The 69,235-nt window shown below is 42.7% G+C and overlaps 1 protein-coding gene, 1 long non-coding RNA gene and 1 pseudogene across 2 annotated transcripts; 2 read left to right on the forward strand and 1 right to left on the reverse strand.

Annotated features, from left to right (window-relative positions):
• Positions 1 to 18,723: 18,723 nt before the first annotated feature.
• On the reverse strand, positions 18,724 to 20,066 carry LOC104656411 (annotated as a pseudogene).
• A 1,507-nt stretch (positions 20,067 to 21,573) lies between these two features.
• Positions 21,574 to 33,299, forward strand: LOC115893602. Its single transcript, XR_004053661.1, has 3 exons — positions 21,574 to 21,766; positions 28,314 to 28,359; positions 33,136 to 33,299. It is a non-coding gene; the product is annotated as an uncharacterized LOC115893602 (long non-coding RNA).
• A 25,366-nt stretch (positions 33,300 to 58,665) lies between these two features.
• On the forward strand, positions 58,666 to 61,097 carry LOC115893600 (ataxin-1-like). Its single transcript, XM_030918366.1, is given in 2 exon segments — positions 58,666 to 59,452; positions 59,455 to 61,097. Coding segments are annotated over 2 exon segments (2,067 nt in total). The 5' UTR covers positions 58,666 to 59,028.
• The last annotated feature ends 8,138 nt before the right edge of the window (positions 61,098 to 69,235 follow it).

Here is a 69,235-nt window from a genome sequence, read left to right on the forward strand (position 1 = left end):
CTGAGAATGTGTCTGAGATGGCACAAGTAGAAGCAGAAGCCACAGCTGAGGTCCAACTCAAGCACCAGAGGCACAAATGGATCAGAGGGACCTGGTGGAGGCTGTAGACACAAGCTTCAGCAGAAAGACCTCTGACCTCATCATCAGCCATAAGCAAGGTGAAGGGCATTCAAAAGAAAGGGACTTTGGTGGCACAGGGAATTTTCAGTTTTCATGGTTCATCTACTGATTTAATGCATTACTGATTACATGCTACCAATTAACCTCTTTTTTTTTTCTTCTTACCCACTCCACTATGCTAAGGAAGACCAATTAATCTCTTTAATAACCTTTTGTTTTTTTTGTTTTTTTGTTTGTTTGTTTGTTTGTTTGCTTGTTTCTGAGACAGAGTCTCACTCTGTCACCCAGGCTGGAGTGCAGTGGTGCAATCTCAGCTCATTGCAACCTCCACCTCCCAGGTTCGAGCGATTCTCCTGCCTCAGCCTCCCAAGTAGCTGGGATTACAGGCACCTGCCACCATGCCTGGCTAATTTTTGTATTTTTTAGTAGAGATGGGGTTTCATCATATTGGCTAGGCTGGTCTCGAACTCCTGACCTCAGGTGATATGCCCACCTCAGCCTCCCAAAGTGCTGGGATTATAGTCATAAGCCACTGCACCCGGTCAAATAACCTTGTTTTAAATAGCCTAGTATGGGGTTGAGCCACAACCACCTCTCTCAGTGATTCTCAGGAGTGTGGAGGGGAAACCAGTAGGGGTGATCATCTTTAATACTGACTAGAGGACCTTACAGAAAAAGTATGCCAATCATAACTGCTCCATGTGTGAGTGTGTCATTCCGCCTAATTTGGGAGATTGTAGGGGTGGTCCTTGAAGAGAACAGAACATTTTGGAGGGTTTGAGTAGATGAGCATGAAACATTGGTTGTGGGTGGGGACAGTCACTTCAGCCTGCTCTACCCACCCAAAGCAACCAGAGTGGAAGATCAACCTCTTAGTTCAGAGATGACTGGGCTGGATTTCCCCAGCCACACCACAAGGGGAGTCCCAAGGAAGAGGAAAGAGGTAACATTGCGGGTGACACTGAGGCTTTCTCCCGGTCCTCCCACTGCTCTGGCATTTCCTCCAGAGAGGCCCTGCTCTGACAGTGAGCACTGTGGGCTGTGCACCTGCTGCCCTTGATGGGGTTTAGCTATCTTCTGATTGAGATGGAGAAAAGTTGGATGACGAAGTGAAGGGGAGGGGGTTGTGCTGGAGCAGTGATGAGCCTCATTTCGGGGCATTCCAGCCACAGAGTTAAAAGGAGGGGAGAGGAAAGCCAGTGGGAGGGAAAAGGAGAGCTCATGAGATCCAGAGTTTGGGGATGACTTATAAATTTGATCTTACATTAGATGCCAGAGCAAGGAGGAAGAAAGGACCTCTCATTCACCAGTCTCTTCCCTTATCCATCTACTTTCACACCCCTAACTTGCAATGTATGTCAACACTAAATAATTCCAATGAGAAAATACATATAACAGTGCTTTGTGAACCTTAAAACCCTAATAATAATAACAAAAAATAGCATTCATTGAGAGTTACTATGTGTAGTCACAGATCTAAGCACTTCACATATATCCATCTTATTTAATCCTCATAATAATTTTGTGACATTTATTATTCTAATTTTAGTGATGGGAAAATTAAGTCTCAGGGAAATTAAGGTTAAGAAATTTGCCCATGGATATATAGATAGAAAATGGCAGAGTCAGAATATGAAGTCTTCTAGCTCCAGAGCCCAAACTATTAACCATTTTTGCTCTAATGCCTTGTTAAATGTCTGTTATTTATTTTCAATCTCACTAAATAAGATAAGTGTGGGTAGAACACAAACACCAACAGAACTTCAGACTTGATAAAACAACAACTGCAATAACAACCCAGTACATAATGAATGAGAATGAACCAATGGCAAGCCACTTTAAAGAAGCAAAATGGTACCCAGGCCATTTTGAGCAGGAACACTAGTCCCTCAAGTGCCTCCTTTCTAGGCAGGTTCTAGGGTGGCTGCACATATCCCAGGTGTACATGAAGTGCCCAGAATCTGGGAGTACCCATCTCTCAATTTCATTGCCTCACAGGCTCTGCTCTGTTTTCCTACTGCTACCAGTGGTAGTCTCTGACTTTGGGGTTCAACACTGCCCCACTGAGTTCTGGCTTCTTTTCTTCGACCACATTGCCCTGCTTGCTGAGACTGTGTGCACTAAAGGACTGGGGGGTACTTTGCAGGCAGAGTTCTAACTAATATTCTCCCCAATGCACAAATCATGCTCTTGGGCTTTCACAGCCTACCAACAGTTACATTTTTATTAGGCCCATTTCCTCAGTTTCCTGTAGAACTTTGTCAAGGACTTGGAGTACCTTCCCTACAGCCTGAGTCAGAGAAGAGGTGGGTTGTGCTACTTACTCAGTGACTGACTAAAAAAAATTTCTGTCCACTAAAGGTGAACCACTGTCCCAGAACTCAGCTAGAACATCTGACGTCTTTCCTATCTTGAGGAGACTCCTTCTATCTGGGTGGCTACCTGGAGGTTAGAGGCAGAGTCACTGCCCTGGACCTTCTGCTGCTTCCGGCATATCTTGCCATGGACTCCCCAAGAGGGACAGTCAAGATTTCATGCACATAGAACCCTGGTACTAGATAGGAAATAGATCCAAGAGAAAGGATTAAAGAGTAATGTCTGAGGAACAAGAGTCCGTAAACCTTCCACATAGAGTCCAGAGTTTTGAGTCTGTCTGTGAACCACCTTTCTGGTACTATGGCCCAGCCAGTGCCACAGCATGGAAGTGCTCTTGGGAGAATATCTGCATACCCTGTAGAGAATAGTGTATATCATACAATCCTTTCATTCCTGACAAGGGAACACTAACTAGTTCTCCATCCTATCTTCCTCTTCCGCCCCCATATCTACCTACGATTGTGAACTGCTTGGATAAATTTCTCAAGACTTTTGGCCTAGTGGTGGTATGACCTAACAATTTTGAAATCTAATTTTGAATTTCACCCTAGTTTACTTTCTGGTTGTCAACTGAATGTTATTTTTATCTAAGCTGGATGTTCACGCTGGTCAAATTAACCAGATAATTGCTAACACTCCAGGTTATGTTGTTTAGAAGTAACAGGAGTTGGAGGAAATGGCCTAAAAACAAGCAAAACCAGAAATAAAAGCCAATAAGAGTCATCTAGTTTTATTTAAAAACTGACAAACCTACATTTCATTTCACACTCATAGATTCAATCATAAGCTGTATTTCCAAGACTGCTGAATTAGTGGTAAGAAGCTGATCAAGTTACAGCAATTATCTTTGGGATAATTTACTAGTTTAAAGTGAGCATTTTGATGCTGCGTACCGTGTGGGCTCAGTTTGTTGAATAGTGACTTCTTAATCATTCACATCTGGCCTTGCTCACAGATTCAACCCAGGAGATGGTATAGTATGAGGAAAAAGGACTTGGAAGGAAGACAAAGCTAGGTCCAAATCTTGGAGCTTCTGTCCATGCGCCATACAATCTTGGACTTTGCACCTTTGGAGTGTCAGTTCCCTTATCTGTAAAAATGGTGATGGGAGGGGGAAGATTATTTTCAAGACTCATGTGAAGACTAAAAATTAAATGATATTTTACAGATCAGACCTGGAGCTATATAAAGTACCAAACACATGGTTGGTAGTCAGAACAAGTACAGAGGCTAAGGCACAAGTCATGTGAACCTGGGAGGCAGAAACTGCAGTGAGCTGAGAACGCACCGCACGCTCCAGCCTGGGCAAGAGAGTGAGACTCCGTCTCAAAAAAAAAAAAAAAAGAAAGAAAAAAAATTATTTTACATCACTCTGAGAACAAATATATAAATAGAGAGGCTGGTATATAAGAGAAACTCAACGAATTCTTGTCAAATAAATGGATACCTTTTGAGTATTTCTTTTCTTTTTTCTTTTTAAGAGATAAGGTCTTGCTCTGTCACTTAGGCTTCAGTGCTGTAGCATGATTATAGCTCACTATAGCCTCAAACTTCTGGGTTCAACCAATCCACTCGCGTCGGCCTCCCAAAGTGCTGAGATTACAGACATGAGTCAACATGCCCAGCCTTTTTGAATATTTCAAAACAGGGTCACAACACAGACAAAGAAGAGGTGATCACTTACATGCTTTGCAAGTGGAGTTGAAAGATCATGTCCAAATATTTCCTCTTTCACTTGACTTGAAATTCCCATTACTAAGATCATGACATAATGACCATCATTCATTCAACACACATGGATTGAAAAACCTACTGTGTATCAATTGTGGAGTTGCAAATACTACGTCGTATATCCTTCCTTTGAGAAGGTCTTAATATATAGAATAAACTAGACATGAAAACAAATGGTTACTATAGTATATGTCAACTGCATTGATGGATAAAAATAAGGACATTTTGCTCAGAAGTTTATAGTTAGTGTGCATAAATGTTATTCAACAGTGGGTCTTCTAACACTCTTCAACTCATATATTTGTAAAAATTATACTGATAAATTCAAAGGCCTTAGGTTTTGGCTTTATGCTTTTCCTTTTCCTAGAATGCTCTTCCCTCTCTGGAAAACCACATCTCCTTCAGCATGCAATTTAATGCTCCAAAAGAAGCTCATCCAACACTCCGTGATCCCTATCTCCTTTCTACTTGCAACACGTCCCGTAGTTCTTAACCCTGGCTGTTCAGTAAAATCTTCAAAAAAAGGTTCAGAGATTTTATATATCTGAGTCCAACCTAGATTTACTAAATTAGCTGAAACATAAGCATTTGTAGTTTTAAACGCTTCACAGGTGGTTCTAGTTCAGGGGATGAAATTCACTAATTCCAGCACTAATTGTATTATAGTATAAGCAAAACATGTGTTACTGGAGTGTAACAATTGTAGCTCTTCCAGTTTATTTCCCCAGTTTGTAGAATGCTGTAAGCACTCAGCAAAAGTTTGTTGAACATATTCAATGAATTAGCGAGCAGATAGGGCTGGAAAGGCAGTCTTTTTTTTTTTCAGATGGAGTCTCACTGTTGTCACCCAGGCTAGAATGCAATGGTGTGATCAAGGCTCACTGCAACCTCCGCCTCCCAGGTTCAAGCGATTCTCATGCCTCAGCCTCCCAAGTAGCTGGGACTTCTGGCCTGTGCTGCTATGCTTGGCTAATTTTTGTATTTTTAGTAGAGACAGGGTTTCACCATGTTGGCCAGGCTGGTCTCGAACTCCTGATCTTAAGTGATCCGCACTCCTTGGCCACCCAAAGTGCTGGGATTACATGCGTGGAGCCACTGTGCCCCAGAGTCGGTTTTTTTTTTTTTTTTTTTACTAGAGACGGGGTTTCAGCATGTTAGCCAGGATGGTCTTGATCTCCTGACCTCGTGATCCGCCCGTCTCGGCCTCCCAAAGTGCTGGGATTACAGGCTTGAGCCACCGCGCCCGGCCCCAGAGTCAGTTTTAATGAGGGACTCATTCTAGGTGGACAGGAGAAGAGTGGTGTGGGAGTGTGGCATTGAGTGAGGTATGAATTCAGAAGGGGAAGCCTAAAGTGATCCTAGTTTAAGGTTTCAGGGTCATGAAAAAGAAAGAAGTGAATGTCAAAGACCACCTTGGCCTAGTCTATCTTCCTTTGACATAAAGTTGCCCCAGAGTTGGAATGGGATGACATTTGAGTAATCTTCTAGTCAGGACTGTATCAGGTCAGCCCTGGATTAAAAGGATTGAATCTAGGATGGAAGCTACTCAGCCACTGTATCAGGTACCCTTAGTGGGAAGTAAAAGAGACAGATGCTGACCAGAAGGAGTTTAAAATCCAGTTAAGACTCATGAAACAACAAAGAAAACATTCACAGAACAACATAGCAATTAACTTACTAGTTACTATTTGCTGAGTGCTTTCTACCTGCCAGTGTTTACCTTAAGCACTTCACAAACATGACTTCACTGAAAATGATTTCTATTGCACTTGATGACATGTAGGCTTGGAGAGAATAAGTACCTTGTTCAAGGTTATACAGCCAATAAGTGTTGAAAACCAGATGTGGACCCAGGTTTGGCTGACTCCAGAACTTGTGCTTTTTGTGCACTACACTAGAAAGCCTTTATCCTTGCGTCTCTGGTATGCAGCCTCTGGTTCAAGTGATTACCTAAAATCACATGGTAAATTTTACCATGTGCTCTAGATTTAAAACCTTTCCACAGCTCTCCACTGCCTTACAGAATGTGTTAAACACGGGAGTATTTGACAGAACCAAGTAGAGGTAACTGAGTTGAATGAGGTTGATGTTGGTTTCCAAAAACAGTGAGTTTACTTTAAGTTTACTTGAAGAAAGTAAGGAATATGGAATATGGAGGAGAAAGAACAAAGCAAGGACTAAACCTAGACCTGGAATATTTCGGGGAAAAAACCCTTGGCTTACTTCCACACCCACTAAAGTGAAACTTCTGCACATACCAAACCAAACTTCTCATGAACACACACGCAGAACCTGTGAGATTCTACTAATATTTTTTTTTACCAGATAAATAGAATAGTAAAATTAGTAAGATACATTTTACCAGAATTAAGCTGTTTTTACTCACAACACTTCTGACACCAACTTTTAGGGTTGTTTTCTCACACCCACCAATTCTCCACCTCTCTGGAAATTGACTGGGTGTCCAGCAATCCAATTCAATTAGCACTAACTACTCAGAGTTGGCCTCTGACTCTTCAGGTTTAAGGGCTCAGAGCCACAAGGCTGCCCTCATTTCAGATGCTAGGTGCAATATCAGATCACCCATACTTCTCCACCCTCCCCTAGCTTTATTAAGCTATAGTTGACAAATAAAAATGGTATATATTTACAGTGTACAATGTGAAGTTTTGATATATGTATATGTGGTGAAATAATTCAATGACAGTAATTAATATATCTATCACTGCACATACAACTTTTTTTTGTGGTGAGAACATTTAAAATCTGTTGTCTTAGCAATTTTCAAGAATACAATACAGTATTCTTAACTAGCATCACTATGCTGTACAATAGATCTCCAGAATTCATTCATCCTAACAGTTAGAAACCCTGTACCCTTTGACAGTATCTCCCCACTCATTTCTCCTTACCCCCAGGCCCTGTTAACCACCATTTTACTGTCTGCATCTATGAGCTCCGCATATAAGTGAGATCTGTAGTATCTGTAGTCTTTCAGTGACTGGCTTATCTCACTTAGCATAGTATCCTTTAGGTTTACCCAGATTATCGTAAATGACAGAACTTCTGTATTTTGAAAGGCTGAACAATATTACATTGTGTGTTTGTGTGTGTGTGTGTGTATGTGTGTGTGTGTGTGTGTGTAAAACATTTTCTTTATCCGTTCATTCATTGATGGACACTTAGGTTGATTTTCTATCTTGGCCTTTGTGAATAATGCTGCAGTGATTGTGGGAGTGCAGATATCTCTTCAATATATTGATTTCCTTCCTTTTGGATATATATCCAGAAGTGGGATTGCTGGGTCATAAGGTAGTCCTATTTTTAATTTCTGAGGAACCTCTACATGATTTTCCACCATGGCTGCACCAATTTACATTCTGACCCACATTGTACAAGGTTCCCCTTTCTCCACATCCTCACCAACACGTATTATCATTTGTCTTTTTGATAGATATTCTAACATGTGTGAGGTGATATCTCACTGTGCTTTTAATTTAACTTACATTTTCCTGATAATTAGTGATGTTGACCATTTTTTCATATACCTGTTGGCCATTCATACGTCTTCTTTTGAGAAATGTCTATTCAGGTCTTTTGCCTTTTTTTTTTTCTTTTTCTTTTTGAGACGGAGTTTCCCTCTTGTTGCCCAGGCTGGAGTGTAATGGCACAATCTCAGCTCACCGCAACCTCCGCTTCCCCGATTCAAGCAATTCTCCTGCCTCAGCTTCCCGAGTAGCTGGGATTACAGGCGTGCACTACCACACCTGGCTAATTTTGTATTTTTAGTAGAGACAGGGTTTCTCCATGTTGGTCAGGGTGGTCTTGAACTCCCTCAGGTGGTCTCAGGTGATTTGCCCACCTTGGCCTCCCAAAGTGCTGGTATTACAGATGTGAACCACTGCGCCCGACCCTTTTGCCCATTTTTAAATCTGGTTATGTGTTTTCTTGTTATTGAGTTGTTTGAATTCCTTGTGTAGTTTGAATACTAACCTCTTATCAGATATATGGCTTGCAAATACTTTCTTTCATTCCATAGAATGGAATGTCTCTTTTCTTCTGTACATAGGTTGTATTCCATAGATTGTTTCTTTTTTTATAGAGAAGCTTTTTAGTTTGATGCACTCTTATTTGACTATTTTTGCTTTTGCTGCCTGTGCTTTTGGGGTCATAACCAAAAAAGTGATTGCTGAGGACAATGTCAAGAAGCTTTCTTCCTGTTTTCTTCTAGTAGTTCCACAGTTTCAGGTCTTATGTTTAAATCTTCAATCCATTTTGAGGTTTTTTTTTTTTTTTTTTTTTTTTTTGTATAAGGTGTGAGATAAGGATCCAGTTTTAATCTTTTGCATGTGGAAATCCAATTGTCCCAATACCATTTATTGAATAGTCTGCCCTTTTCTCGTTGTGTGCTCTTGATGCCTTTGTTAAAGATCAATTGACCATAAATGTGTGGAATTATTTCTGGACTCTCTATTCCGTTCTATTGGTCTATATGTCTGTTTTTATGCCAGTGCCATGCTATTTGAGATCACCTGTACTTCTATGTGACCAGCCATAAATCAGCTATCCCCATAACCCCCTCCTAAGTTTCAGTGATTTCCTAGACTGGCCAACAGAACTCAGGAAGGCACTTTACTTACATTTGTATTTTAAAGGATACAAATGAACAGCCGACGAGAGGTATAGGGGCGAGGCCCAGAAAAGTCCCGAGCATAACAGCTTCTGTACCATGGAGCTGGAGTGTGCTACCCTCCCAGAATGCAGATGTGTTAACCAACTGGGAAGCTCTCTGACCTCCATTGTTTATGGGTTTTGATGGAAGTTTCATTAAGTAGACATGATTCATTAAATCATTGACCATTGGTGATTGAACTCAATCTCTACCCTCTCTCCCCTCTCCAGCAGAATGGGGATGAAAGTTCCAAGTTTCTAATCAAGGCTTGGCCTTTTTGGCTTCCAGCCCCTATCCTGAAGCTACCTAGGGGCCCTCAGCCACCAGACATCTAATTAACATGCAAAATATACTCTTACCCTTACCATTCCCAGGATTCCAAAATGTTTCAGGAGCTGCATGCCAGGAATCTGGGACAAAGATAAAATATTTACTTTTTATAATAACATAAAGGACATCTTTGCATGCTGCTTCTTGTTATCTGGTGATGTTGCTAAGCATGAAGAAATCATTCTAAAATCTGGGACGGAAAGTTCATATCAATAACTAAAACTGTACAGGTTTAAATGTGTGGTGACTTTAACTTAGAATGCATATCCATTCAGATGTTACATATGCACATTCACAAGGCACATTTGAAGCTTGTGCTATGAATGAAGAGCAGTCTGGGAGGCCCTGCAGCCCTTAGCAATTTGGCAATTTGGTCTTTACTTGGAGTTTGTATTTCCTTCCTCACTTTTTATATTACGTGGCCTTGTCTCATGATGGCACCATTGTGACATATGTACAGGCTGGCCACACTCTGTTCAACTGTTGTTTGCTTAATGCATTCTCTCATGATAAACTGGACCCAAAGCTTACCTATTCTGCCCCCCACCCCAACTTTAGAATGGTAGACAAATGATGAAGCTTCCCCACAGGAGATTCCTTTTATTTCTTTTTAATATTTTATGTATGTATTTATTATTTAGAAAACACTCTCTCATTCTCTGTCGCCCAGGCTGGAATGCAGTGGCGCAATCATAGCTCACCGTAGCCTAGAATTCCTGGGATCAAACGATCCTCCTGCTTCAGGCTCCCAAAGCACTGGGATTACAGGTGTGAACCACCACGCCTGACATCTGCAGGGAATTCTAACTTTATTTTCACCACCATTAGTTCAATTATGGTCAACAATTTACACATACAAATCTTGTAAGCAGCTTTGTATTGCTTAACTCCATCTTCTATAATCTTCTTAGCCACTGTTTCTATATTGTTGTTACGCAAACGTATACCACTTTATTGGTAAACTGTTATTTTGTTTTTACATTTTTGTTGGTTCTGCTTCTTTGCGTATCTTTTCTATTGTCTTATTCCTTAATGTGTATGCTTTAAATGTGTATGTCTGCGACACTGTTGGAAAAAAAATTAATTTTACATTTGAATGGCTGGTAAATAACATAATTTTTGTGGACATTTATTAAAATAAATAAAAGAGAAGAGTACATTCTTGTGGGTTTCTATGAAATCAGTTTTCTTGTAGCATTATACTCACATAATATATGAATAGACTAAACAAAACATTCCCGAGCTTAACAATTAGCAGCAAGTCCATGCCATTCACTAATTATTTATTGAGGACTTACTCTGGGCCAGACACAAATGGGTTCGAGCTCACAGGACATGACAAGATGCTGTGTGTCTAGAATTAAGAGAGCAACAACAGGTCCTATCACTCTTCTGCTTAAAATACTTGGATAGCCTTAGGTCCAAATCGGTTCAAAATATTCCTCTCCCATACAGATACTGGCTCAAGGAGCCCAAAAGGGAAAAGGTGGCTTTAAGATACTGAGCTGTGGCTGGGCGCGGTGGTTCATGCCTGTAATCCCAGCATTTTGGGACACTGAAACAGGTGGATCACCTGAGGCTAAGAGTTTGAGACCAGCCTGGCCAACATGGTGAAACCCCATCTCTACTAAAAATACAAAAAATTAGCTGGGTGTGGTGGTACACACCTGTAGTTCCAGCTACTTGGGAGGCTGAGGTATGAGAATTTCTTGAACCTAAGAGGTGAAGGTTGCAGTGAACTGAGATTGCGCCACTGCACTTCAGCCTGGGCAACAGACCAAAGATTCTGTCTGAACAACAGCAACAACAGAAAGACACTATGCTGTGCCTCTCATCCTGCATTTTTTCCTCTTTGCTCTTAGTACTTTCTGATCATGTTTCATATTAATCATTTCTGGTTTCCTATCAGCTTTGAATTAATCCTAGCTTTGTACCCTGGGCCCTCACTTTCAGATCCTCTCAGTTCTATTCCATGCATATTATGGAGAAAGTCTTACCCTACCCATAACCAGGCCCGGCTTCTGGAAGTATAACCCCAGAATGGCATCTGAGACCCCACTTGGCCTGGCAGAGGAGTTTCGACGTGTTCCATAGCTTTGATGTTACTATTCCTTACTTTAAGACACTTTTAGATCTGACACATGTTCATTTCACCAGCTTGTCTCCTGCCATTCCTCAACTAGGATGTTATGGATCTGTCCTATTGAATTTCTTGAGCAGTTTCTGGAGCAAGTAATTTTATTTCTCATCTCATTTTTGCACACAGCACATTTCCTCCTCATAAAAACCCCTGTTCCACCATCCCCAATTCTCCAGCTATCTCCTCCTCTTAATCTCAAAGCTAGTTTCAGGGGTCTTATCTCCCAAAAAGTTCCAGTCTGACTTAGATGCTTCTCCTCTAAGCCACAGTGTTTATGGCACTATAGCAATTGCTTTACTTATGTGTCTCCCACTTGCTCCCAGATTTTGAAAGAGGTTACCACATTTTATTTGACTTTTTTTTTTTTTTGAAACGGAGTCTCACTCTGTCACCCAGGCTGGACTGCAGTGGTGCCAGCTTGGCTCACTGCAACCTCTGCCTCCTGGGTTCAAGTGATTCTTGTGCCTCAGCCTCCCAAGTAGCTGGGATTATAGGCAGGTGCCATCACACTCAGCTAATTTTTGTATTTTCAGTAGAGACAAGGTTTCGCCATGTTGCCCAGGCTGGTCTAGCATTCCTCAACTCAGGCAATCTGCCAGCCTCAGCCTCCCAAAGTTCTGGTACTGCAGGCATGAGCCACCATGCCCAACCTTTTATTAGACTTTCTATCCTATCCCTAGCCTATGATAGGGACTCATTAAGTGACTATTGAGTAAATCAGTGAATGAATGAATTAATGAATAAGTGAATATATTGCCTAATACATCTACTTAAAGCCTCTTAGAAAGCAGGTATGGTATGAATTGTAAACGAACAATAGTACTACAATCTTAATATGGAGGGTGAGAAATAGAAAGGTCTTCAACAGATAATATTTTTTTCTATTTACATATGTCCTTTTTTTCTAGATATGAGCAAAAGTCTAAGTGCCAATTGCTGAATCAAGATTTACCCAAATGTCACCAAAACCAGTGGCAAGTTAGTCAAATATAGGACTCATCATTGAATTAGCAATTATTGAGTATCTATTATGTGCACATCACTGTTTAATCTATAAGGATGTCGTGATTTAGTGAGGAAGCATATACAAAAATAACCCTGAGGAAGGGCAGACTGTGATAATCAAATTAGAGACTCAAACCACATTCTGTGGGATTCAAATGGAAAAAAAAGATTAATTCTTATTAGAAGTAATCAAGTCAACAATGTATGGGGTGGTCACAGGCTGTGAAAATCAGGACAACCAGCTAATTAAATGTTGCACAGAATAAATGGTGGATTGAATCACATCTATTGCTTGTCAGCTGCTTGTTTTGCTCCACAACTGCCTTAACCTCTGAATGACATGGAAGTGAGAAAGAAGAAGGAAGTGCAGCAGGACTCAAAGAGGAAGAAATGACTCTTGCTAAAGAAGGAAGAGAAGTGGAACCAACCACAGGGAGGAGAGATGGGGTAAAAATTGTTTTGATTCCGTTGTAGCATTTCCTTGAGTCTCTTCAGTTCTAAGAATAGGGAAAGGAAGAAAAGAAGAGAGCCTGTCATGGAACCAAAGGAAGACAGCACCAAAATAAGGAGAAAAGAGCAAAGAAGTAGAAATGACTTGGAATCATGCCACAGAATTATGCCACCATACTGCTGCTTATAAAACGTCCATACTGAAAATGTTTTAGTGACGATACAAATAAAAAGGTAAAGGAGACATGGTTGTAGATAGTGATCTAAGGAAAAAAGTGTGTTACTAGGGTTATCATTAGAACTTTTCACTAATAGTCCCACTCTTCCCATTAATGTACACTGGGGGATCGAACTGCCACCTCCTTTGAGGGTTGATATGGCTGTGTGGCTTGCATTGGCCAATAAAATGTGAGGAGAAGTGACAGACATGTTGAGTATATGAGAAATACCTTTCAGCCACTAAGATTTGGAGTGTTAGTATAAGCTAACCTGTCCTTATTAATACAGTTACCCAGATAGAAAAGGAAAAGATTGCTAATATTTATGCAAAAAAAAAAAAAAAGATTAAGAGAGAAAAATTTGTGGGACAGGCCAAAGGAGTACTATAAGAGTTGGATTCAAGTAAGAAATAAAATGTAAAGCCAAATAGTTAAGCATTATAAAATGTGTAATGATTTCTTTCTTCTAATAGTTTATTTGTATGCCTTTCTCTTTGTAATATTCTTCTTCACACAGAGCATCTGCTTTTAGTTTCAACTACTGCCTCAATGTGAATAATTAGAAATTCATCTATCTGATTTTGACAACAACATTCACATTTCTAACTGCCTACAAAAATACACCCATTTTAAAAGACTCCCAGTACAACTGTTCACACATGTTCATGTCTAAGAATGAAACAATGAAACTCCTTAGAAGATCAAACTTCCCCCAAAAAAATTCCTTTCCCCTTTTTGTTAACAAAATCTCCCCTCAAGCCTTGCTAGTCAACTTAGATCACTTCCTCTTCTTATTCCTCTTTATTCAATCTCTGCTTCAAAATGCCTCTCAGATTTGCCACTTTCTCTACTCACATCTCAGATACCCTAGTCGAAATGTATTTAACTCATACCTGGACCATGGTCATAAACTCCTCTCTTCTTCTCCAATGCATTCGCCCACCCCTCCATCCTGCCCACTCTTTCCAGACTAATCTTCCCTCCACAAAGGTCCTCTGCGACCCCTCAGCCTCATGTCCAACAGCATTCACCATAGCCTGTCCCTCCAGGCCTCTCCCACTGCTTACCAGCTGCTGTGCTCAGGCTGGCATGTTTGGTGTTTGCTGTGCTGTGAGCCATTCTGCTCATTCCTCCGTCCTTATTTCACCAAAATTTTTACCTCCAGCTCTGCAAGTGCTCTCACTTTCATCTTCCCAATAAAAAATCCCACACATCTTTAAGGCTCACCTTATATCCCTTTTTCCTCTTTTCCCAGAAGAATTAACAAATCCCACCCAAAGAGATTTCTCCCTTTCTCTACCCACATAGCACTTAGTCACAGAGTTTAAAGTTCTCTGAGAAGTCATATAGAACAATTCTTCAATTTTATAGTTGAAATTAAGGGACTTGGTTAGTCCTGCAACCAGTTAGTGACAACTAAAACTAGAATCCAGATGTCTTGAATGCATTTTCTTTCCCACTACATTTTACTGCTTTTTCTTTGTTAACTGCAAGATGTTTTACAGTTTAATTCTATTCAACCTTATATTTTGTTTAGTGTTTAAAAATCATGTATCCCTGATAAGAGCATATGCAGCTTAGGAGCAATGATGTGATACAGGGTCTATATTAGGTAAAAAGCTCTTATTTTGGGGGCATTTAAGGCTGACATTCACAGTAAGGTTGAATGTAGAGCCAAACCATTAAACTAATATGTTTTGGAATAATTGGGAATCAGAACCAGGAACACAAATCAAACCATGGAGAAAAAATAAGAGAGTAATTTAATGTCAGGAGCTTACAAAACAAGAATCAAGAGAAATGAGGAACATGCCATAGTACAAACTCCTTGGTTGAACTATAGATGGTTCAAGAGGGGTAGGTCAATAGGGACATGTTCCTACCCAACTCCTAGAACAGCGAGTATAGGAAGAAGAAAACGGATCCTTACCAGTATCCTCACAAGGCTCCTCTGTCTAGCTAGAGAAGACAACCCTAAAAGGGGACACCAAACATGAGAAAGCATGATTTCTAATTACAGAAGGTCTTACTAGCCAGAGAGGGGCTGAGCAGGGAGGCTAGAGCTGCTCAGATCCAAAAGGTGTTAAGATGCCCTTAATTGGCTGTTGGCGCAACCCCATAATCCTCCTGAGGCAGAAGGATTGCTTGAGCCCAGGAGTTCAAGCATTTGGTGCTCCCACTGCAGGCTTCAGGGTGTGGGTTCATCAGAACCTATCCCTCTTGAACCCTGGCCCAGGCCCCTGGACAGAGGCCTATGCCTCTTAACTCCTATCCTAGCTGCAGGACAACAGATCTAACCTACCAGTGATTGACTTGGCCTACCTGTGCTAACTCCCTATATTTGGTTAACATAAATAGCTTAGCATGGAGTATACAAGATATTGCATGCTTTTACCCCACTTTTCCTTTCCAGTTTTATTTCCCAAGGTATCCCTTTTCTTATCTTAAGTGATAGCCATCCAGGCAGCCACCATTCCTCACATATAATATATATTTTCAGGCCTCCTTGTGCTGTTCCCTCTGCGTAGAGTGCTCTTCCTGTTCCCTTCCCACTCTATCTGACTGACAAGAATGTATTTATATTTTGAGATCCAACTCATATGCTTCTCCCATAGTTAAGTATTCTCATATTCTCCCTAATCAGAAGAGAGGAACTCGTTCCTTTCTCTAGACTCTCATAATCAGTTACTTGTGTTTTTCTTACAGCACTTTTAAAAAAATATGCTTTATAGTATGGTATAGTTTTAAAACTTCACTGTATTATATTCAAGCACCTAGAGAACAAGAACTACGTCTTAACTTTCACTGTACCCTCACAGGACCTAGTCCATCCTGTTGAATAAACATGTTGGGCTAGGCCAGGCATGGTGGCTCACATCTGTAATCCCAGTGCTTTGGGAGGCTGAGGCAGGGGTATCACTTGAGGCCAGGAGTTTGAGATCAGCCTGGGCAACACAGCAAGAGCTGTCTCCACAAAAAAATAAAACGAAAATAAAAAGCTAGCTGGGAGTGGTGGCATGCGCCTGTAATCCCAGATATTTGGGAGGCTGAGGCAGAAGGATTGCTTGAGCCCACAATCAACATTCTGCCCTAGAGTGGCACATTTATTACAATGAATGAACCTACATTGACACATTGTTACCACCCGAAGTCCATAGTTTACATTAGGCTTCACTCTTGGTGCTATATGTACATGGTTGGGTTATGACAAATGTATAATGACAAGTATCCACCACTGTATCATACAAAGTAGTTTCACTGCTCTAAAGATTCTCTGTGTTCTGCCTATTCATCCCTCCATTCCTGCGAACTCCTGACAACCAGTGATCTTTTTTACTGTCTCTGTAGTTTTGTCTTTTCCAGAATGTCATATAGCTGGAATCATAAAGTATGGAGTCATTTCAAGTTGTCTTCTTTCACTTAGTATAATTATATGGATTTAAGTTTCCTTTATGTCTTTTCATGGAGAATAGAGAGAATGCCACTCTTTTCATGCTTGATAGCTCATTTCTTTTTAGTGCTAAAAAACTTTCCATCCTCTGAATGTACCATGGTTTATTTACTGGTTCACCTACTGAAGAACACCTTGGTTACTTCCAAGTATTGTTAATAATGAATAAAGCTGCTATAAACATTTGTGTGCAGGTTTTTATATAGACATGAGTTTTCAACTTATCTGAATAAATACCATGAAGCATAATTGCTGTATCATATAGTAAAAAGATGTTTGGTTTTGTGAGAAACTGCCAAGCTGTCTTTCAAGATGGCTTTGCCGTTTTGCATTTCCACCAGCAATGAATGAGCTTTCTTGTTTCTCCATATCCTCACCAGCATTTGGTAGTCAGTGTCTTGGATTTTTGCCATTCTAATTAGTGGTAGTAGCTCACTGTTTTTTAAATTTGCAATACCCAGATGACATATAATGTTGAACATCTTTTTATGTGCTTATTTATCATCAGTTTATCTCCTTTGGAAAGGTACTACTCTCTATTTTCCACCTAAGAAAAATAAATACATGCCAATTTTTCAAACAATATACTGGTTTACAAAGTAAAAAGTTGAAGTTCTCTCTCTCTCAATCTCACTACCCAAAAGTAATCACTGTTAACATTGTTTTCATTCAAGACATGTTTCTATGCATTTACATACCTACAAATGTATATTTTATTTACTCATATGATTTTTATTTTAATAGTATTTTATGAGTTACTTTTTAAATATATGTTAAAGGTATATTACTTTAATATATCCTGGAGACCTTTCAATATCAGTAATGGGTGCAGAATATGCCAGAGGATGAATGTGTAATAAAGTAACTAATCAGTTCCTTATTGGACATTTACATTGTTTTTTAAATTTTTCTTTTTTTTTTAACCTTTAGGCAATTCTATAATGAACCACCTTTGATATATACACGCACACATCTCTGTACAACAATGCCAGTATTTCTGTGAACAGAGTCTTAGAAATGGAATTGCTGAGTCAAAGATTACATAATTTAACAACATGATAGGAATTGTTCTCAAACTGCCAAACTGTGCACAAAAGAGACTGTTCAAATTTACACTCCCATCTAGTGTTAGAGAGTGGTTCAGTATTCAGAAAGGCCATAAGAGTTTTAAATAGGTGCCTCAGGAGCTACCGGGGAAAAGAAGGGGGTAAGAAAAGGGCTGGTAGTCCACACAGCTATCTCCTGTTGTCTTCAATGAGAACACCTCTCCTTTGATCGATATTATTTATTGGGCTTAGTTTAAAATTCCTCTTGAGGAGAAGTTTCTGGTAGTAGACATTTGAAAACTTTTGAAATAAAAAAATTACCTGTTTTTAAGTGACAAAAATTATTCATTTATAGGTTACTTAGGAATGTTCTCAGGTGCAAGTAACAGATGACCCAACCACAGCAGATTGAATCAGCGAGGGTACAATTTTCTCATGTAACAGAAATGTAGCAGCTGCATTCATTCGGTGGCTCAGTGGCCTTTTAGGCTTTTCCTTTATGGGTGCAAGATGGCACCACTCCAATTCGAGCATCATGTTTGTATTCAAGACGAAGGAAAGGGAGACAGTTTGTATCAGTCACTCTGGCCCTTTTATCAGAATTGCAAAAGTGCTCCTAGAAGCAGTCTGCTTCTCCCTAAGATCTTTGCTCATATGTTATTGGGCAGAGCTTTTTTTGTGTGTAGCATCTAATGGTCACAAGGGAGGTTGAGAAAAGTGATTCATTTTTTCTGGCTTTTATAGTAAGGAAGCAGGCAAAAGATATGTTGGGTGTAGTTGTTGGTTTAGCTGGTCATGATGCTCTGCCCCCAAGTGCTCAGAATACTGAAGACTAAAGATGCAATAACAAACAAGATTGTCCTTATTCTTTTTGCTTGTTTTTTTGCTTTTAGATACAGCTATAACTTTATTACAAAATCATTCTTTTGGCATTAGTTGGTTACAGTGATAGCAAGATAATGTGATTGTGCAGATCAACTCTGATGGAACCACTGTATGGCCTGCTTACTGAACCAAACTTCAGCTACCTCATATCCATTACATACAAGTGACCCGCAGTTATTACCGCTACAAATCTTGACGTGTGTACCACTGAGGGAGGAGTTGATGCTAAGGGAATAGATTACATGTTGATAAGACTACAAAAGTTCCTTTATGGGACTTTTTCTTCCTCTTCCCATCCAGTGACTTTGCTTTAGAATAATCACATTACTTAGAGCTAGTCTGAGTAGCAGCAGCACCCAAGGAGCATCAGTTCTTGTTAAAAAGCAATGCCTGTGTGATGCACTTTTACACCACAGGCAAAGGGAAAGATCCCTCTCATTTTAAACTCCTGCAGAGTCCCTTAATAAAAAATAAAAGCATTCCGTCAAGTTCTTCTGGGTGGTGTTATTGCTGTACATTTGTTGGTGAATCATTTTCTGTGCTGTGTTTGCTTTGAAAGGATCTTCCAATATATCTCCAATATGCCTTTCTTATCATGTCCTTTTCTTTAGCTAGGATTTCATATAACCCTAATGCTTTATTAAGAATATCTTCCTTATTGTCACACTGGTTTTCTAGCATGTCTTCATAGATATCCACAAGAAAGGCAATTAGGTAGGGGGAACTATGACTTGGTTGTAAATCAAGTAATTGATTTAACACATTAGGATATTTGGAAAGACCATGATCCTGTAAAATCCCTTTCAAATAGTTCCATGCACTTTCATTATGTGGCACTAGTTGAATCATTTCCAGAGTGTATTGGACTTCTCTCTCCAATACAGCACGATCATTGTAGCCAGTGGTGTTAGAAATAACGAAGTATCTTTGGTTCCAGACAGAGCTATTTCTCACATCCTCTTTGAGAAGTTGGTCCACATACTGCAGCTCATTATCCCAAAGTTTAAATTCCTGAATAACCCATTGTCAATGCTGCCAGGCATGATAATTCTTTGCATCCTGATTAAGAATATTAGCAAAAATTCAGGCTCCTGAGATGGATCTCTTAGCCGTTCCACTAATACTCGCCTATGATGCCAAACTTGATAGTTTTGGGGCTGCCCCTCAATTATGGCAGTGATGTAGTTCATTTCCTCATGTAGATCCTTCTGAAGTGACTTTAAGAGGACTCTCCGGAAATGCCACACTGTATAATTGGCTGCATTTAACTCAGTAGCATCCCAGGTTAGCTTAAAAGTTCGTTTGCTTCTTTCATCATGCTGCAGGATAGCTCAGAAGTAATCATAAACATCTCTAAATTTGTCACTATAAATGATCTGGACCATGGGATTGGGGCCATCATTCTGCAGCACTGGATCTATATCAGCCCATTCTTCTCTGACCCTGCACAGGAGGCAGGAGGGCAAGTCTAGGCTCAGAAACCTGTCGTCCACGGGGGAAGCCACGGCTTCCCCAGCCTCGGCTGCCATCTCTTCCTCGTGCTGCTGCTGGGGCAGGGGTGGATGCTGCTAGGGCGGGGGCTACTCCAGCTGCCCAGGCTCGCCGCCTTGCGCAGCCTCCCGACCCCCTCGGTGGCCACCATCTGAAGATAGTCCTTATTCTGAAGGTGTTAACAAACAGAAGTGCAAACAAACCAGTTTGCACCAATATGCAATAAAAACATTATATGTCCCAATGCAAAATATGTAGAGGAGATATTAGAGGCCCAAAGAAGAATGGTTAATTCTATCTCAAGTGGGGAGGGATGGTAGGAGATCAAATAAGACTGTATCCAAAAAGTGACGTTTAAACAGTCTTGGAAAATGAGTAGATACTCAGTGAGTGAAATGTATTCTAGGTAAAGGAATGGAGGTTCTGAGGCACAAATCCATGCAGTGCATTCCAGGAGCTGCAGGCAGTTCATCATGACTGAGGAGGAGGTTTGGAGCTAGATGATGATCCGGGAGACCTAGGGAGAGATGAAGCTGGAAATTGATGCTGGGACCAAGTCACGCAGAGGGCTTACTGTGTTTCACAACAAGGACTCAGGAAACCCTTGTGACCTGGACTGTATCATTGAGATTGTGTCACCTAAGCTGTCCAGTGCAACCATAAAGTGGAAAGCATGTGAAAAAAAAGTCCGAAGTACCTAAAACCTTTGTTGGATTTCCCTTTCACCTGGGTGCAGCTACACTTCAACACCCGAGTAGCCTGCACACCTGATAGCCCTATTGGGTAAATACTATTGAGTCCTTAATCAACTCTTGAGTTGTATTTGCCACCGACTCCTAGGGAAAGTTACTGCACTTCTCTGGGCCTCAATTTCATCATCTATAAAATAAAAATTAAACTTTGTAGTATTGAATTTTACTTCCCCCACCCTCAAAATGTTTTCAGATGCATGATTCAGGAACATCAACCTGGTATAATTAAAGGGAAAACAACATCAAGAAAGGTTTTTGAGTCAGAAAGACCTGGGTGTGAATCCTGGCTCTCCATGTGTTAACAGAGTTACCATGTGGCAACTCCTTGACCTGTGGTTTTCTCATATACAAAACAGGGATAAGGCACCTATCAGTGCCTGAAGCATAGCTATTACCCAATAAGTAGCACTGTTTTTATATTGTTTTTAAAATTTACATCTACCCTATAAGGTAGGTGAAATAGGTCTAAAGTTATCCTAAAGTTGAAGATCCAGAGGCATACAGATATTAGTAATTTGCCAAAAGAGCAGCCAGCTAGATAAGTGGTAGAACACGGCACAAATCCAAGTTCTTATTCTTCTCATAAATGGTGCAGCAGCTTCTTTCCTCCAAGTGGTACGATGGGATTCAGATCTCTGTGATGCCTGTCAAGCGAATGATTTTATAAACAAATTAGATAGCCCCACACCTTCCTTAAATCTGAGCTCACGGAACAGGCAGGCTTGGGTTATCTCATGCTTTATAATCATTTATGGATGTGTGACTGGGATACTCTAGCCCTGTGTCTAGCTTTAGCATGACTATAACCTGCCAGGAGAGGGAGCTCATACTGACTCCATGCTAAGGTTACAGATACCCTGGAGACTTCAAGGGCTGCAGCACGGCGAGGAAAGGAAGGGTGGGGTTTTCCGTGTTACGGGTAATGACTACGCAGCTTTCTGGGAATGCGTATTTTGGGAAAAACACTGACACTATTAAAAAAAAAAAAAAGGTGAGATTATGACACAGAAAGAAATGACCTTTACCAGGAGGAAGTAGAAAGAAAAAAAGAGGAAGTGACTAGAGCAAAGGAAGACAAAAGGAAATTTGGCACAACAGGGTAAGTTTTGTTAGTGCTGCACTTTTATTTAAATAGAAGGTAGACAAATGAAAAATTTTTAGACTTGTACTGCAGGAACATAAGAATGGAATGAATGTTTTAAAAAAATATTCTGAGAACAGAATTAGCATGTGTCCTCCTAAGAGTTCTTTCTCTATTTTGCTCCAATAAATATTAACTTGCCATATGTCCAAACCCTGTGCTAGGCACTAAAGATATGGAAATGAACAATTGAGCTCTTGATCTCAAAGAATGATCAGTACAGCAGAACAGATTTACACATGAGCAGTAAATTACCAGAAAGCCTGCCACCTTCTATGCAGTTGTTGCTAGTAGAGGACAGAGGGGAAGGCTCTTATATCACCATGGGGGAAGGTCAAATAATATTTATGATAATTATAGATAATTTTTTTGTGGGCACTCACCACCTGGCAGGCAGTCTGCCAAGTGCTTTATGTGGATTATGTCATTTGAGCCTCATAATAATGCAGGTGTTATTCTGCGATTTTCATTCTTTAGATGTGAAAATAGAGAAGTAACTTTTCCAAAATCATAAGTGGTGGAGATAAGTTTTTCCAAGGAGAAAACCTGGGCTAAGTACTAAAAACAACAACAACAAAATCAGACAGAAATGAAAGAGAAGAAGGATGGTGAAAAGGGGAAATGGGAGAGAATATTCTGTGCAGAAATAACAATATGAAAGAGGCTGGTCAGCAAGTGACAGCAGATTGCAGTGGAAAAGTCACAAGTTGTTCAATGTTACTGGAGTTTTCAAGGCATGTTGAGGGGTAGAAAGAATTGAAATTAGAATGATGGACATGGGTCAGATCACAATGGGCTAGCCATGTCCTCAGAAAGAGTTTGAACTTTATTCCGAAACCACTGAAGCATGAAATAAGGAAAACAAAATAATAAGAATAAGAATGTTGTTATTGTGTGGGCTGAATAATGGTCCCCCAAAGACGGTTTCACATCCTGATATGGTTTGGGCGTTTGGTGCCTCGCAAAAACAGAGCCCCACACTTAGTTTAATGCCCTGCTGTTGCTCTCTTGAAATTTTTAATAATTACTTTACAACGGGCCATTCTGCATTTTCATTTTGCACTGGGCCTCACAAATTATGTAGCCAGTATTGCCTAATTCTAACATTAATCCTGAAAAACAAAAAATTATACTCACTTTATAAACCAAGACACTGAAAATCTCAGAGACGGAGTATAATCCAGTAATAAATGCCTTTAGTCAGGTAAATTCTGCTACTTGCCAGTCAGGGCCCCTAGGACAAGCTTACTAATTCCTTCCAAGCCTCACTTTCTTCTTTTGCATAGTAATTACAGTATCTGCCTGGCAGAGTGGTCATGAGCAGTAGAAATAACATATGTAAAGTACTGACACAGTGCTGGCAGATCAGAGGAACTCAAATGGTAGTTGCTATTGCTCAAAGTCCCAGATTTAGTAAGAGTTGAAGAAGGAGTTCATGCCTATAGTTTCTTTTTTTTCTCTCAGACTTGTATTTTGGAAGATCATTCTGGCACAATGTGGGCTGGTGAAATGTAAGACCAGAGGCAAGAAGACCAGCTCAGAAACTGTGGCAATGTCATAGACAATTTCTGGAAAGACTGTCCATCTCATGCCATCTCTTTTTTCTTTGATATTTGCCTCTAATATGTAGAAGTCATCCTCCAGAGCTGTGTCCTCATCACATGACTCAACCTTCCTAACCTTCTCAATCTTTGCTGGTGCCCAGATTTCCCCAGAAATTTGGAATTTTGATCCAAGAGATGCAGAGGCTGAGCATTGTTGGAACCAAGTCATATTCATAGCAGACTCTCCAGAGAAGGCCCAGAACAACCTGCTTGCTGCTGAGGTCCCCAGAGCCACTCTAAAGCCTGCCTCTCCGCAATGATTTCTCAGTTTCTCCTTTCATTCCACACATGTATACATTCAATAAATTTTTTTCCATTCCCTTCTGAAATGACAAGGTGCAACTAATAGAACCATGTAACAATGCTAGAGTTATTGGGAGATATAGTTGAAACATTAATCAAATTTGTGTAATAGGTTTAGGGAGAAGAAAGTGCACATTTAGGAATATGTAGGTGCAGAAGAAAGAGTTTGGAGTGACTTCCGCATTTCTGGCTTCAGTGACTGTGTTGCTGTTGCTACAATCATAAAGGTAGGGCATATGGGGAAAAAAAGGAGTGATCGGAGAGGGAGATACTGGACTTGAGGTGCCTAGAGGACATTCAAATGGAGATATACAGTTGGAAATTAGATATGTGCTTCTGGAATTCAAGAGAGTAGTCTAGGCTGGCAATACATTTTTGGGAATTTTCAGCATTTAAATTGTCATTACCGCCATGGGGGTGAATGAGATTGCCCAGAGTATTAAGTTAAAAAAGAAGGATCCAAGAATGAAATCTTATATTTTTTAATATCAATGTATAAGAATCAGGTAGAAGAAAAGAAACTCTGAAAGGAGGCTTAGAAGGAATGGCCAGGGAGGGAGAAGCAGAACCAGGAGAAGTGCCAAATGAAAGGAGAATGTGGAAAAGGATATGACGTCTAAATCAGTCCAGCATCATTACCAGTGTCCTCTTCATCTACAGCTGAGGCTGCAGTCACCCTATCAAACATACCTCCTGAGCCTGCTCCCAGACCCAGGGAATATTTTTTCTTTTCTTTTTTTCTTTTTAAGATGGAGTCTCACTCTGTCACCCAGGCTGGAGTGTAGTGGCGCGATCTTAGCTCACTGCAGCATTCGCCTCCTGGGTTCAAGCGATTCGTGTGCCTTAGCTGGGATTATAGGTGACTGCCACCACGCCCATGCTAATTTTTGTATTTTTAGTAGAGATGAGGTTTCATCATGTTGGGCTGGTCTCGAACTCCTGACCTCGGGTGATCTGCCCTTCTTGGCTTCCCAAAGTATTGGGACTACAGGCGTGAGTCACTGCGCCCTACCCAAACCCAGGGAATTTCTTTAAGCCCCATCTTCTGCCCTTTGCTATGGCCCTAGATTCTCCCGCACTGCTTGGCTTTTTTGGATGGATGGCTTAGAGTAACAGCTGATGGATGTTAAAATATCATGAGTTCACCAACAATGAAAGAAATGCAAATTGAACAGCCTAAGATTGTTAAGATTCAGGCCAGGTGTGGTGGCTCATGCCTGTAATCCCAGCACTTTGGGAGGCCGCAGAATGCAGATCACCTGAGGCCAGGAGTTTGCGACCAACCTGGCCAACATGCTGAAACCTCATTTCTACTAAAAAATACAAAAATTAGCTGGATGTGGTTGTGCATGCCTGTAATTCCCAGCTACTGGGGAGGTTGAGGCAGAAAAATCACTTGAACCCGGGAGGGAGAGGTTGCAGTAAGCCAAGATTGGGCCACTGCACTTCAGCCTGGGTGACAGAGTTCTGTCTCAAAATAAAAATAAAAATAAAAAATAAGGTTCTATCATGTACCTGTACCTGATATGGTTTGACTCTGTCCCCACCCAAATCTCACCTTGAATTGTAATAGTCCCCATGTGTCAAGGGCCAGGCCAGATGGAGATAATTGAATCATGGGACGGTTTCCCCCATACTGTTCTCATAGGAGTGAATAAATCTCATGAGATCTAATGGTTTTATAAAAGGGAGTTCCCTGCACAAGATCTCTTGCCTGCCACCATGTAAGACATGACTTTGCTTCTCCTTTGCATTCTGCCCTGATTGTGAGGCCTCCCCAGCCATGTGGAACTGTGAGTCAATTAAACCTCTTTTCTTTATAAATTATCCAGCCTCAAGTATGTCTTTATTAGCAGTGTGAGAACAGACTAATACAGTAACTATATCATTAATATATACAAATGAAGCAACAAAGCCTTATGTTGGCAGAGGCTGTGGAGAGGAAGGCAAGTGCAAACTTTGCTGATAGCATTTTAGGTACAGTCAATTTTTCTGCAGGGTAACCAGGGAAGCAGTACATGAGCTGTATGTGTCCTTTGTTCCACTTTGGAACATACCTCAAAGACATAAGCTAAAGGAAAAATGTAGTAAGCACTGAAGATTCTAGTCCCACTATTTATAATGTCCCCAAATGAAAACAATCCAAGTCCTCAGCTTTAAAGTAATTTTTAAATAATGTCCGACTGATTTGGAATGCTGTGTAACCATTGAAACTGATAACCATGTGAACATGGAAATATATCTATGAAATAATGTTAAGTGAAAAAAGCAAACCACAGTAAGTGTCAGTGAGGGCAGAGAAAAGTGGGAACCCTCAATATATTGTTGGTGGGAATATAAAATGGTACAGCCACTTTGGAAAACACAATCTGAAAGTTCCTCAAAAAGTTAAACATAGAGTTATCATTTGACAATGTCACTCCTAAGTATATACCCAAGAGAAATGAAAACATATGTCCACATAAAAACTTATACACAAATATTCATAACAGCACTACTCATAATAGTCAAAAGGTAGAAACAACTCAGATGTCCATTGGCTGATAAAATGATAAAGAAAAGGTGCTATATTCACACAATGGAGTATTATTTGGCCGTAAAAAGGATAAAGTAGGTACATGCTTCAGCATGGATGAATCTTGAAAACATTATGATAAGTGAAAGAAGGCAGTCACAAAAAACCGCATGTTATATGAAACCATTTCTATGAAATGTCCAGAATAGGCAAATATAGAGATAGAAAGTAGACTAGGGGTTGCTGAGGCTTGGGAAGGGTGGGGAGGATGGGAGGATTCAGATGTGACAGTAAAAGGTACAGGGTTTCTTTCTGAGATGCTAAAAATGTCCTCAAATTGATTGTGGTCATGGTTATACAACTCTGTGAATATACCCAAAACCACTGGATGTACACTATAAGTAGGTGGATTGTATGGTATGTGAATTATATCCCAATAAAGCTATTACAAATTTTTTTTAAAAAATCATTAAATAGTATGTTTACAGTGGGTAAACTTTATGAAGAAATATATAATATACATACAAAAACTTCAATAAAGTATTTTTTTTTCTTTTTTTTTGAGATGGAGTCTCGTCTTGTCGCCTGGGCTGGAGTGCGGTGCCACCATCTAGGCTCACTGCAAGCTCTGCCTCCTGAGTACACGCCATTCTCCTGCCTCAGCCTCCTGAGTAGCTGGGACTACAGGTGTCCGCCACCACACCCGGCTAATTTTTTGTATTTTTAGTAGAGACGAAGTTTCACTGGGTTAGCCAGGATGGTTGCAATCTCCTGACCTTGTGATCCACTCGCCTTGGTCTCCCAAAGTGTTGGGATTACAGGTGTGAGCCACCGTGCCCGGCCAAGGCTTTTTTTTTTTAAAAAAAAAAAAAAAAAAAGAAAAAGAAAAACACACTTGGGCACGGTGGCTCACGCCTGTAATCCCAGCACTTTGGGAGGTCAAGGCGGGTGGAACACCTGAGGTCAGGAGTTAGAGACCAGCCTGACCAACATGGAGAAACCCCGTCTCTAATAAAAATACAAAAAAATTTAGCCAGGCATAGTGGTGCATGCCTGTAATCCCAGCTACTTGGGAGGCTGAGGCAGGAGTATTGCTTGAACCCGGGAGGCGAAGATTACAGTAAGCTGAGATCGTGCCATTGCACTCACTCCAGTGTGAGCAACAAGAGAGAGACTCCATCTCAAGAAAGAAAACAGAGAGAGAGAGAGAGAGAGAGAGAGAGAGAGAGAGAGAGAGAGAGAGAGAGAGAGAAAGAAAGAAAAAAGAAAGAAAGAAAGAACAGAACAAACTAGTCCCTGCCTTGTAAGCATCTATATTTTTATAAAGTAACAAAGACTGGAAGATACTGGGAGTCAGTGAAGGTATAACAGAAAGATACCAGATCTGCAATCTATAGGCCTGGTTCCATTCCTCCTTATCCTGTTATTTTCTAACTATGTGACCTTGTTTGAGGCTTAGTTCTTTCATTTATAAAGTAGAGGTATTAGTTCCTACCTCACATGGTTATTTTGAGGCATCAATGTTTAGTGGGTTCATTTTCTTGCCCTTCAGGATTGCTTAAGCAGGAAGTTAAAACAAGGTGGCAATAAAAGTACAATAACATATGTGAAAGGGATTTGAAAGTGAAACCTCCTATGAAAGAATAAGATAGTCTAGATCCTGATTACACTTCTGGCCCAGAAAATAGCATCAACATAGCCTCAGCTTCAAAAAGAAATGACCATCCTTTTGCCTGAGTGCTTTGAAAAATGCCTTTATAACTGGCCATGTGAAAATTAAGAAAAGCTTTCCAAATTCTGAAAATTTACACTTGTTTTAAAGGTAATTTGGGGGCGACACAAAGGAGCTAAGGTGTGTTAATGCCAAGTTACCATAGCAACATGCTTGGCTGCTCTATCCTTCCCAGTCCTGGGCCTACCCCCAGATGTGATGATGAGCCCAGTAAACACCAGAACTACGCCATTCTACATGAAATTATTTTCTCCATATGCAGACAGGGGAGACATTCATGCTTTCCCACAAATAATATTTGAAGGAAGAAGCCCTGAATGTTTACAAAACAATCTCCTCTCTTTTTTCCAGAATCAGAATCAAGATCCTATACACCCATTGCAATGCCTGGCATGTAGTAAGTATTCAACATATAGCTGTTTAATGAATGAATGGTCAGAATTTACCTAGAAGTCCAAGGTTGGAATAGAACACCATTGTTCATTAGCAGAAGAGACTATTAAATTATAGGCCAGGAATTTCAGAAAAGAGATTTAAATTCATACTCCACATAATTTGGTGTCTGTTCCAAGCCACACAGCATTTTCACATCTGTATCTGCCCTGTTTATTAAATTTCTTCAGCCCATAGCTAATTCCTCTCAAATATCATACTTGTTATTCGGAACGGACACAATGCGATTCTACCAGTGTTATTCAACCTGTTACAAGGCACACATTTTCAAAGGCTGTGTGGGAACAGTATGTGAAAATGGCTTCATGAATGTGCTGTCCTCCACCCTTCCGATTTCTTGGCTTGATCTTGCTAGAGAAGGGAGCCTAAGCAGGCCTGCATCTGGGTAAATTGTTTCCTCCTCGAAATGGGCAGAGGCAAACATCACTAGTGCCAAGAGGGCTGTTTTTGAAGTCATTCTTGTGGGATTGGAAAGCCTCTCTTGACTCAGGAGCCAGGCTCTCAGTCCCACCACCGAGTCAGGCTTTGAAAGTAGCTCGTATCTGCTTCCCCCATATAGTCTCACACTTTTGGCAGAACCTCTGGGTTCTTTCTCTCTTAGAAGACATTTCTTTCTTGTAATCTCCCTCTTTGTGTGAAACCCCTGAGGTCAAAGGGGAAGAACAGTAAAGTCTCCTCTTCATCACCAGATTTTCAGAGAACTGTTTCAAACCAAGAGCAATAACAGCACCTGCCAACTGCCGATCATTGGCACTTTGCAGACATTATCTCAGTTAATCTTCAAAAGTCCTTGGAATACTTGGAAGGCAAGTATTTTTTATTCCCATTTTATCTTTGAGGAAATCAAGGCTCAGAGAGATTTCAGTCAGTGCCTGAGCCATTACTTAAACTCAGGTTTAGCTGGCCATGGTGGCTCATGCCTGTAATTCCAACACTGGGAGGTCAAAACGGGAGGATCGCTTGAGCCTAGGAGTTTGAGACCAGCCTGAGAAGCAGAGCAAGACTATGTCTACAAAAAAATAAAAATAAAAAAAGTAGCAGGGCATGGTGGCATGTGCCTGTAGTCTTAGCTTCTCTGGAGGCTGAGGTGGGAGGATTGCTTGAGCCCAGGAGTTTAAGGTTACAGTGAGCTATGATTGCACCACTGTACTCCAGCCTGGGTGACAGAGTGAGACCACCATGTCTAAAAAACAAGCAAACAAACAAACTGAGGTCTGAGTATATGCTTTCATCTAAAATAGCTAAAAACAACAAAAGCAGCAATAATTTTTGCCAATATCCCTCTGCACTAGAGAGTCTGGGGAGAGCCAAGGAAGAAAATCCTGGCTTGAACAATACCCTCACATTGCTTAGACCTTAATCATACTAATTTTAGACTTTAATTGTAGTAGCATATGTGTTGTGGTTGGTGGCTGTAGAAAAGGACTGAGCAGGAAATACCGGACCCAGATTCCGGCTGGTTAGGAAGAGTAACAGATACCAGAAGTGGCTCTGCTTCTGATGCTTTTTCATTTCTCTCTTTCCGTCCTTCAAGATCCATCTGTGTGAAAAGTTTCCTGACCACCCACATAATCCCCAGCATTAATCCTTTATTTTGTGCTCCCACTGAATTTTGTTACATCTTACCACATTTTATTTTAATATACATTTCCTAACTGGCTAGAGCACCTTGAGGCCAGTACCTGTGTCTTAGTCCTCTTTGTACCTAGCACACTGAACAGTTCCTGGTTAATAAACTCTCAAGTCAATGTTACCACTTAATAAATAATGACCTTCTCTTTATCTTGGTTTTTTAATTTTCAACCAGTATCCTTACTTTCCCTACATTCTGACTTGGATGGAATTTACATTCTTCTTGGCTGCCCCGCGTCTGAGCCCCCTTCCTGGGTCTGGGGAAACTGCCATTGCATAAGACACGCTGGGCGGTAGAATGTGTCTTCCCCTGACGGAAGCTGGAAAAGAGGCCAGTTACCCTCCTGGGTCCCTGGCAGCTGGTGCACAAGCATATGACCTAATCTTGGCCCCCCTGATATTACTGCCTGAGACTTAAGTTTGAAGCAAATGACCCAAGAAACTGGGACAGTTTAGAATTTGTGCTGGTGGCAGCACTGGTGTCCACTGCTCAGTGAGAGAGGAAGCAGCATTTTAACCAGGATGTTTCTGGGGTGTGGTCTTCCCTGTGGTTCTCTTTCAGTTCCTGTCCATTTTCCAAGCTTGATTCTCTAGACTGCTTGTCAATCCTGTGATCTTCCTGCTATCTCTCTAATAAACTCTTTTTTTGACTAAGATAGTCAGAGTTAGCACCTGTTACAACCAAGAGCCCTGACTGATGGACTTGGTGGCCTCATAGTACATGGTCCTGGGTCCTGGAAAACCAAAGGCCAACTTCTACCTGATTCAAACTCAAGGCAGAGACACAGGATTACTCCTTAGTTTGCCATACTTTTAACCCTTCACATTCATTATTACATTTCATCCTCACATCAACTCTAACAGTAGGCAAGTAGGGTGGGTAATAAAATGAGGTTTTAAAATGAGAAAAGTGAAGCTCAATTAGTCTGGATGGCTTCCCTGAAGTCCCGAAACTGATGGCAGAACTCAAACTACAATCCAAATCTTCTGATTCCCAGCCAAAGGCTCTTTATAGTTAAATAACACTGAATTATTTATGTTTTGACTTTTTAAAACATTCATCCAAAAATATTCATTAAGTAACCATTATGTGTCAATCATTGATGAGGACAACAGACTCCCTCTATTCTAGGCTCAATACTATGGTTTCTGAAAGTACTGTAAGTATCAGTATAAATATGTTTATTAATAATACTCTACATTTGGGAAAGAGTATAACACTGTTGTTAAAACCTAAGCCAGCCTGCTTGGGACCAAACTCTTGCTCCCCTCCTTACTGTTTGTGCATAGCACATGCGGTCAGTGTTCTGCCCATAACCTCTCAGCCCTCCCCTGTGCAGCTTGAGGTCTGCTTACTGAGAACACTTATGACTCACTGCCTGAAGAGCACGCTGGGCTCCTGTGCGAGGTGAAGCTGGGAATTCCAGAGTTAACATCTGAGAAACAGTCCTCAAATAGTGACAGATGGAGATTTGGAGAGAAACACCTCGGCTTCCTTGCCTCTTGGTGGAAATACTTCGGAGGCATATTCCTCATGGTCTTCCCAAATTTCCCAGTGGGATTGAGCTCCAGGTACCCTCAGTGGTAACGTCTCCGATAGCACACACCTTATTGGCTCCTTCTCTTCTGTACCTCGCTTCCCTACTTTCTGACTGGGGTTCCCTAGGATCACCCCCCAAATAAACTACCTTTGTTTGAATCCTTTTCTCAGGGTCTACTCCTGAGAGAATCCAAACCAAGACACCATGTGACCTTGGGACTATGACTCAATAAAGCCCTGTAAAATGAAGATTATATTACTTGCCTCATAGAGACACATTCATGACACAAAGTAGCCTGGCTCCTGCTTTCACATAATCAACACTCCCTGTTCACCATTGTTGTGTCTGTAGCACCATCTGTTTTCAGAGCACTTGCCCACATGTCTTCCTTCTCAATCAGAGGAGCTTCATCTCTTGCCACCCCATCACACCTGCCTGGCTCCATGCCAGATGCTGTTCTTTACTTTGGCCCTGCCCTCCCATTTACATGTGTCTGAGATGAGCAACTTCCTTCACATGTTTGTGACTCAGCACATGGTGTTCTCCTTGCCTGGGTATACTTTCCCCTCCCCACATTTATCTCCTGCCTGTCTATCAAGCTCCCACCCCAGGTTGACCTCCTCTAGGAAGCTTTCCCCCATTCTCCTCCCTTCCTCTTCTGTTCTATCCACACCATGCACACGCACACCCATACACCCACACACTGGGGCATGCAAGGAGGGTACCTCACCCAGGCGTGCTCTCTCCATCACTGCATATCACCTAGAACTGTAGTTATTGGTTTTCTTACCTGCCTGCTTTGCTAGACTGTGAGCATCTGTCTACAGCAGGGATTGTATCTTTTTTTCTATATTTCTGGTGCATAGCCTAGTGCCTGTCTCAAAAAATGTAAAATTTTTCAGTTGAGGAAACAGTGGCTTAAAAGTTTGATGGATCCCATTCCAGTTCATACAATTAATATATGGCAGAACAAGAACTCAAAACTGATCATGTGGCTTCAAAGTTGAACATTTTTTCTACAATATCATAGCTGTGAGGATTTTTGTGCTAGAGATGCACAGCATATCCTTCCCAACATCACATCTCTTCTTAGAAAATAAACTCCATCCACAGCCTTGGAGGAAGGGCAGTTTTCCATTCAAAATGACCCAGTCTCCAGCTATAATTGACTGGCTAGGAGAGGACGTCTGACCAAAGAGAGAGCCAAGTCAGACTATCTCTCCTGGGAATCTAGAGAGATAGGATCAGTTGGCTACAGGCACTGGACCTATGTGGTGGCAGAGAATAAGGGCAACAGAGGGTGACGTTTTGGGACTTCTGTTTTGGGTCATGTCATCTGATGAGCTGTGAGAGTTGATCTACCATGAGACAGAATATGATGATGATGATATGATGATGATGATGATGATGATGAGAGACACAGAAACAGGGAGACCATCTTCTTCTATTTCCAGTCCTTCATGAGGTTGGGTTCTGTGAGATATATTTAATCCTTCATAAATACATTTCCTGTCTCTTAAGCTAACTCAGTTGTTTCTCTGTCTTAGAACCAGATACAAGATAGCCTGTTCTCTGCAGCTGAGACAAACCCTGAAGGAGCTGAAGGCTGTCTGCTGACCATATTTCCCCTGACTGAATATCAAGTCCTTCCTAGAAGGGGAATCTAGCCAATAGGTCTCCTTGTCTATGATACCAGGTGAGGAGTATGCCATGATTATGGTCAGAGCAAACCAGATAGTCACTAATGTGTTCACCTGAGGTCAGCAAATTCATGCTTTGCCACCTAATAGTCTGTTTTTGAAAATAAAAATTTTAATTTCATCTTTTAAAAATTAGTTTCACATTAACATTACAGATTAAAATATACCTAAAGAGCAAATGAAAGATTTAATTATAAGCACAGTGATTTTAGTATTTATGCAATTTGGTACCTACCTCTTATGATTATCTAGTGTACGTAATATAGTCTGGGTTCTTCTATACATCTCCCTTCAGCCATGAATGTAACACACAGTTATAACTATATGTGAGCCCGTTAAAGGGTAAGTCAGATCATGTCACATCTCTGACCATAAGGTGCCACATGATCTCGCCATCTGTTGTGTAACTTCTCTGATCTAATCTCTTATGACTCCCTCCCATGCGACACTGGCCTCCATCTTCCTTCAACATACCAGGCACATTCCCATTTCATGGCTGGATTAGTTTTCTAGGGCTGCCGTTGCAAAGTATCACAAACTAGGTGGCTCAAAACAACAGAAATTTATTGTCTCACAGTTCCGGAGGTGAGAAGTCCAAAATCAAGGTGTTAACCAGGGCCATGCTCCCACTAAAACCTGTAGGAGAGAACTCTTGCCTGCCTCTTCTGAGATTCTGGCTGTGGCTGTCAACTCTAGGCATTCCTTGGCTTGCAGTTGTATCACTTAAATCTCTCTTTTGTCATCCCACAGCACTTTCCCTGTGTCTCTCTGTCTCTGTGTCCTCTCATAAAACACCAGTCATATTGGATTAGGGCCCACCCTAGTGACCTCATCTTAACTTGATCTGTAAAGATCCTGTCTTCAAATAAGGTCACATTTCACATGTACCAGGGCTTAGGACTTCAACATATCTTTTGGCGATGGGAAATAATTCAACCCACAACAACGGCCTTTACAGTTATTCTTCTGCTTAGAATGCTTTTGCTCCGGATGTCTACACTGTTCACCTTCTCTTGTGCTTCTGGTCTTTACTCAAATGTTACTTCCTTGGCAAGGCCTTCCTTAGCCACCTTATCTGAAATCACAACATCTGTTCCCCAGTATTTGCTAGTCCGCTTCCCTGCTTTATTTTTCTCTTTACCACTTGTAATTAGCATATTGTATGTTGTATTTCACGTACTCTTATTGTCTATTGTCTGTCTCCCCTGGTGGCATGAAAACTCCAAGAAAGCAGGGATTTCTGTGACTTTTGTTCAAGGCTATGTTGCCAGCATGTAGAACAGAGCCTGGCACAAAGGATACTTGTTGAACATATGTAAGAATCTCCATGTCCAAAGCCCTATGTTCAGAGCTCTAAGACTTCTGCAGCTTCACCAAGAGTCAGGCCTTCTTCTACAGCCACAAGCTTTAACTTCCTAATAGGAAGCCAAATGTCTCAGTTCCCCACACAGAGGAGTTAGGAGGAAAAACTTACCCCAGCCCCAAAGGTCTGGTTGTTGGAACTCCAGTCCACCACGTATACCTGAAGGTAAAACAAGGCAGTGTCTCCCCTATCTGGTCTTTGGTTTAATTTGTAAAACAAAACAGAAGGCCCTGGTGCGGTGGCTCACGCCTATAATCCCAGCATTTTGAGAGGTCAAGGCAGGCAGATCACCTGAGGCCAGGAGTTTGAGACCAGCCTGCTCAACATGGTGAAACCATGTCTCTACTAAAAATACAAAAATTAGCCAGGCATCGTGGCGGGCACCTATAATCCCAGCAACTCGAGAGGCTGAGGCATGAGAATCCCTTGAACCCGGGAGGTGGAGGTTGCAGTGAGCTGAGATCATGCCATTGCACTCCAGCCTAGGCAACAGAGGGAGACTCTGTCTTAAAAAACAAAACAAAATAAAAACAAAGAAACAAAATAGAAGTAAAGAGATTAGGGCTAGGGAATCTCTGTTTGCAAAATATTCTTTTCCAGTCATAACCTTTCTGTCTACCTGATGATTTTTCCATCTTTGCCAGGTTTCCTTCTCTCTCCTCTGATGTAGATCCATGGTTTTGCGAGGTCCAATATTATGAAGACCTTTATGTGCAGTGACTCCCCCAGTAACTGGCACTCATCCATAATCTAATAGGACTCTTGGGTTGTAAAACTTTCAGCTTATGGTCTTGTGATGGTTAACTTTGTGTCAACCTGGCTGAGCTGCAATGCCCAAATACTGGTCAAACATTATTCTGGATGTTTCTGTGAAGGTGTTTTAGATGAAATTAATATTTAATTTAGTGGACTTTGAGGAAACCAGATTGCCCTTCATAATGTGGGTGTGCCTTATCCAACCAGTTGAAGGCCTAACTAGAACAAAAGACTGACCTCCCCTGAGCAAGAGGAAATTCTTTCAGCAGATGGCCTTCAGCCTTGAACTGCAACATTGACTCTTTCTATATTCTCCAGCCTGCTTGTCTGCCCTGCAGATTTTGGACTTGCCATCTGCTATGGTTTGGATATGGTTGTTTGTCTGCACCAAAGCTCATATTGAAATTTGATCCTCAGTGTGCTGGTGTTGGGAGGTGGGGACTAGTGGAAGGTATTTGGGTTATAGGGACAGGCCTCATGAATGGCTTCGTGGTATTCTCAAGTTAGTCCATTCTCGCTCTCAAGAAACTGAACTGGTTCTCATAGGAATGATTAGTTCCTGCGAAAGTGGGTTGTTATAAAGCCAGGATGCTCCCCTGGCTTCCCCTCTTTGCATGTGTCTGCTTCCAGCTTGACCTTCTCCACCATGTTGTGATGCTGCATGAAAGCCCTCGCCAGAAGCCAGGGCCATGCTTTTGAATTTCTCATCCTGAAGAAGTGTGAGCCAAATAAAGCTCTTTTCTTTATAAATTACCCAGTCTCAGGTTTTCTTTTTTTTTTCTTCTTCTTCTTTTTTTTTAAAGTACAGAATATACACTGGATCAAATATTCTTTTGAAACAACAGAAAACAGACTAAAACATCCTTTATAATTGCATGAGTCAATTCTTTAACATCTCTTTAGCGCTCTTTTTACACACACATACACACACACACAACTTACACACATGCATCCTGTTGGTTCCATTTTTCTGGAGAACCCTAATACAAATTTTGTCAGCATTTCTTACAGAAATATTTATTTTAAACAACAGTGAAACAGAAGTTCATGATGTTTTCTGACAGAAGTTGATATAATCTGCTTTCACTGAAAAAGCAAAACCCAGGCAGCATGTTTCCCCTGGTTCTGGGGCTCTAGTCATAAAACTGAGAGCCAGTTAGAGAGTGGGGTTTACAAAGTATATAGAGGATAGAGTTCCAGAGAAACTCTTGTTTATTACTTACAGACCATGCTTAGTCCCAGAAAAGACAGCATAGAAAAGTGTTTACTTTCTCCATTAATCAAGAAACCAAGATTTACTGAGTTGGGACAGAAGGGAAGGAAGAGAATGACTTCCTTGGCCTCCTGAATAACTTCAGATCAGGATTTTTTTTTTTTTTTTTTTTTTTTTTTTTTTTTTGAGACAGAGTTTCACTCTTATTGCCCAGGCTGGAGTGCAATGGTGCAATCTTGGCTCGTGCGCCACCACACCTGGTTAATTTTTGTATTTTTAGTAGAGATGGGGTTTCTCCATGTTGGTCAGGCTGGCCTCGAAATCCTGACCTCAGGTGATCCACCACCCTTGGCCTCCCAAAGTGCTGGGATTATAGGCATGAGCCATCATGCCCAACCAGATCAGGATCTTAATTGAAAAGTAGAACTATTTTCTTTATCTGATTTTGCCATGGACTGGTTGTGTGATCTAGTAAGACACTTCCTTTCTCTGGGCCTTCATTTTCTCACTGCTAAAATGAAGCATTTGAATTAAACAGTGTCTTCAGTCTCTTAGTCTATTTCAACCACACCAGCCTATGTTGCCCCAATCTTTTTCTTTTTTCCTTTTTTTTTTTTTTTTTTGAGATGGAGTCTTGCTCTGTCACCCAGGCTGGAGTGAAGTGGCACAATCTCGGCTCACTGCAACCTCTGCCTCCCAGGTTCAAGTGATTCTCCTGCCTCAGCCTCCCGAGTAGCTGGGACTATAGGCACGCACCACCATGCCCAGTTAATTTTTGTATTTTTAGTAGAGATGGGATTTCATCATATTAGCCAGGCTGGTCTCGAACTCCTGACCTCAGGTGATCTGCCTGTCTTGGCCTCCTAAAGTGCTGAGATTACAGGTGTGAGCCACTGCGCTGCCCTAACCTTTAATCTCCATGAAAGTATGAGGAATCTCCTAGCACCTAGCATAGCCTACCACATAGTATCACCCAGCACATATTGGGAACTCAAAAATATTAGCATTGAATAAATGAATGAGGATTTTTTTTAAAAAAACTATCTGGTTAACTTTTGAGGGAGAGGGATGAGAAATCAAGGAATCTCATCATGTGAAAATGTATAAAAGATTTTTTTATTAGAGCATGTCTCTTTATTGGGTCATATACCACTGGTTTACATATGCACCTGCAAAAGGCAAATGTAAGAGTACTTTCTTAAAGATTCATCATAAGCTGTTTTCTTTCAGTGAATAGAAGAGTTTGACAGAGAAACACTTTTGTAACAAATCGAGAGTATGTTATTAGGGCATGATCACTGGGCCCTATGAGGTCAAGAGTAGAAATCCAGCAGTAAAAGACAAATGTAAGCATGTTTTCTTTAAGATGCATCAAAATCTATCTTTTTTGTGAATGGAAGAGTTTGACAGAGAAACAAAAAGAAGTTTTTAACAAACTTGAAATCTTAATTGTAATCAAAAGCCATTTCCTGAGACTTGTGTTTTTATAACCATAGCGCTATATAGTGGGGTAGAAAGTTATTTAAACCAACTCTGTGCCCCTGAGGGTTTGACTATTTTGTCAGGGAGACAGGAAATGTTGTATTCTGTTTAAATGCAACAGAAAGAATCCTCTGTAGAGCCTGGTCAGTGGTACTTACAGTCTAAGTCTCACAGGTTCCAAAGTTTGTGGGTAGATCTGAGAAGCAGAGGGCCAGCCAAGAGACCTCTTGTCTTCCCAACTCTTTCACTCCATCACCCTGAGACTTTCTCTCTCTGTGTCTAGAGTTGACCAAAAAGTGCGGCATCATCTTTGGTTGTCCTGTGTACCCCTAGAGCCACAGGCAGGTAAAAAATAAACTGCTCTCTGCTCTTCTTTCCTGCCCCAGATTCTCTAGTCAAGTCAGACTTCTCCCAGTTCAAGTGGAGAATTACTCTGTATCAGCTGATTCCCTGAAAGTCAGCTGACTAAATGGTGCTCTATCCTCATTTTAAAGCAGCCTAGAAAAACTTGAGTTTACGGAGAATCCCTCTGAGTCATTGCTTAGAAAAACCTCTACATGTCAGTCTATTTGATTTTGTTGTTGTTGTTGTTGTTGTTTGTTTGTTTTTTTGAGATGGAGTCACCCAGGCTGGAGTGCAGAGGTATGATCTTGGCTCACTGCAACCTCTGCTTCCCGTGTTCAAGCGATTCTCCTGCCTCAGGCTTCTAAGTAGCTGGGATCACAGGTGCCTGCCACCATGCCTGGCTAATTTTTGTATTTTTAGTAGAGATGGGGTTTCACCATGTTGGCCATGGTTGGCCAGGCTGGTCTTGAACTCCTGACCTCAGGTGATCCACCTGCCTTGGCCTCCCAAAGTGCTGGGATTACAGGCATGAGCTACTGTGCCGAGCCATTCTATTTGATTTCATGAAGGCTTTCAGCTTTTAGATCAGAGGAGCTGCCTCTCCATTCTGAAAAAAAAGGTGAATGTGGCTTTGGACCAGGAGACAGGCTGACTTGTCTCTGGTTCCAGTTGCATCACTTAGGGAAGTTGGATGTTTGGCATGTAATTTCTGCTCTCTGAGCTTTGGTCATCTCCTCCGTAAAGAGAGGACTGTAACAACAGCGCAACACTTCCTACCCGCCCTCCACACACCCCACCCTCCACTTCAGGGTTGTTCTGAGAATTAAATGAGATCATCTATGTGACAATATTCTACACTACGCAAATGTAAGTTCCCTTTATCAGATTTCAGCTTTGATGAGTCATTTCAGACATTAGTTCTTGACATATGTCCTTCACTTAACCCCAGTACTAATTTTTTTTTCTTTTCTTATTTCCTGTAGAAATTATGAAATTGGTCCTCTGCATACCTCTTGATGAAGTCTACCCCTATACCTTATCTAACATCTTTCTGGCTCCATTCCCCATTTCCACTTAGACCTGCCGGGTCTTACTCCCTCATTGTGTCAGTAATTATTCAGAAAGTCTTCTTCCAGCCCACACTATCACCATGCACAGCTGCATATCTGACAGTGACATACTTAATGTTCAATCTAGTTGTAGTCATGTATAGAAACCCAAATAATGATGGAATAAGAGTTAAGTCATGTGTTCCAGAATTAGCATTATCATTGATTATCCAGTGGGCTTCAGGCCATTCGGTTAAACAAACATCTATTCAGGTCAGGAGGTGGAGCGGATGTTCCCCGCTGTGCAGAAACTCAAAATTTGTAAGTCACACAGATTTGTAAACCTCCAATTATGAATAATGGAATGGCACGCACACACACACAAATAATATTGGCACATTAGGGAAGGAACAATTTGATATGCCTTTGAAGGCTGTAGAAAGCACCACTTCAGAGAGGAGGTGACATCTGAGCTTGGTCTTGAAGGATGAATAACTAAGATTTTTAAAGTCCAAGAAGGAGACCAGGTTGAAGAAGGAACATTAACAGATGAACAGAATAGCTAGATGAAGGAATGGCAAGAGTTCGGTATGACCAGAGCATAGAAAGCACAGTGGGGAGAATAGGAGATGAGGCTGGAAGAAACACTGGGCTGAAGTCATGTAGATCTAATGTGCCAGACTCGTATATCTGGGCTTTGTACTATCCAGCTCTTCTCAACCAGGATTCCACCAGAAAAATTAAGCCCAGATGACTTAAGACATCTATTGTACAAATAAATTTCTGTCCCCTGTACACCTAGAATGGTATTAACTATGTACCATCCTGGAAAGACCTGAAATAGTCACTCAAATAATTTTCTGGAGGGCTTGGTTCTCACATGGAAGCCCAGGAGAGAAAGGCTGCTAGGCATTGGCAAGCCATCCAACATTTATAGAAAGCAACTGACATCTTCACACGTCATAGAAACATCACTTGGGTGCCAATGAGAAGAGCGCATTAGAAATAGTACAGGCAGAGGATAAGTGGTTAACTAAACTGCTGTTGCAATAATTCAGGTGGGTGACAACCAGGGCTCAGGGTGGTGACAGTAGAAACGGAGGTAAAGGACACCTTAGAGACATTTGGGAGGCAGAATGGATGGTGTTCTTTAGAGCTGTCTTCCCCAGCTCTCTGGCTATTATATGGAGTCACCAGCTCAGAACCTTCCTAAAGAGGGCAATAAGTGGATGGGCACAGTGATACATGCCTGTAATCCCAGCACTTTGGGAGACCAAGCCAGGCATATCACTTGAAGTCAAGAGTTCGAGACCAGCCTGGCCAACATGGTGAAATCCTGTCTGTACCAAAAATACAAAAATTGGCTGGGTGGGGTGGCATACATCTACAGTCCTAACTACTTGGGAGGCTGAGGCAGGAGAATCACTTGAACCCAGGAGGTGGAGGTTGCGGTGAGACAAGATCATGCCACTACACTCCAGTCTGGGCGACAGAGCTAGACTCCATCTCCAAAAAAAAAAAAAAAAAAAAAAAGATGAGGGCAAGAAGTGCACCAGCCACAACTCAGCATGGGGGTGGAGTGTGCTGCTACTACTCTGGACTTTATCACATCTGGGGTGAACTCTGCACACCCTGATAGCCTCAAGTTGTGACTTTCCTTCACACCAACCTCACCCTCCTCGGCATGTTGGTCCAGTCTTCACAACTGACCTTCAGCCTCATTCTCCTCCCCAGCCATATATTTCAAAAGTGCTACCCTGAACTCTACACTGCTTGGCTGGGTTCCTGAAGCTTTGCTTCCCTAACCCAACTCATTCTTCCAAGGGGCTGGATCCACTCCTTGTGCTCCACCCCAGCCCTAGGAGTCCTGCAGCTGAGGCAGCATTGCCAGCTCCAGTCCTGCTCATTCCCAGCTTCCTCCCTATGGGCCATGTGGCCGAGGTCTCATCATGCCGTATATCTAAACTCACCCGAATTTAGGCACGTCATCACCAAGCCTCATCTGGGGCCTGTTTTCTCATTTGTAAAGTGAGGGGATTGCACTAGGTGACTTCTAAAGGATCTCCCTTCCAACACTAACATCCTGTGTTTCTAAGTAGGCCAACTATAAAAGAAGTCTACATTGGCACAGAACAGTTGAGGCTGGGAGCAAGTGAGTCAGACTCAGCAGAAATATCAAGCTCACTGTGGAGCCAGGAGACCAGAGTGCAGCATGCCACTGGGCAGACAGGAGCCAGGGCCTCGAGCCAGAGATTAGCCTACCCAGACAGCTGTGCAGACAAGATGACGGATGCCACGCCTGGCTTATTAGTCACACTGGTGTTCAAGGAATTAACCACTTCATTTTGTATCTTCCAAAGGACAACATTCGTTTATGACCTAAAGCTATTTAACATGGAGTTTGTAATTCTACCCTTCTCACAGTTACTGCTGGTGATGTAGGACTCAGTATTACCCCATTATTATTTTGTCCATTTGCTTGAAATTACCATCCAATGGGCATTCCCTGAGCATCTAGTTTTACTCTCAAGACTTCCTAAGTCCCTCTCAGATACTTCTCAGGGTGTGTGAAAGAAAAGAGCACAGGCCTTTGGAGACCTACATTTGAATCCCACAGCTACTTACTAGTCATATGGTTCTGGAAAAGTTAATCTCTGAATTGTGTGTGTGTGTGTGTGTGTGTGTGTGTGACAGAGCAAGACTCTGTCACCCAGGCTGGAGTGCAGTGGTGTGATCTCAGCTCACTGTATCCTTCGCCTCCCTGGTTCAAGCGATTCTCCTGCCTCAGCCTCCCAAGTAGCTGGGACTACAAACGCATGCCACCATGCCCAGCTAATTTTTGTATTCTTAATAGAGACAGGGTTTCACCATGTTGGCCAGGCTGGTCTTGAACTCCTGACCTCAGGTGATCCACCCGTCTTGGCCTCCCAAAGCGCTGGGATTACAGGCATCAGCCACCGCACCCAGCTAATCTCTGAATTGTGGATTCCCCATGTGTGAAATGGGATAATAATAATACCTGCCTTGCAGATTTGTAGCCCAGGTTAAAGTGTCTACTATATGGAAGGTTCTCATTAAAGAAGTTCTCCTTCACAGAAACCCTGCTGTTTTGCATGTCTTGAAATCTCTGCCTTCAGGATTGTTTCTCTGAGTTTTGCCTGGCCCTTTCCTTTCTTTCCTCCTTAAGCCTGCAAGGTCTCTGCTGGTCCACACAAGTTTCTGCTCCAATTCCAGACCTGCAGCATGCTGAGTCAGCACTAGCACTTCCTAGAGTAGGGGCTTTTCTCCACCCCATCATGGCTGAGCAATCACAAGCCAAGAAAATCTTGATCAGAAGATGAGATCATAGCTAAAGGCTCTGAGAGCTCCATTGTCTCAGCTTCAGATGCTATTATATAGAAGATTAAAACCCCAGTACTGTGACTCAGTGAGGGCCCAGTTAGGAGATTACAAGAGACAGTGCTGAAGCGTTAAAGGTGATAAAGTAAGGATGCCTTCAAGCTACTGAGTATAGGAATTAGCTGTGGGCACACATCTTTGGGAGGCTAGGAACTAACCTTCCTGGTTCCTTCCTTCAAAGGGGTGGTAGTGTCAGGGGACTAGTATAGACATGGGTTGTAGGGCCTTAGAGATCTTTTATGTTTACCCTCTTTTACACAAATGGAGAAACTGAGGCCCACAAGCGGGAATTAACTTGCTCAGATTTGTATAAAGAGAAAAAGCCATATCTGCATTCAAATGCAGGACTCAACCTTATGTTCCAACTGTTTCTATTATCCTATGACAAAATAGTGATTGTTAAAATTTAATGCATTGTGGACACTCACTAAACTTGACTGTTAAATAAGAAGTGTAGGGAATGTTGTTAACAGGATTTCTAGCAGGACAGCATTCACTTTTTCATCGAATATTTATTGAGTCCTAGAAGGTAAGTAATGGCCAAATTGTTAAGGGTATCAGAGGCTATGCTTAGGCGTGTGGTTTGTATTTTGTAGGCAACAGTCCATCAAAGATTTCAGAGAAGAGGATTAACATGATCAGTTTTAAAGAAAGCACACTAGCAGCAGAGGAGAGGATTAGAAAGCGTCAAATTAGATGCCCTAGGACTTACGGGGCTTTTAGAGTAGTCCTGGCAAGAGATGACTGATGGAGGTCTAAGAAGGGCAGTGGCAGTAAGGACAGAGAGCAAGCAGAGTCAAAGGCCATTTCTTCTTTTTCTTTTATTATTCTTAGTTGACATATAATAATTGTACATGTTTATGAAGTACAGGGTGATATTTTGATACATGTATACAATGTGTAATGATCAGGTCAGGGTAGTTAGCATAGCCATCGCCTCAGACGTTTCTCATTTATTCATGTTGGAAACATTCAAAATTCACTTTTCTGGCTATTTGAAAATACGCAATCAATTGTTGTTAATTATAGTCATGCTACAGTGCTGTAGAACACTAGAACTTCCTCTTTTTTAGCTGCACTGTTGTATTTGTTAACCAACCTTTGGCCATTCCCCCTCTGCTCTACCCTTCCCCACCTCTAGTAACCATTATTCTACTCTCTGCTTCCATGAAATCAACCTTTTACACTTCTACATATAAGTGAGAACCCACCAAACACCATTTCTTAAATGCAGTTAATGGGACTTGGTGGTCAGTGGAAGGGCCAAGTAGAGCAGGAGCCTGGGCCCCAGGGCAGTCCAAGCATAGCTTTTCAAGACTCCAGATTCCTGCCTAGGGCCCCAGGCTAACCAGGCAGACTTCACTCATGGCAGGGCAGCTATTTGATGGCCACTGGACAGGCTGCAGCCTGCAAACCCTCACTGAAATCCTGACTGTGCAATAAACCAAGGGCATCTGTTTCCCAGCAAAGATGGTTGGTCACGACAGGCAGTTAAGGAGTCTTATTAAAAGTTGTTTAGCTAGAGACTTTCAATTAAGGGCAGAAATTCTTAAAGATTTAACTTGTTAGTTTCTACAGCTACTCTGGCTAAAAGTTTTCTGATAAGAAGGTAAGCGGCATCCTCTACTCGCTATGGAGATCATGTATTGTAATAGTTAATAACACAAAATTCAGCCACACATGGTGGCTCAAGACGCGGTGGCTCACGCCTGTTAATCCCAACAATTTGGGAGGCTGAGGTGGGTGGATTACTTGAGGCCAGGAGTTTGAGACCAGCCTGGCCAACATGGTGAAACCTTGTCTCTACTAAAAAACAGAAAAATTAGCTAGGCATGATGGCACGTGCCTATAGTCCCAGCTACTCGGGAGAAGGCTGAGGTGGGAGAATAATTTGAACCAAGGAGGTGGAGGTTGCAATGAGCCAAGATTGTGCCACTGCACTCCAGTCTGGGCCACAGACTGAAAACAAAACAAAACAAAACAAAACAACAACAACAACAACAAAACCCAAAAACTATAAAGCAAACCATAAAATCTGGTATCAGGCAGTCCTAGGTTTGAGTCCCAGATGGGGGCTCACAAGCTGTATAACACTGAGTAAGTTACTAAATGTCTTTTAAGATTCTTCTACCATAAAAAGGGGATAACAGTAGTACCTCTGTAAGGATTATTTTCTTAATGTTATGAGAAAATGCATTTTAAGTGCTCAGAACCACGCTTGCCACAGAGCAAGTGGGCAATCATGGTCAGCTATTGTTAATGTTAACATCTCTACTGAATTATTTTGTAGCATGGCATATAAATAATCACTTTTCTAAGTATGAAAAATTTTTGTGTTCACCACTGTAAAAACCTCCTGTTTGGATATTGTGTTTTAACCAAATGTCAAAGACTCATGAATGAATGTTGGGACAGAAGAACATTTGATACATCTACTGTACGTGCAGATTTTATAAATGTGCAACAAAAGCTTCTGTTTTACTTTTCAAAAATTCCATGGTCAAGAGTGATTTTTCTAGATGACTTTGATTTTAGTTGCCAGGTGACTTTGAGTAAATCTGACCATTTTCATTTGCTGTCTCTGCAAAATAAACAGGGCTGGTCTTCAACTCCTGACCTTGTGATCTGCCCTCTTTGGCCTCCCAAAGTGCTGGGATTACAGGCATGAGCACTGCACCTGGCCTGAGCCCACCTTTCATGTCCGGCTCCAGCTTACTCTCCCAACCCTCATTCCCATGATTTTGCTTTCACACATTCTGTTATAACCAGACTGATCTTGGCTATTTCCTTAGATCCTGTGTGTTTACTGCATTCATGTTTTACTAATGCTGCTCTTAACCCGGAAGCACTTCTCTCCCTTTGTCTGAATTCTTTCTCTAATCTCACCACCAACGTTTATATGTCCAAATCCTCCCATTCATCAAAGCTTAGTGTGCAAAGTAGAGGTAATCTTTCTCTTTGGGAGTGAATGTCTCCCTCAGTGGGGCTCCCAGGATACTTTTTGTATGTACCTCTCAGGTGGTACCTGGTCGACCAAGTGGCACAGAGGTTAGGCACATAGGACCTTCAGTCACACCACCTGAGTTCGAATCTCCAGGGTTATTTAGCTAGGCAATATTGGGAAAGTTAAAACATTAACAAACAAAAACTCTCCATGCCTCAGTTTCCTCACCTGTAAAAATGGAGTTGATGGTAGTTCCTACCTCTTAAGGTTTCTGTTAGGTTTAAATGAGGCCATAAATATAAAGTATTTATTTATTTATTTTTGAGACAGAGTCTCGCTCTGTCACCCAGGCTGGAGTGCAATGGTACGATCTTGGCTCACTGCAACCTCTGCCTCCCAAGTTCAAATGACTCTTGTGCCTCAGCCTCCTGAGTAGCTGGGATTATAGGCGCATGCCAAAATGTCCTGCTAATTTTTGTATTTTTAGTAGAGACAGGGTTTCACCATGTTGGCCATGCTAGTCTCGAACTCCAACCTCAAGTGATCCACCCACCTTGACCTCCCAAAGTGCTAGGATTACAGGCGTGAGCCACCATGCCCAGCCCAATATAAAGCATTTAGAATAGTGCCTTGCCTATACTGACTGTTTAATAAATGCTAGCTGTCATTATTACTCCTCTTCTTCTACCTCATTTTACAGATATAACATCTCTGGGCCAGGCACAGTGGCTCACACATGTAATTCCAGCACTTTGGGAGGCCGAGGCAGGAAGATTTCTTGAGTCCAAGAGTCTGAGACCAGCCTAGCCAACATGGCAAAATCCTATCTCTACACAAAATACAAAAATTAGCCAGGCATGGTAGCACATGCCTGTAGTACCAGCTGCTTGGGAGGCTGAGGCGGGAGGATCTTTTGAGCCCAGAATGTGGAGGTTGTAGCAAGCCAAGATTGTACCACTGCACTCCAGCCTGGTGACAGAGTAAGACCCTGTCTCAAAAAGTAAAATAAAAATAAAAATAATAACATATCTGTCTTATGTTCCCTCTTAGACTGTACACTTTGAGGGTAGGAGAACATGTGCCTGTTCTTTTTCTTTCTTTTTTTTTTTTTTTTTTTTTGAGATGAAGTTTCACTCCTGTTGCCCAGGCTGGAGTGCAATGGCACGATCTCAGCTCACTACAACCTCCGCCTCCTGGGTTCAAGCAATTCTTCTGCCTCAGGCTACCAAGTAGCTAGGATTACAGGCATGAAACACCACATCCAGCTAACTTTGTGTGTGTGTTTAGTACAGATGGGGTTTTACCATGTTGGTCAGGCTGTTCTTGAACTCCTTACCTCAAGTGATCTACCCACCTCAGCCTCCCAAAGTGTTGGGACTACAGGCGTGAGCCACCATGCCTGGCCAAGCCTGCTTATTTCTTTGAAGCTCCTTTTATGCCTAGAATATAGTCAACACACAAAATTAATTATTTGACAGATTTTAGAAAACTTAAGGCCAACTCTTTTCCCCTTTTCATATCCACAAGGTGCCTTTACATGAAATTAGTGATTCCATGAATTAAACAGACTTACTGTAATTAAATTTCAAATTGGACATTAGATTAAACAGTCTATAGATAGTTTCATATTAGTGCATGTGGTAAGGACAGACATTTTTAAAGAATGTTACATGTGGTGTACAGTTATTTAACAGTAGAGCCTGGACTCTGGCCCATGACTCCCACTCCCAGCCCAGGGCCCATTCCACTGCTCCAAACTACCCAACTGTATTATCTTTGCTTCCCATGACCGTGGGTTAGTCTGGCTCCGGCTGGCCATGCACACCAACCAAAGCCACCATGGAGCAGTTCACACTGCAGAGAGCAGCCTCACTCGTGATCCATGGACAAATTGGTGGACAAACATGTATTAGTGGAAAATAATATGTATTTGTTCAAAGTTCCATTGTAGTCAAGTTTTCAGGTCAAATTCAGATCTATTTCTGAGATATTTTCTACAGCTATGTCTTACATCTTTGCAGAGATACTTTTTTGGCCTGTGTTCATGGATTTATGCCAAATAGCAGTTTACCCAACACTGTGATTCATTTGTTTGTTTTCTATACACTGTTGGGCTTTTCCTATATTTGGCTTTGACTGAGGACTCTCAGCATATGCTCTGTGTGGCTAGTCAGACTTTTTGGTATATATATATATATATTTTGGAGATGGGGTCTCACTGGTTTGCCCAGGTTTGTCTCAAACTCCTAGACTCAAGCAATTCTCCTGCCTCAGCTTCTCAAGCAGCTGGGATTATAGGCATTTGCTAGTATGCCCAGTTTATTTTGGGATCTTAACATAAAAATAAAATAAAATTAGAACAAAGGCCAGGATTTTTCTAATAATAAATCAGGGACTGGTCTTTTTTTTTAACTGAGTATTAACTTCAATTTAATTCTTCTCTTCAGTGAATTTCACAGCATTAAAGTTAAAGCATAATTCAGGTCAAGTAGAATATCAGCTCCTGGTGTGTCATTAATAGTACCTAGTTCATGAATAAGAGCCACACAAAGTAGCACAGGTCCACAGAAATGGGCCTGGAGAAATTAGGCCAAACAGAGCTTAAATAAATTAAGGTATAAGATGCTGTCTTCTCCCTGCTCTCAAGCAGCATGTCTTTTCTTATAACTAACCTAAGACACAAGTAGGTACAAGCCTATGGCATAGAGGGGTGCCAGAAATCTCAAAAGTAGATTCTCCAACCTTCTTCCTTTTTGAAAAAGAACTTCTAAGTTTGGGGTACACGTGCAGGTTTGTTATGTATGTAAACTTATGTCATGGGGGTTTGTTGTACAGATTATTTCATCACCCAGGTATTAAACCTAGTACCCATTAGTTATTTTTCCTGATCCTTTCCCTCCTCCTGCCCTCCACCCTCTAATAGGCCCCAGGGTGTGTTGTTTCCTATATGTATCCATGTGTTCTCATCATTTAGCTCCCACTTATAAGTGAGAACATGCCATATTTGGCTTTCTATTCCTGCATTAGTTTGCTAAGGACAATGGCCTCCAGTTCCATCCATGTCACTGCAAAGGACGTGATCTCACTCTTTTTCATGGCTGCATAGTATTCCATGGTATATATGTACCATATTTTCTTTATCCAGTCTATCACTGATGAGCATGTAGGTTGATTCCACATCTTTGTTATTGTGAATAATGTTGTAATTAACACATGCATGCATGCGTCTTTATAAGAGGACAATTTATATTCCTTTGGGTATATAGCCAGTAATAGAATTGCTGGATCAAATGGTATTTCTGTCTTTAGGACTTGGAGGAATCGCCACGCTGTCATCCACAGTCGCTGAACTAATTTACACTCCCACTAACAATGTATAAGTGTTCCTTTTTCTCCACAACGCTGCCAACATCTGTTTTTTTTTGTTTTTTTTTTTTTTTGAGACGGAGTCTCGCTCTGTCGCCCAGGCTGGAGTGCAGTGGCCGGATCTCAGCTCACTGCAAGCTCCGCCTCCCGGGTTTATGCCATTTTCCTGCCTCAGCCTCCCGAGTAGCTGGGACTACAGGCGCCCACCACCTCGCCCGGCTAGTTTTTTGTATTTTTTTTAGTAGAGACGGGGTTTCACCATGTTAGCCAGGATGGTCTCGATCTCCGGACCTCGTGATCCGCCCGTCTCGGCCTCCCAAAGTGCTGGGATTACAGGCTTGAGCCACCGTGCCCAGCCTATTTGTTGACTTTTTAATAACAGCCATTCTGACTGATGTGAGATGGTATCTCATTGTGGTTTGATTGCATTTCCCTAATGATCAGTGATGTTGAGCTTTTATTCATATGACTGTTGGCCGCATGTATGTCTTCTTTTGAAAAGTGTCTGTTCATGTCTTTTGCCCACTTTTTTAATGGTTTTTTTTTTCGTCTTGTAAATTTGTTTAAGTTACTTATAGATGCTGGATATTAGACCTTTGTCAAATGCACAGTTTGCAATACTTTTCTCCCCTTCTATAAGTGGTCTGTTTACTCTGTTGATAGCTTCTTTTTCTGTGCAGAAGCTCTTTAGTTTAATTAGATCCCATTTGTCAATTTTTGCTTTTGTTGCAATTGCTTTTTGCATCTTTGTCATGAAATCTTTGCCCGTGTCTATGTCCTGAATGGTTATATTGCCTAGGTCCAACCTGCTTCTTATGTTTGGTGTTCCTATTTCTAGAGCAGTGTTCCATTGGCAGGAGTTTATTCCACAAACTTCTGTCCATTCCTTTACTAATTCCTTCATTCTTCAAATGTTTAGTAGTGCTACTATGTGCAGGAACTAGGAAGAGAAAAACGAGTAGGACACAGAACTTTTTGTCTGGGGGGAAGACTGAAATAGGCAGATAGTTAAAATTCTGTCTTTGATGATTATCATGATAGGGCTGTACTATGGGGCTGCCAGTATAGGAGGTGACCCAGAGAAGGAGTCTCATAGAAAAATCACAAGGAGAAAGTGTGCATAGGGGAAACATGGTCCTCACAGGGGACAAGCACATGAGCAAAGACAATGTTGAGTGTGGATATCTCTGACAGGGTGAATGTTTTAAGTTGGCTAGTGGTTATTAAGAAAGTAGAATGAACAATAGCCTGCCAGTTTCACAGAGTAAGCTGGGCAGAATTTGACCCACAAGCTAAGACTTGATAGGAAAGTGAGTAAGAACAAAGACTGGAAACCTGGGCCGCTGCCCAGCTGGGGCTAAAGTGGGCTCTCGGTTGCTGGAGGACCAACTTAAGGCACTGGAGCCAGAAATGGGGGAGTAAACAGGAACTAAAAGAAGATGGTCAGAAAATGCCAAGCAGTTACCTATTTGGTAATTTGGAGAAAGGGGCACTGGTTTGCAGCCTTGTATGCCAGAGGGAAGCCATAAATTAAGATGTGAATTAATGGGGTTTATGTAATTAAAACAGGCAAAGCATGTGTTTGGCTTCAGGACTAGGAAGATTGCTGAGTTCCCAAATTATAATCACTCCCACCACTGCACTGTACCCCCAAAGAGCATATGCTCTTCCTCTTACTTAGAATACATCTGTGCTCTCTTGTTTGCCCTTCAAGGCTTGGCACAAGTATCCCCTCCTTTCCTCATGGCTCAGACTGTTGGGTATCCCTGCTTCGAGCTCCCATGGCAATTAACACATCTTTCTCCTTGGATCAGCACTCATCGCATTGGATTGTCCCTGCCTATTTAGTTTTCTGTCTCCCTCCCCACTAGGCTGCGAGCTCTCTGAGGGCAGAAATTGCCTTTCATCTCTATATTCTCAGGACTTAACCGAAGACTAAGTACACAGTAGCTGCCAATTCATGTCTGTGGGTAGACCAACAGATAGATAGACAGATGGATTGAATGGATGGATGGATGACCCACCCAAATCAGTAATAGTTTGCATTCTCCTTGGGAAGACAGACCTTAGAGGGTGAGTGCCAAGAAAAATGCTGAATATATTTTAAAGCTGTGGCAAACCATGGATTAAAAAAAAGGTGCCTTAGTCAAATTCAAACCTACTTGCAATTTGTTGCTTTATGTTCCTGTTCACACAAGCACTGTAATTTTAGATCAGGGATTGCTTAGTAGGCAGGTTTCAAAGATGTAGAAGGGGGAGCAATCTAATCAAAAAGGCTCAAACTAGGAGCCAAGAGGTCTAGCTTCTCTTCCTGATCTACCCTGCTTCAACTTCCCGATTATGTAACCTAGATGAGCTTATCTCCATAGGCTTCCACTCTCTGGCCTCCTGTCTTTCCCCTTTACACCCATCCTCCACCCAGTTATTTTTCTTGAAAATAAATTAATCATCTTGGTTATTTGCTTTAAAATCTCCTTGCTGCCTCCAGAGCAAAGTCCAGCTTCTTTGCAGTCAAGCAAGGTCATCCTTTGAGACTGGTCATCCTTTGTCAAGTTCCTTATATCCATTACTCCATGGCCCCATTCCTCTAACCAAGCTCTTTCATGCCTCTGTGTTTTTTCTACACATGGGCTCTGATATCAGAACAACTTTTGGCCTGGTACAGTAGTTCACACCTGTAATCCCAGCCCTTTGGGAGGCTGAGGCAGGCAGATCACTTGAGGTCAGGAGTTTGAGACCAGCCTGGCCAACATGGTGAAACCCCATCTCTATTAAAAATGCAAAAATTGGCCAGGCATGGTGGCGGGCACTTGGAGTCCCAGCTACTTGGGAGGCTGAAGCAGGAGAATCGCTTGAGCCCAGGAGGTGGAGGTTGCAATGAGCTGAGATTGTGCCAATGCACTCCAGCCTAGGTGACAGAGCGAGACTCTGTCTAAAAAAAAAAAAAACAGCAATAACAACAATTTTCCACACTCATTCCACCTGGTGAGCTCCTCTTTGTTCATCTTTTAAGACCCAGCCAGTGGAGCCCTAGAAGTTGCTTTCTCAACAAGGCCTCTTCTAACTCCTTCAGTGAGTGTGAGCACCTCCTCCACTCTGCTCCCGTAGCATTTCCTCTTGTTTATGTCAGATCTCTTATAACCCTGATAGAAATTTGCTTACTCATCCATCTATCTCAGTTGCAAAACTCTGAGTTCCTCTAGGCCAGGGGCCATTATTAGTTGCCAGCACTCAGAACATTCTACAATATATGCTGGTTGAAAAAAATCAACTGAGTTATATTGAATTTTACATGAACTGTCTCCCTAACTGTGACTGTTATTCACTTCTCTCTATATAAAATCTAATACTGAGATTGGGCTTTGTGAGCCCTGATCAGATAGTAGGCATTATTCTGTCCCCTTTATATTTGGTAACAACACTTAATTCTTATCTCAGCCCTGCAAAGCCTACATTACCATTACCATTACTATTACTGCTATTTACTGGCCAGGCACAGTGGCTCATGCCTGTAATCTCAGAAGTTTGGGAGGCCGCAGTGAGAGGATCGCTTGACCCCAGGAGTTCGAGATCAGCCTGGGCAACACAGTGAAACCGAGTCTACAAAAAATTTTTTTAATTAGCCTGACACGGTGGTATACCCCTGTAGCCCCAGCTGCTCAGGAGGCTGATGAGGGAGGATTGCTTCAGCCAGGGAGGTGGAGGCTCCAGTGAGCTGTGATCATGCCACTGCACTCCAGCCTGGGTAACAGAGCAAGACCTTATCTCAAAACTAATTAATTAATTAAATACTACTGTTGCCATTACTTTAAAGAAACTGAGGTCTAAAGAAACTAAGTATCTTTCCCAAGTTATACTTAGTAGGTGGAAAAGCTAATATTTAAATTGAAGCCCCTCTCTTTCAAACTTCAAAACCCATGACCTTTCCACAATACCCCTCCTTCCCCAGAGGCCTGCACCTAGTAGGTTCTCGTTTGGTTGTTTAATTGCTCTGAACTGCTTTGACTAGGACTATGAGAGTCAGGCTCACCGCAACTTGCAGCTGAGGCTTGGCCATTGCCATGACTCATCCATGAAAGCCCGGACAGCCGTATCTGAACACTGGCGCACATGGAGATGAGACGCAGATCCTCTTTCTGGCAGGAAGTTGTGTCTTCTAGCACATGGAACCAGCACTCCATTTCCTGGGATCAGATAGAGCTCTCAGCAAAGAGGACCTCTCACAGTTCATGGGTTTGTCCTGATATCTAGCCCAGAAAATGCTTCCTGGCTCCCTGGAGAATGAGAAATCATTGGCTTCTGTGATGTTTTTCTAATCATTGAGCCCTCAAGGTGAAAGGTCTCTTGGATGGAAGTGAACATACCAAGTTTACCCAACCCAGCATGGCCTCAGGCAACCCCCAGCCACTCTCCACTAGGGCCCACATAACAGCTGGGGCTTCTTCTTGATAGACGCTCTTCAGTTCCTTGGCATACTTCCCCCCAAGCGTAGAAGTCTTCCAGGCCCCTGTGCCGCTGACATAAAGCAGAAATCCCACTGCAGAGCTCCCTTCAGGCTGGAAACTGTGCACAGAGCCCTCAGAAGGTTCCTCTTATTCTATTTTCCATGGTTGCTGCTAACACTTCAGTTTATGTGGAGAACAGAGGCTCACAAAAGGTTGTATGCTCTTGTCCTGAAAAATGTCCCATAGGCGTATAGGAGAGAGCCCAGAGAAGTGTATTTACATGCTTGTGAATACTTATTATGTACCAGCTGTCTTACATACACCTTTTTTCTTGTTTAATCATCATGGCAATTATTTTCCTCTTTTAAAGATGTGTAAACTGAAACTGACTCTAAGCACAACAGCACTTTTTGTTTTTCATTAATAAAAGAGATATTGTGAACCTTTGACCTTAGGCCAGAGAAACAGTGCCTGGAGCTCAGCACAGGAGAAGGTAGGACATAGCCCCAGGTAGAATCCTTACATAAGACAGAGTCTGCTCATTGTCTGAGACTTCATGATATTTTGCAAGTGTTTTCCTGCTGGAATCAGGAATTAGATCTGGAGCCTAAATCCAGCTGTCCAGTACTGTGAAAAGGAGAAGCAGTTTGGGTTTTACAAAAAGATACTTAGACTAGAAGTTTGAATACATTTGCTTGAATTCCAGCTCTGTTATTTAACAGATGCAAAACCATACTTTGGTTTTCTCATCTGTGAAGGGGGAATAAAAGTTACCAATCCATTTTAGGGTTTTTGTGAACATTAAACGAGATACTGAACATATGTGTGGAGGCCTGTAGAGGCCTGGCCTACTCAAAAGTGAATAATTTTCTTCTCCATTGCCCTTTCTTTAGAGCTCCATCCATGACTGGACTGCACCTCATTCCTCAGATTAGTTTTTCTCCCACCCCTACCTTCACCAAGCTAAATGAAGAACAGTTTGGTATACAGGAAGGGGCATAGACTAGAAATTTAGTGACTTAAGTTTGAGTCCTGATTTTATGAATTACTGACTGTGAGATATTCAAGTGAGTTGACAAGCCTCAATTTCCTCATCTGTTGAACGGGAATAGGATCTCAGTACTTACCTTCTACGGTTGCCTGAAGACTACGGAAGAGTATGAATACACTAATGCTTTGTCAGTTCTAACGTGCTATACAAATGCAAGTTATTCATCCAGCAAATATTTTTGACCACCTGGTATGGGTCAGGCATGTGCCATGATGAGGGTACAAAGACAATAAGACATGATCTCCTTTGAGCTTGCAGTCTGATGAGGAGACAGATAAGTACATGGGTAAATACAACACAGTGTGGTATGTGCCATATCAGGGGAGGGGCAGAACGCCTGAAGCACAAAGGAAGGGCACAGTGTGAGTTATCTATTGCTGCAAGACAAATTACCCCAAAATTTTGCAGCTTAAAACAACAAACATTTATTATCTCATATCATTTCTGAGAGTCAGGAATCTGGGAATGACTCAGTTGGATAGTTCTGGCTCAGGCCTTTCATGGAACTTTCATGGAATCAAGTTGTTGGCTGCAATCTCCCTCTCTCTCTCTCTTTTTTTTTTTTTTTTTTTTAAGAGATGGGGTCTCCCTCTCACTTTGTTGCCCAGACTGGTATTGAACTCCTGGGCTCAAGCCATCCACCCAACCCGGCCTCAGCCTCCCAAAGTGCTGGGATTACAGGCGTGAGTCACCGCACCTGGCCTTCTGCAATCTTTAGAGACTTGACTATTGACTAGAGATGACAAATCTACTTCCCAGCTCACTGACATGCCTGTTGGCAGGAGGCTACAGTTCCTTGTCATGTGACCTTCTCTGTAGGTCTGCTCAAGACGGCTTTTCCCCAGGGATACGCAAAAGAGAGAGCACATCTAAGAAAGCCCTCAAGAGGAAGCTACAGTGTCTTTTACAACCTAATCTCATAAGCAGTATATGAGATCTGCCATTTTCACTTCTGCCATTGTGTGTTGGTCACAGAGATCAATCCTGGTACAAAGTAGGAGGGGACTACACAAGGGTGTGAAAACCAGGAGGTGGGGCTGAGAGCCACCTGGAATGCTTGCTATAGAAGGTACCCAACACACTGGGAGAGAAGAGGAGCCAGGAAAAGTTTTTTGAAGCTTAAGTCCAGGTACATTTTTACTGCTTCTCACAGTCTCTGCTGGATATTGGGCTAGTAAGAGGGAACTTTTTTTTTTCTATTTACATTATTCTGCTATTAAACAAAAATGACATTGTAAATAATACAGAGCAGACTTAGAGCTGTCCAGAAGTGGTAATGACTTTGCCGGTGGGTTTCCAGAGCAGCTGCATCCCGGTGAGGTCAGACCCCACTGGCCCCTTGTATGGCCTTTCAAGTCCACAGCCCACTCAGAGATGACCACCAATAACCACTACTTGCCCCTATTCATAATGCACCTCACACTGTACTGCAATAATGTGCTTATGTGTCTGATATCCCTCTAGACTGCCCTGAGTGGGCAAGGAACATGTCTCTGGCACATGGCTGTGTCTACCATCCAAGATGATGGTACTGTGCCTAACAGTTGGATGGCGCTGTGCCTAACAGTTGGATGAAAAAAAATAATGGAATTTAAATAAATCAGAGGACACTGAAAACAGGCTCAATACAGGTAAATAATTATGTTTATGGAATTAGGCTAGGTGATTCCTGAGTCTCAGGCCCTATAATATATGCTTTGCGTATTTTATTTCATTTAATGCTCATAATAAGCCTACGATAGGTATAATTATCCCCATTTAACAGATGAGGAAACTAAGGTCATACAACTAGAAAATGGCAGAGCCTGGATTTGACCCCAGGCCTATCAGATTCCAAAGCCTGTGCAACTAATCATATCACATCTGGTGCTAGATCTTCTCAAACACACAATTGCAGATCTGAGGGATTTTTGGTGACTAAAAAAAACAGATAAAAAAATTAAACAGCCTTAAGGAACAAACTGACAAACACCTAAGAACCAGGTATTTTCCCTACATACACATGCCTGTGTGCAAGTGTACACACACACACACACACACACCCTTTATTTTTCCAGGAAAGCCTAGCTTAAGTCCCACCTCTTCCAGGAAGCCTTCCTTGACTCACAGTGATGTTTGTCTCCCTCAAACTCCTGCTGCACTTGCGATGGTGCCATTCAGCTGGTATTTACCCTTCGGAGTCTTGATTTGCAGTTTATCCCATTTGTAACTCAGGTTCATGGGTTTCTTCTCCATACACTAAGAAAGCTGGACTACTTCTCAAAGGACCTTTTTGTCTTGCACATTGTAGGAGGTACTTCCCGACTCCCCACCAGCACATCACCTCCTTGCAGGAAGGGCCATGTTTTTGCAGGAAGGGCCCTCACTGACAGCAGCGCTTTTACCTGATTAGGTTGGAAGAGCCCACTCTCTATTGTCTCCTGACTAGATCGAAAATTCCTAGAGACCCATTATCATGTCCCAGCATCTAGCAGAGGGCGTGGAGTGTAGGAGGTTCACCGTAAGGAAATCCTGGATAAATACATGAGTGAGTGAATAAATGAAATGGTGGCAATGATTTTAACTTTAATGAAAACCTCTAGTATCCTTGGCATTACTACATTAATAGGAATAATGTCTTCTACTTGTTTTGTGCTTTGTCTTTCACCAGGAAACATCTCCTTCAGGCCCTTTTCCTCCTCCCAGGGATTTTGCCTGCAGAACTAGGACAGAACACTTGAAATCAGAGTAGGCAGAGCTAGAGACACATGAACAAACTTTGACTTCGCTTGTTTCAAACTGCATGCCAACCCATCACCCTTCTGTTTGGACTTATTACCACATTACCTTCCTTTATTGCAAGATGTTTTCATAACATGAAGCAATACCCCAGCCTACAGCTTTATTTGCACAGGTTATACCTGTGATCAACTTCCTCTCAGATGCCATCCCCCATCTCCCACAGTAGGGGAGGAGGTTACTCCTTCATCTTAGCAGTGGCATTTCTCCCCTGTACCCCACTGTCAAATGGGAGATTTCTAGGAAGCCTCCTTCAACAGCTGCTCCTACACAGGATCAGAGGCCTCCTCTTAATCTCCTTCATTGTCTCTGCTAGGACCTTTCCTTGTTTTACCTATTTTTCTATTTTCTGCCTTACTGTCAGAAAGGCATATGGTGCAGTAGTAAAGAGCATGGATTTTGCAATTAGAGCTGGATTTTCATCCTGGGTCTGCCTCTTATTAGCTATTCAGCTTGGGCAAGTTACCAAACTTCTTTGAGCTTCAATTTTCTTATTTGTAAACTAGGAATAATAATATTACCCGCTTCATAGGGTTATTGTGAGGATTAATACTGCAAGGAGTTCAGAACAGAGCCTGCAAATAATACACACTTCAGTAAATGTTATCTATCACAACTATTATATGGTGTGTTGACTGCTCACGCTGAAGATGACATGGGTAGCAAGAGGCTGGGGTGAGTTTTCATCATCATCAACATTTTGATGGAAAAAGAGAGAAATTCAGATTTACCAGCAAGGCACGGTGGCTCAGGCCTGTAATCCCAGCACTTTGGGAGGCTAAGGCAGGCAGATCACCTGAGGTCAGGAGTTCAAGACCAGCCTGGCCAATGTGGCAAAACCCCGTCTCTACCAAAACCAAAAATTAGCTGGGAATGGTGGTGCATGCCTGTAGTCCCAGCTACTTGGGAGGATGAGGCACGAGAATCATTTGAACCCAGTAGGCAGAGATTGCAGTGAGCCAAGATTATGCCACTGCACTCCAGGCTGGGCAACAGAGCAAGACTCTGTCTAAAAAGAAAGAAAAAGAAAGAAAGAAAGAAAGAAAGAAAGAAAGAAAGAAAGAAAGAAAGAAAGAAAGAAAGAAAGAAAGAAAGAAAGAAAGAAGGAGGGAGGGAGGGAGGGAGGGAGGGAGGGAGGGAGGGAGGAAGGAAGGAAGGAAGGAAGGAAGGAAGGAAGGAAGGAAGGAAGGAAGGAAGGAAGGAAGGAAGGAAGGAAGGAAGGAATTCAGATTTACCAAACACTAGACTGAGAGCCTTAGTTACCCAAACAGATTTAATATTTAGAAGCGGGGTGTGGGGCAGCTCCGGGGCCAGGGATGGCGGCGGCCGCGGTTGCGGGTGGATCCCGGGAAGCGCTGTGAAATGGGCTGGCTCCCGAGCCAGCCGGGAGGACACTTACTACAGCTGCTCAGAAGCACCACTGGAAACTCAGATGTGGGCGCCCCAGCCAGAAGCACAGAGGGGTATAGGGAAGCTACAGAGAAGCCCCTTCTGATGCCCCAGGGAGCAAGTTGACTCCTTCCAGGCTCCAGGAATACCACAGAGCAATATGAAACCTGTTCATGAGAGGAGTCAGGAATGCCTTCCACCAAAGAAACGAGACCTCCCCGTGACCAGCGAGGATATGGGGAGAACTACCAGCTGCTCCGCTAACCACACACCCTCCAGTGATGCTTCTGAATGGTCCCGAGGGGTTGTGGTGGCTGGACAGAGCCAGGCAGGAACCAGAGTCAGCCTGGGGGGTGATGGAGCTGAGGCCATCACCGGTCTGACAGTGGACCAGTATGGCATGCTGTATAAGGTGGCTGTGCCACCTGCCACCTTCTCACCAACTGGCCTCCCATCTGTGGTGAATATGAGCCCCTTGCCCCCGACGTTTAATGTAGCGTCTTCACTAATTCAACATCCAGGCATCCACTATCCCCCAATCCACTATGCTCAGCTCCCATCCACCTCACTGCAGTTCATTGGGTCTCTTATAGCCTTCCCTATGCTGTGCCACCTAATTTCCTACCGAGTCCCCTCCTGTCTCCTTCTGCCAACCTTGCCACCTCTCACCTTCCACACTTTGTGCCATATGCCTCATTTCTGGCAGAAGGAGCCACTCCTCCCCCACAGGCTCCCTCCCGGGCCCACTCATTTAACAAAGCTCCCTCTGCCACCTCCCCACCTGGGCAATTGCCACATCATTCAAGTACGCAGCCGCTGGACCTTGCTCCAGGTCGGATGCCCATTTATTATCAGATGTCCAGGCTACCTGCTGGGTATACTTTGCATGAACCCCCTCCAGCAGGCGCCAGCCCAGTTCTTACCCCTCAGGAGAGCCAGTCTGCTCTGGAAGCAGCTGCTGCAAATGGAGGACAGAGACCGCGAGAACGAAATTTAGTAAGACGGGAAAGTGAAGCCCTTGACTCCCCCAACAGCAAGGGTGAAGGCCAGGGACTGGTGCCAGTGGTAGAAAGTGTGGTGGATGGACAGCTGTTTTCAGGTTCTCAGACTCCACGGGTGGAGGTAGCGGCACCAGCACACCGGGGGACCCCAGACACCGACCTTGAGGTCCAGCGAGTGGTTGGCGCTTTAGCTTCTCAGGACTATCGTATGGTGGCAGCTCAGAGGAAGGAGGAACCCAGCCCCCTCAACCTATCCCATCATCCCCACGACCATCAGGGTGAGGGGCGAGGGTCAGCCAGGAACCCTGCAGAGCTGGCAGAGAAAAATCAGGCCCATGGGTTCTACCCTGAGTCCCATCAGGAACCAGTAAAACATAGACCTTTACCCAAAGCAATGGTTGTAGCCAATGGCAACCTGGTGCCCACTGGAACTGACTCAGGCCTGCTGCCTGTGGGCTCGGAGATCCTGGTAGCATCAAGTCTGGACATGCAGGCCAGAGCCACCTTCCCAGACAAAGAGCCAATGCCGCCCCCCATTACCTCCTCCCACTTGCCTTCCCATTTCATGAAAGGCGCCATCATCCAGCTGGCTACGGGAGAGCTGAAGCGGGTGGAGGACCTCCAGACCCAGGATTTTGTGCGCAGTGCCGAAGTGAGTCGGGGGCTGAAGATTGACTCTAGCATGGTCGTGGACATTCAGGAGAGCCAATGGCCTGGATTTGTCATGCTACATTTTGTGGTTGGTGAGCAGCAGAGCAAAGTGAGCAGTGAGGTGCCCCCCGAGCACCCCTTCTTTGTATATGGACAGGGTTGGTCCTCTTGCAGCCCTGGGCGGATGACACAACTCTTCTCTCTGTCCTGCCATCGGCTACAGGTGGGAGATGTCTGCATCTCTATCAGTTTACAGAGCTTGAACAGTAACTCAGTTTCTCAGGCCAGCTGTGCTCCCCCAGGCCAGCTGGGTCCCCCCCGAGAAAGGCCTGAGAGGATGGTCTTGGGACCCAGAGAGCTATGTGACAGTGAGGGGAAGAGCCAGCCGGCAGGAGAGGGCTCCCATGTGGTAGAGCCTTCCCAGCCTGAGCCTGGTGCTCAGGCCTGCTGGCCAACCCTGAGCTTCCAAAGATACGGCATGCAAGGGGAGGAGGCACGGGCTGCGCTGCTCTGTCCCTCTTTCATTCCACAGGAGGTAAAGCTGTCCATTGAAGGGCGTTCCAATGCGGGAAAATGAACCTCTTTCCCAGACCAGGACTGGGACTTTACCCCAGAGTCTTGCCTCGCCACCGTGAGCAGGCAGAGGATTTGCACACGCTGAGCAGGGAATGGCTTTCTTGGCAGTGAGATTTGGGGGAAAGGGGAGGCATGAAGTCAGCCTCCCAAGGCAGGATCTGTTGCTCATTACCCCATGGTGTCCTTTCAGGACAACCCCAGAGGGTGTTGTGATGGGGAGCAGCAGGCCTGGGGCAAGGAAGGAAGGGGGTGCACACAGGAGAAGAAACATTCCAAAATCAGGGCCTCCCTGTTCTTTCCTCCCCATCCCTAGCTCCTGCAAGAGAAAGTCCAGGCTTTGGGAGCAGATGGCAGAGGGAGGGAGTAAAGAGAGCCAAAAATGATGATCCACAGCTTACAGTAGCAGTTAAACTGTCAGAAGTTTTTTTTCTTTTTTTGTGGTGGAAGGGCAGGAGGCCCCAAGGTTGGAAATAAGAGGGTTCCCACCCAGAACCCTTCTTGTGAGAGATACGCACTTTAAAGGGTGATTTTGTTCCAGATGTCTGTGGCTGAGTGTGTAGGGGAGGAGCACTCTGGTCTACAGGACTCTGCTTGATCCTCTGCTTCATAGCTCTTCCCCATCTCTCCTCACCATTCCACCTACAAGGCTTCTAGCAGCACGGGGGCCCAGAGGGAGAGCCCCGTCAGGGTTCCGAGTGAAGCACTACCTTGCCAGGGATTCAGTTAGGAGATTTTGGGAGAGAGACTTGATAGCCAGGCTGACTGGGTTCTAGGCAGGGCCTCTGGAAAGGTAGCTCACCTAACAAAGCTCCTCCAATTCAGCATGCCAGACTCACTTTGAAATCTCACAGAATCTTGCTGGTAATGGTGACTTTAGAAAGAACTAGTAGACCCTTTTTCCCCAGGCACTGATCCCCCACCTTTGTCTGTGTTGTGCCTAAGTGCCTGCGCCACCCCCACCCTCCTGCTGCCCTGACCTCTGCATGGTGTTGTGACCTGGGCCTCATTTGTAGCTGCACTGCCTTTCCTTGTCTGCAAAGTTGGTTTTGTCCACTCTGACCAAGACCTCTAGTTTTTGGTGGGTAGGGGTCTCTCTGGTTTCCCCTTCAGCTATAATCTATTTTTAAAATCTCAAAATCATGTCCCCTCCACTTCCACTGCCAAACAGCTTGGTGGAGAAAGAAGAAGGGAACTATGCCCTGGGCCAGGGCAAATGCATGGCTGGGAGGGCCCATCATAGCATTTTCACACGTCCCATATGCCCCTCACGTCTTATTCCACTGCTTCTCCCAGCATTCTGGTGTCTCCAAGCCATCCCCTCCCACTACCAGCTCTAAGATTCTAGGATAGTCTTGATAACATTTCAATACCTGAATAGATGTCATTTTGTGGTGGTATATTCCTCTGCAAAAAGTATTTTCAATCTTAGTTGCATTTGCACCCCCCCAGCCCCCGCCAATGTCTTAATCCCACATTTTCTTCACAACTTTTAGCATCAGCTCAGACCGTGGGGTTCCATTGGGTATTGGGAATTAGGCTCCCCCACTAGCTTTCAGGTGGGTGAGTTTTTTTGTTTGTTTTTTTGGGGTCTTTAGACTCTTGAAGGCAACTCAGGGTATTGTCCACCCAGCTCTCTGGTTAGACTTCTCCCAGGCTATGATCCTGTCATGTCCTTTATAAGGTGTACTTGGATTGGCCGCGACCTGGCCTGGCATCAGGAGTCCAAACCTCTGAGGTCTGATGTCTGCTCTGTCAAGGACTTTCGGCAAGTCTCGTGACCTCTGGCTCTTTCACTTCCTCCCCACCTACCAAATGGAGATAAATAATCTTACCTAACTCCTGGGGGGAGGGGAAGTTCTGAGAATGGAGTCATTCTTAGTGTTCAGGTGCTAAAGGTTGTTCTCCTGGGGGAACAGAGTGACTGAAACTGGCTTGTTTGCTACAAGCCCTACACTCCACTCTTTCATTCCTTGAAAGCAGTCGCCTGGTCAGTCAGCTTTTGGGGTCCATCAAAGGAAGCTGCTGACCTGACCACGAGTGCTTCAGTATCTGGTTTGTATCAGAACCAGACACCAACTGCGTACTGCATTTGGGATCATATCTTTCCCCTTCTCTGTCCCCCATTCTCTGAATGCTGCTTTCTCTGGCTTGTTTCCTACAGTGGGGGCCTGTGGGGTTGAGTCTTGAGGAATCTCCTCAAATGAGAGCCTTGGGAGAAGGCCTCATCTCTGGCTGTTTCATGAGCAACTCATTCCTAGAGTTCATTGTTTGCGCGGGTTTCTCATAAGCGTCCTTCCTCATAGGAAGGTTCATCAACTGAATTTAGTGACATGTACACAGAAGATGCTCAAGCAGTGTCTGCAAGGACACAAGCTGAGCTTTCTGCTTATGGGGCAAACCTATATCTAACCAGATAGAGACCAATTAGTTTAAATCAAATCACGCTCCACTTGGGCTACTTGTGACTTTCCAACCTGTTAACTTCCACGGAATTCTGGAAAAGAGAAATTCTTGAGGACCCTGGCAGGTTGGGCCCTGACCTTTCTGTTGCTGCTCCTCTTCTGTCTCTTGCTGGTGAAGCAATACCAGCAGCTCCTGTAATATCACAATATCATTCCATGCATATATAACATATTAACACTTGATTTTGCTGAGCTGCAAAGGTATCTCATAAAATATGGTCCCCAGGAAAAGAAGCTCTGTGCTCTAAATCTCGGTCAGAGCTGTGGCCTTCCCCTTGCCTTTAACCTCTAGTTTAGTCTTTTCCTCCAGGCATGAAAAATATGACTAACCTGTGGTGTGTCCGTTCTTCCTTATAGGAATTTCCTGAGTTTGCAGGAGACATGAGAGCAGTTTTTAGAGAGTGAGTATTTTAGTGGGAAGTTGTCAACTTTTTAGGAATGAGCAGTTGATGAGGGCCAGAGCCTGTCTCTTGTCAGCAGTAGGACGTTTCCAGCTCTTAGGAATAGAAAGGACTGCTGACTGTCTGGCACTGTATAAAAATGTGTATACCAATTTGGGAATAGGGGAACCCAGTCATGGATGGATAATAAGCCAAGTCTTGAATCATTCCTATCAAGATTAGTGTACATGAGGAAGAGCTGGCATGGGGGGAAGGGGATCTAGGAGTTCAGAGCTGAGTGCTTGTACCTGAGGGGAGGGGCCTCAGCCGATCTGGGCTGATCCTTCTATATTCTTGGTCCCAGTTGGTCATACCACCAAGGGCTTTGCTCTGCGCTGCTTTGCCACTGCTGCTGTCTGCTCACTGTCCTGCCTGCTGCCCTCTACAGCTCCCTATCCTCCATGTCTTTGGCCATGTAGATTAAGTCTAGGCGTCCGGTTCATTCTTACCTGTGTTAGGCCACATTATTTTATAGCAAAGTCATGTTGAATAGGGATGGTATGAAATGCTGCTGGTGGACTGGTGAATCCAAAGGGATATGGCTTCAGTGCTGTTGGGAGCCTTTTGGCTCCAAATGTCTGACTATCTTGAGGAAGAAACAAGCAGGTTTCTACTCGTGGTGTCTTGTTGTATTAACTTCTTTCCTTTGTGGTATCTTGTACCCTGTTTTAAAAACTAAATGAAGGGAACCACATTAGGGGCCCATGCCATTATCCCAGTGAAGTTTGTCCAGCTCCAGTTAGGCGGATTCTGGAGTTTGAAGAGGGTTTAAAGTTTGGCTGAAATAGCACCTCAAGTGGGGTTTAGTTTTATTTTTACTGGTGGGCATCATGAGCGATTTAGGGGGAAGCACAGGATGGTGGTGTGATTTAAACCTGCAGCAAGCAGGCATATTGAAGAGTTGAGTGATCACGCTGGAGATGAAGGGTTGGACATGGATTGACTGGGAAAAGGCCTGGGTCCATTGGAGTAAAGACAACCTGGTTAATTGAATTGGCCATGGGAAGTTAGGTCACAGTCTTATAAACAAAGTAAATAGGACAGAGACTAAGTTTTAGGGAGACATCTTGGCCTCCTAGGCTAAGTTTACTAAACCACACTGAAGCTACAGTACCTTCCAGATGGGCAAAAGTGTACACTACAGTTGAGGAGCTGAACCTTATTAGGTTGGATGTTGATCACGAACCTGTTTGCCCTTTGCTGGGAAGCCTTCACCCTCCATCTTCCCTGGGGTAGAGAAGGTCTCCCACATTATGCAATAATAAAATAAGCATCTGGGTCTTTGCAGCTGTCAGTTGCTCTTTCAACTCTAGGATCCATCTTTGGACCAGAAGCCTGGTCGGGGCCTAGGATGACACTGGCCCCAGAGATGCTAGAGTCGACTGCACTCTCTCCTTAGCTGCAGACTATGCACAGTGCCTGGGGCGGAAGGAGGAGAGGTGGTGGGGTTTGCCCTGCTGCCTCCCCAGCAGGAACAATAGTCATAAATGCACTTTTCACACTAAAGGTTTCTTTATTAGTTCTCCAGTAAAACCTAGATCCCCCCTGGTAGATTGCGAACTCAAAGTCTTTGTGATCCCAAAGCCATTCCACTGCAAATGCCCAGCAGTGAAGATGGCCTCAAATTGGGTTCCTGCCTGCAGTGTGTGTGGCAGCAGCCCATGTGCCTTTACCTACTGTCAAACTTGCAAGCATTTATTTGTCTTTATGACTGTCATGGGGACTGAGGTTCTTCAGAGAGAGAGAGAGAGTGAGCTGATGACACAGTGGTTTTATACCCACCCCCTGGACAGGGAGTTTGCACGTAGTTGTGAGCTGTGGGTGGTTAGTGCATTGCTGGTATTGCTGAAGGCAGGGTTGATCCCTCACTTGATTGATACTTGCATTAAAGAGAATCTAGATTGTGTTGGGGGAGGGACTGACTATACTCATGGCTAACAAAGTATTAAAATAAGGCTGTCCCCTACAACCTTCTTAGTCACACAGGATCCCTGTAGCCAAAACAGTATATGATCCAGCTGCAGAGAGCAGACTACTCTCAGCTTGCACAGCACCTTAGGCGAGGGAAGAATATATGGATAGGGAATGGGGTGGAGAAAGAAGGATGGGAATGTTGTCATCCAGGTGGCTTTAGGGTCCTAAGGAGTGGAGAAGGATGGCACTGGGGAGGTCTGGATGGATCTGTGTAGGAGTTCCCTGTAGATAAATTACTGATCCCCCATCTACCATCCCCAGTATGTAATGGCTGAATTAATATGTAATCAACTGCATTGTATCTAAAGCCTTAGAACTAGTCAGGTGCTCCCTCCACCCAATACCATTTCTTACCCTCTAATCCTACCTGATCTTTAACAAAGCATTAATAATTCTAAGGATAATCTCTATTTTGTTGTGCTTTTTGTAACTGTTTTAAATAAATCAATTTGTACTGTAAAAAATATATATATATTTAGAAGGAACACGACTTGCTGGAAAAGCTCAGGGGGTAAAGGTGGTTGCTCCACGTCACACAGCCAGTATGGGAAGCAGGTTTTTCTGACTCATTTCTTTCCCTGTTCCCCAGCAGAACCTTCTGGGGCCCACTGGAGCTTTTTGTTTTGTCCTTCTCAGGGATGAACCCATGCATTTACCTTGATCATTGATCAAGGTCATCAATTGATGATATGAAAGTCATCCTTTCTCACACTTAGAGCTAACACTGCTGTGTATTTTTTGTTCCTACCTTTTTCCCACTTCCTTTAAGTGGCCTCAAGATGTTCAGTGAGTCCTGCTCCGACTTCTCTTTTCCATTCAGCACCCATGTCTCTGGTTTCCTGGCAAACTCTTTGCTATCTCTGACCTTATTGCCCTCCTCCTTCTGTTACCCAGAAATTCATTCCCATGGCCTCAGCTTACCCTGTGTCTCAGACTGTCTGTGCTAACCTCAGCAGGATTGGTATCAGAAGCTCAGGCCAGGCCTGAGCTGGCTCAGCTTCACGCCAGGCTGGGGCTGGGGGATGGGGGCTGGTCATAGGGAACCAGGGGGATGACAGAGACAGGAAAGTAGCTTCCCTAGGAGGTGAGGGCAGACAATGTGCCTGGAGATGCCACAGAAGCAATTGAGAAGTTAGAAATCCTCTGCCAGGGCTCCTGGGAGATCTCACAGGGAGGAAATCTGCAAGGCCTTGGACCTAGCAGAGTCAGTATAAGGCAGGCTGAATGCTAGGTTCTAAACTGGTTTTGGGTCAGGAGGAATTCAGTTCCAACAGGATCCAAAATTGGAACGTGATTGGGAATTTTTGAACAGGCCCAGTTTCAGTTTATTTGTAATAATAAACCGTTACATTGTTCCAGAAAGTCCATTATTTTGGCATCCAGACTGAACGATCCAGGCTGCCTCTCCAACACAGAAATTACACTAAAAATCCTTTGGTAGACATTGGGTTCTGATTTTTAGTTCTGAAAACCCAGTCTCTGTACCTAACTCACATTCCATCATCTAAAATATCTAGGACATGATACATGCTATCATCATATTCCATTTTTCTAACTTCCTGGGACAAATACTTTTGCCTACCATCTTATTTCTTCTGTCAAATTTAACAAGTTTTAATTACACAAGTGATTATAAATACATGAATACATTCTTTGCATTTTTTTTTTTTTTTTAAGAGATGAGGGTTTCACTAGGTTTCACTATGTTGGCTAAGCCTGGTCTTGACCTCCTAGGTTCAAGCGATCCTCTTACCTCTGCCTCCTAGATTTCTGGGATTATAGGCATGAGCCACTGCACCTGGCCTGCAAAATGTTTTAAAATAAACAAGTAGAAAGTAAAAAGTAAAAATCTGACATATTTCCACTCAACCCCACCTTATTCTGTAAATTGTCATGCTCTCAGTTTCTGCTGTAAGTTTCTCTACGCACTTACATATTTAGGAACATGCAATGGTATACAGGGCCAGGCGTTTGGAAAAGAGATGGGTGGACTACCCTGGCAGAGGGAAGTATTTTATCCCTGACATTAAGTCCTTTGCAAGTCTGATCTTGAACTCCTAGGCCCAAGTAATTCTCTTGTCTCTGCCTTCCAGAGTTCTGGGATTATAGGCGTGAGCCACCATACCTGGCATGAAAAATGTTTCTCAGAATAACCCTATGAAATAGTTATCCCTAGTTGACTGCTGAAGCAGCTAAGGTAATCTCACCCAAAGTCTCAGGACTAGTAAGTAGCCAAACTGGGATTTGAACCACAGCACTTTAACTCCAGTGTTGGCACTGTTTACCGGCTGTACTATGGGAGTTTCCTGGTATTCTCTCTAATTTTTGCTAAATTTACTGCGTAAATGGATTATTCTACAAACTTTTCTCCAGGTTAGACAGCTAGAAATGGAAAATTTTCATACCTATTTCCAAGTTGCTCTCTAGAAACTGTGATAACAACTAATACTCCCACAGAGTTTGAGAGTGTCATTTCCCCTGAAGTTTTGCTAATGTTGGATTTTATTGTTTATTCGTTTTTGACAATCTGAAGATTAAAAATATTTCATACTTATTTTAAGATACATTTCCTTAGGTACCCATAAGACTGACCATTGTTATATGCTTATTGAAAACTTACATTTCTTCCTCCGTTTAATTACCTGTTCAATTCCTTGGTTCATTTTTTTTAATAGTTTAGTTCAATTTGTATTTTATATTCATTGATAAGTACTCTTTATGTATTAAGGATATTAATCTTTTGTTGTATATTTGGCAACTAATCTGTCCTTTTCACTCTTTTTTAACTTTTCTTATGGTATTTTTGCTGTATGAAAGTCTTCAATTTAAAAAATAGTAAAACTGTATATTTAACATAGTTAATTATTAGTATTTTGGGTATAATAACTATATTTATGAATAAAATGACATCTGATATTTGCTTCAAAATGATCCAGTGAGGGTGGGCAGATAGATGAAATAAGACTGGCTATGAATTTGATGATTGTTATGTTTGGTGATGCACACAGAAGGCATCATTGTACCATTCACTCCACTTCTGTAAAAATAAAAAGTTAAAACCCTCTAGTCAAATCGGTCCCTCTTATCTTTTGTAATGCTCTCTGTTCTGAAATTTGCTTAAGAGGAACTTTTCCACTTTCATACTATAGAAATAGTCTCCTATATTTTGTCTTACTATTAATTTTTTTTTTGATTTAGCTCTTCAGTCAAGCTGAAAGTTACCTTGTGTTTGGTAAAAATCTAACTTTTTTTTTTCTGAGACG

Source organism: Rhinopithecus roxellana, chromosome 15 (assembly GCF_007565055.1).
Source record: "Rhinopithecus roxellana isolate Shanxi Qingling chromosome 15, ASM756505v1, whole genome shotgun sequence".
NCBI lineage: Eukaryota > Metazoa > Chordata > Mammalia > Primates > Cercopithecidae > Rhinopithecus > Rhinopithecus roxellana.